General features: G+C 43.2%; 1 protein-coding gene across 1 annotated transcript; it reads right to left on the bottom strand.

The window, feature by feature from the left end:
* Positions 1-39,169: 39,169 nt before the first annotated feature.
* Positions 39,170-57,137, bottom strand: LOC126267769 (facilitated trehalose transporter Tret1-2 homolog). Its single transcript, XM_049973073.1, has 2 exons — positions 56,799-57,137; positions 39,170-39,607 (listed from the first exon to the last, which is right to left on the bottom strand). Exons 1-2 carry the CDS (start codon positions 57,135-57,137, stop codon positions 39,275-39,277), a joined length of 672 nt encoding a protein of 223 aa, XP_049829030.1. The 3' UTR covers positions 39,170-39,274.
* Positions 57,138-72,089: the final 14,952 nt, after the last annotated feature.

Raw genomic sequence — 72,089 nt, 5'->3', positions numbered from 1 at the left:
AGATATCTGTACCGCGCAATTGACTCTTAATAATGAAAAGTGTGAAGTCATCCACATGAATACTGAAAGAAATGGGCTAAATTTCAGTTACACGACAAATGAAGCAAATCTGAAGGCAGTAAATTCAACTACATACTTGACATACTTGGGGGCTACAATTACGAATAAGTTAAACTGAAACGATCACATAGATAACTGTACTGAAATGCAAGAGGATCTGCAGCGAATTGACGCATGGTGCACGGAATGGCAATTGAATCTCAATGTAGAGAAGTGTAATGTGATGCGAATACATAGAAAGATAGGTCCTTTATCATTTAGCTACAAAATAGCAGGTCAGCAACTGGAAGCAGTTAATTCCATAAATTATCTGGGAGTACGCATTAGGAGTGATTTAAAATGGAATGATCATATAAAGTTGATCGTCGGTAAAGCAGATGCCATACTGAGATTCATTGGAAGAATCCTAAGGAAATGCAATCCGACAACAAAGGAAGTAGGTTACAGTACGCTTGTTCGCCCACTGCTTGAATACTGCTCAGCAGTGTGGGATCCGCACCAGATAGGGCTGATAGAAGAGATAGAGAAGATCCAACGGAGAGCAGCGCGCTTCGTTACAGGATCATTTAGTAATCGCGAAAGCGTTACGGAGATGATAGATAAAATCCAGTGGAAGACTCTGCAGGAGAGACGCTTAGTAGCTCGGTACGGGCTTTTGTTAAAGCTCCGAGAACATACATTCACCGAAGAGTCAAGCAGTATATTGCTCCCTCCTACGTATATCTCGCGAAGGGACCATGAGGATAAAATCAGAGAGATTAGAGCCCACACAGAAGCATACCGACAATCCTTCTTTCCACGTACAATACGAGACTGGAATAGAAGGGAGAACCGATAGAGGTACTCAGGGTACCCTCCGCCACACACCGTCAGGTGGCTTGCGGAGTATGGATGTAGATGTAGATGTAGATTGTGGGTAAAGCAAACCAAAGACTACAACCCACTGGCAGAACACTTAGAAAGCGCAACAGGTCTCCTAAAGAGAGTGCTTGCACTATGCTTGTCCGCCCTCTTCTGAAGTATAGCTATGAGGTGTGGGATCCGAATCACAAGAGACCGACGGCGGAAATCGAAAAAGCTGAAAGAAGGGCAGCCGTTTTGTATTATCGCGCAATAGAGGAGAGAATGCTGTGGACATGATACGTGAATTGGGGTGTGAATCATTAAAACAAAGGCATTTTCCGTTAGAGCAGGACCGTCTCGTGAAATTTCGATCACCAACTTTCCCCCCGATTGCGAATATATTCTATGGCGCCCACCTACATAGAGAGAAAATTATCATCATGATAAAGCAAGAGAAATCAAACCTCGCACAGAAAGATTTAAGTGCTCGTTTTCCCCGCGCACGGTTCGAATGTAGAACCGTAGAGAAGTAACTTCAAAGGTGGCTCGATGATCCCTCTGCCAGGCACTTAATTGTGAATTACAGAGTAATCATATTGATGTAGATGTAGTTGTACCAGTTCTTTTTACCCTTGTGTAGATCGAGTCAGAGTTTTATAATCATGACTTGTTAAACTGAAGGGTCGTTGATACACACAGCTGTCATCACTTTCTCGTTTAGGTATCGTATTATTTATTGCGAAAAAATAAATATGCCATCCGTGTGGCTACTTGCAGTGTCACAGTTTCTGACCCCCACTGGTTTATTAAACGGACCTTTCCGCTAAAATATCCTTTATGCTCTCTGAGGTGTTTACAACTAAGCGAGATCAAGTGCTCAAGGCAAGCGGCACTCATACGCGACTGCTTGCACGGGCCCTGACCTGCCCTAGCTTGCGCCCCTCAACACCAGAATACGCTCTGGCTGACACCGGCGACGTGGTGTGACGTCACGCTGCACTGGTTACTCAGTCCTGCTCTGTCTGCGAGGCGTGACGCGGGGCAGCGACGCCTTTGATCTGGGCGCCGTGTGGCGGCATGCAAGGGGAGGGATCGCTACTGAAAGCCTCTGCCTTCCTAAGTGAGCACGCGCACGCTCCGTGAATGCTACGCAGCGTCTTTGTGAGGACCGGAATGTGGCAGAGAATGTGTAAGTTGAGCTACAACGCTAACCGGAACACTACCGCAGTAGTCTCGAGTCTTGTTTAGTTTAGCTTAGTTTAATTTATTCATTTGCATGTTCCATAGAAACAAACAGTAGGAAAATCAGATACCAGACTGAAATTCACTGGAAGAATCGTAAGAAAATGTAATTTATCCTTGAAATAAATACACTACTGGCCATTAAAACTGCTACACCAAGAAGAAATGCATATGATAAATGGGTATTCATTGGACAAATATATTATACTAGAACTGACATGTGATTACATTTTCACGCACTTTGGTTGCATAGATCCTGAAAAATCAGTACCCAGAGCAACCACCTCTGGCCGTAATAACGGCCTTCATACGCCTGGGCATTGAGTTAAACAGAGCTTGGATGGCGTGTACAGGTACAGCTGCCCATGCATCTTCAACACGATACCACAGTTTATCAAGAGTAGTGACTGGCGTATTGTGACGAGCCAGTTGCTCGGCCACCGTAGACCAGACGTTTTCAATTGGTGAGATATCTCAAGAATGTGCTGGCCAGGGCTGCAGTCGAACATTTTCTGTATCCATAAAAGCCCGTACAGGACCTGCAACATGCGGTCGTGCATTATGCTGCTGAAATGTAGGGTTTCGCAGGGATCGTGTGAGGGGTGGAGCCACGGGTCGTAACACATCTGAAATGTAACGTCCACTGTTCAAAGTGCCGTCAATGCGAACAAGAGGTGACCGAAACGCATAACCAGTGGCACCCCATACCATCACGGCGGGTGATATGCCAGTATGGCGATGACGAATAGACGCTTCCAATGTGCGTTCACCGCGATGTCGCCAAACACGGATGCGACCATCATTATTCTGTAAGCAGATCCTTGATTCTTGCGGAAAAATTACGTTTTGCCATTTGTGCACCCAGGTCGTCGTTGACTACACCATCGCATGCGCTCCTGCCTGTGATCAGCTTCAAGGGTAACGGCAGCCATGGTCTCCCAGCTGATAGTCCATGCTGCTGCAAACGTCGTCGAACTGTTCGTCCAGATGGTTGTTGTCTTGCAAACATCCCAGACTCAGGGATCGAGACGTGGCTGCAAGATCCATTACAGCCATGCGGATAAGATGCCTGTCATTTCGACTGCTAGTGATACGAGATCATTGGGATCCAGTAAGGTGTTCTGTATAACCCTCCTGAACCAACAGATTCCATTTTCTGCTAACAGTCATTGGATCTCGACCACCGCGAGCAGCAATGTCGCGATACGATAAACGGTAATCGCGATAGGCTACAATCCGATCTTTATCAAACTCGGAAACGCGATTGTACGCACTTCTCCTCCTTACACGAGGCATCAAAACAACGTTTCACCGGGCAACGCCGGTTAACTGCTGTTTGTGTATGAGAAATCGGTTGGAAACTTTCCTCATGTCAGCACGTTGTAGGTGTCGCCACCGGCGTCAGCCTTGTGTGAATGCTCTGAAAAGCTAATCATTTGCATACCACAGCATCTTCTTCCTGTAAGTTAAAATTCGCGTCTGTAGCACGTCATCTTCGTGATGTATCAATTTTAATGGCCAGTAGTGTAGCTTATTCGACCGATTGATGAATGTTGCTCATCTGTATGGGACTCCTATCAGGTGAGATTAACAGAAGAGATCCGAAGAGGAGAGTCGTTTTTCGTCACGGAATCGTTTAGCCGTCACGAGGGAGTCACAGAGATGCTCTACACTTACCAGTGGATTTTTAGCGGGACTTCCTGTACCACGGTTGAGTGTTGCTGTTGTAATTCCAAGAGTGTAGATTCCAGGGAGAGCAGCGCCACGTATTGCTTCCTGCCACCTATGATTCGTCAGGTGACCAAGACGAGAAAATCAGAGAAATCTGACCTAACGCGGAGGATTACAGACAATCTTTCTTCTCAAGCGCCATTCTCGAACGAAACCGACAAGTGGGACAGGGAGAGGGGAGGAACGTAGTGGTGCCAGAAGTAACCTCCACCGTACACCATAAAGTGACTTTCGGAATGTAGGCGTCATCAGCGCCCGTAGAAGTTCCCATTCTTTCCAGTTCCAATGTCGCCACTTCCCGAATGATGACGAGATAATGAGGACAATACAAACACCCAGTCCCCGAGCGGAGACGATCCCCGAGCGAAACGGGAACCGAACCCGGGACCCCGCGATCCAGAGGTAGCAACGCTAGCCACTAGGCCACGAGCGAGACATCTCGCTATAGTGTGGAACGTGCCAACACATTCCCAAATACAATATATATCTCAGTGAAAATATAACAATATGCTGACAGTTTATGTGATTGGTTTGAATGTTAATACGCGTTTAAGTTCAATAAATGAAATTCATTTTCCTTTTACCAAGTGAGAAATTCATGCACACCATGAGCAGTCAAGCAGAAATGATTTCTATTTGTTCATAAGGCTGTTTTCACTACCTGTAACTCCCTTTGTTTCACCATGGATGTAATAAGATGTTTCTCGGCTGCATAAGCATGCCCCCGTTTGTCGCTGGGCTGCGCCATTCTGGCTCGGCTTCTTCACTTACGTACTGTTTTACTATAACGCCAGTATTTCATAGTGTTCCTGGACAGAAGCGGCGTTCCTCAAATATATAAAAACTCATTTACGCATTTTTTTTCATCCGAAATAGAAGACCGCACTGTGAGGCAATAATTTAAGCGTTTTGACTATCTCTCGTTCTCTGCACCATTCTGTATGAGAGTAAGGTTCGGTAATACATTTTTTTGTTCCTATTATAAGCATGACCAATTCTTAGTAAAAACATTCATGAGAGATTTAATGTATTGTTTTGCTGTTGTATTTGTTAAGCCCATAGAAAATTTTTTGTGGTTGTTTACATGAAGTGCGAGTTATCGGTACAAAACGTTCCCATGAACTAAATATCCTGTCTCAAAGTACGCAATGTACCCGTAATATTATTTCACTTGCCACTGATGAATTAAAGTATGTTAAGTAAGTTAATGTTCTCGATGGTTTCAACACCAAAAACAGTAACACGCCCAGTGGGAACCATAAAATTTATGTCAAATAATGGGTACCTGTCATTTCGTAATGATGTGTAGTGCGGTTCCACCATAGTGCAAGCGACAAGTGAGGGAATATGGCGTTGGACGACGTTGCACGTCCAATGTGGTACTGGGTGACGTGGCTTCCGTGAGCCATGCACGACAAGGCTCTGGGCTGAGTTATGCAGCAGTATAAGAAGTGAAACAGGATATCTTGGGAGCTGATTGGTCCAAAGGCAAGGCAACAGATTCCTTTCTTGTGTCACAACTGACAAGTTAGAAAAGGTGGGGAGTATAGTTAGCGTTTTGCATATTCGCAGTCTGTCACGTGAGGTAACGTATATGCATATTACGTGCCTTGTGTGTAATCTCCCCAAAGCTTCAGAGGGAGCATTAGGAAACGACTGACAAGAGCAGGGGAAAGAAATGCAGTAGAAGAAGAATGGGTAGCTTTCAAAGATGAAATAGTGAAGGCAGCGGACGATTAAGTACGTAAAAAGACGAGGGCTTGTAGAAATCCTCGGGTAACACAAGAGATATTGAATTTATTCGATGAAAGGAGAAAATATAAAAATGCAATAAATGAAGCAGGCGAAAGGGAATAAAACGTCTAAAAAATGAAATCGAGAGGAAGTGCAAAATGGCTTAGAAGGAGTTGCTAGAAGACAAATGTAAGGATATAGAAGTAAATAGCACTAGGGGTAAGATAGATGCTGCCTACAAGAAAATTAAAGAGATCTTTGCAGAAAAGAAAACCACCTCTGTGAATGTCAAGAGCTCAGATGGGAAAGCAGTCCTAAGCAAAGAAAAGAAAGCAGAAAGGTGGAAGAAGTGTATAGAGAGTCTATACAAGGGAGACGTACTTGAGGGTAATATTATGGAAATGGAAGAGGAAGTAGATGAGGATGAGAAGGGATATATAATACTGCGTGAAGAATTAGACAAATAACTGAAACACTTAACTTAAAACAAGGCCCTAGGAGAAGACAACATTCCGTCAGGGCTACCGGGAGACTTGCGAGAGCCAGCGATGTCAAAACTCTTTCGTATGGTGAGCAAGATGTGTGAAACACACATAATTCCAATTCCAAAGTAAGCAAATGCTGACAGGCTTGAAAATTACCGAACTATCAGTTTCATAAATCGCGGCTGCAAAATACTAGCACGAATCCTTTACAGAAGAATGGAAAAACTGGTACAAGCCGACCTCGGGAAAGATCGGTTTGGATTCTGGAGAAATGTAGAAACACGCGATGCATACTGACCCTACTATTTCTCTTAGAAGATAGGTTAGGGAAAGGTAAACCTACGTTTATAGCGTTTGTAGACTCAGAGAAAGCTTTTGACAGCGTTGACTGAAAACTTCTCTTTAAAATTCTAAAGGTGACACGGGTAAACCACAGAAGAGCGAAAGGCTATTTACAATTTTTACAGAAACCAAATGCCAGTTAGATGAATCGAGGGGCACGAAACGGAAGCAATAGTTGAGAAGGGAGTGAGATGGGTTGTACCCTATCCCCGATGCTATTCCATCAGTACACTGAGCAAGCAGTAAAGAAAAAAAAAAGAAAAAATTAGAGCAGGAATCAAAGTCCTAAAAACTTTGACGTTTACCGATAACATTGTAATTCTGTCAGAGACAGCAAAGAACTTGGAAGAACAGTTGAACAGAATGGCCAGTGTCATGAAAGGAGGATAAAATATTAACATCAACAAAAGCAAAACGATGATAATGGAGTGTAGCCTAATTAAATCACGCGATGGTGAGGGAATTAGATGAGGAAATGAAACACTTTAAGTAATAGATGACTTTTGCTATTTGGGGTGCAAAATAACTGATGATGGTCGAAGTAAAGAGGATATAAAATGTAGACTGGCAATGGAAAGGAAAGCATTACTGAAGAAGAGAAATTTGTTAACATCGAGCGTAGATTTAAGTGTCAGGAAGTTCTTTCTAAAAGTATTTGTATGGAGTGTAGCCCTGTATGAAAATGAAACATGAACGATAAATAGTTTAGTTAAGACGAGAATAGAAGCTATCGAAATGTGGTGCTACAGAAGAATGCAGAAGATTAGATGGGTCACGTATCTAATGAGGAGGTACCGAGTAAAACTGGGGAGAAGAGAAATTTGTGGTACAACCTGAATAGAAGAAGGGATCGGTTGGTAGGATACGTTCTGAGGCATCAAGGGATCACCAGTTTAGTACTGGAAGGAAGCGTGGGATAAAAATCGTAGAGGGAGAGCAGGAGATGAATACACTACGCAGATTCAGAAGGATGTAGGTTGCAGTAGCTACTTGAAGGTGAAGAGGCTTGCACAGAGTAGCGTGGAGAGTTGCATCAAACCGGTGTTTGGACTGAAAACCACAACAACAACAACATACTGTTTAATTACGCTACGTGCGATAAAATTAGAAATAATGGAAGTACAGGAACAGGACTTGAGCGCGTACCGTCAGTTTGGTAGCTGGGAACCTCAATCCCTGCGCTGCGCTCGCTTGGTGACCACATCGTTAATGTTTCGGATATAAGATATACTCTTAAACGTTCGACGTCCATTTTCTCGGAAACTAGGGGCCGTCGCATGGAATGGCTTTAGCCAGGTAGTCAGAGCAAGTCTATGTACCACACACCGACGACTCATCACACGTGTGATGATCCCTTTGCGATAGTGGTCGGCCTTGGACGCCGTGGTGAGCAAGTGCTGTACGCTGCTGTCTGCCGCGCTCCCTTGGCGAGTCAAAGCACCTGTTACAGCTGCTTTATTTGAGGTTGTATACGTCAGGGTCGTAGCTGGTGGGCATCCTGATGTTTTTCCTAAACGTAAAATGATAAATACCAGCATTCATGGAAAAAATCGGTTTTATTCCCAAGAATGACCACTAAAGGATGCAATGTTCATGGAAACTGGCGACGGCCGCGCAGTAACCGCGCATGGTACGGAAAGAGCATTTCGCCCTCTATACGAAGGACTGGTGGACACGCCCCTCGGGTAAGGAAGCTGGCAGGCTAGAGAGCAATTCGCTGTTGCGGCCACTACCTCGCCGACTCTCTTGAGTACCTCACGTGGAGGCACCCGGTCTTCCCATTGGCGGTTTTGTGGCAAAAAGTTGGCATCTCTCACTCAGCAGTACCGTGGTGGCGTCCTTAGCTCAGCGTAATAGCCATAGTACTGCTGAGTAGTTAACGTAAGTGCTCATGCCACTGCCAGAGACTAAGTCAAAATGATGGAAGTAGAATACAAACCATTTTTACCCGTTACCATGTACGAGATCTTTCATGGATTTATATTAGAAGAAAAGATGTGTCAGCCTAGCAGGAGACATTCTCCGAAATTTATATTTGACCACAACATTCAGAGACGGAATTTGTTTGAAATAGAGACATGGCTTGAGAAAATTTTGAAAATTTCTTTCGAAGGTATTTTAGGTATCCCTCTTTCGATTGTGAGCAGTATGGCGTACGTAAAGGTTAAAAACATCGAGCTGTGTGTGAAAATTGCTGAATCCTGTGGCAGAGGTTTAAGTGTAAATATCATAATGGCAATATTAATGAAATTTGTGTCACTCTTACAGGGTTTGGAATTAAAACTGTTCATATCTTTTAGTTGCCTTTCGAAGTCATTACTGAACAGATAAATTCCGCGAGAGCTCCTTATGGGAGAGTAATCAGTTATTTTGAAAAAAAAGTGCTCTCTTGCTCACAAGTCCCCTGTTTTGAATGTAATTAGGCAGCTGCGAGTAGATTTACACTAGCACATACAGCGTTTACGATTACAGTGCTACTGTAATATCTGATGGGCAGCAGTGTTTACAACTCCGAGTGGCCCAGCTACCGACCGGCGAAGCTGTGAGACGGCGACTGTGTCAACACTGCCTTTAACCTACGCAGTGGCAGCCACCGGACAAAGCCCTCTGCCTCAAGCCCCTAAAGTTGCCCGGAATGAACCTGCTCTTGACAGTCAATTATTAATGGAAGTTAGCGACTCTACAGTGACGACACAACCGAAGCGTCAAGAGAAAGAACCGAATGTAATTGTTCAGTCAGAACAAACTCCACAACCAACAGTCTTCCTTCAGAATTAATAGACCCAGAAGAAAAGAAGACATGATATGCTCCCCCTAATGAAGAATAAGACCACTAACAAGAGACCAATGTTGCAACCGGAAAAGCTGAAACACTTACTAGAGACGCTCCTCCAAGATAACGTAAAAAAAAGGAGATCGTCTCACAAGGGTGCTGAGCAACTAGCAACGATATTGCGAGAGAAAATCGGCAATAATCTATCTCAGAAAATACCTGGAAATCTGGTTTTTAGCGTGCACGCATCTGATTCAGTGCAAGGAGAAACAAGTCTACCATGCCACATGTCCCTGGATAATTCGTCATACATAAAATCACAGCCGGGAGCTACCCACGACACAGAGGAAGTTCTTCCTAAATTTGGATAAGCAGAAAACTACCCATCCAAAATTAACCCTCACAAAAATTGGGAGGATGACCCGGAGGAAATTCGGACCTGGGCAGATCCCTGCTCGACGAGAAGATAATTCGAACAAAATAGAAAAACCTTTGCCGGAACAGATATGTGGACACCACTTCCTACGACGAATATTAAAGATGACAATGACTAGAAAACCATGAACTCAGTACAAACATACAAATCGCCACGTTGATCATTAATAGGATCACGTCCTCCTTACACCTAAAACATTCACAAGAATTCATGTTTGCTGCCGACGTTGATATGCTATTGTCAGGACGTACGGAACGTAACAGACATTCGATTTTTAAAAAAAATACGTGAGTATAACGACATGACCTACACCGGTGATGGAGCAGAGTTGGGTACCGCCATTCTCACGAAAGAAGGCACTCACGTAACACAAATAGGAGAGTAAGTGCGACGACAACTGCACCATCAACGTTTTCGCCCATTAACAGGTGCACTAGATCGGAATTTGTTAAAAGTGAGATCATTCTTTTCTCCCTCTTTTTTGACAATCACGAAGACCACGTAATCTTAGCCGATGACTTTAATGCTGTTCTCAGCCCAAACGGTCAGAATATGAATTTCAATAAATCTATAGAACTTGTCCACCGCCGGCCGAAGTGGCCGTGCGGTTCTAGGCGCTTCAGTTTGGAGCCGCGTGACCGCTACAGTCGCATGTTAGAATCCTGCCTCGGGCATGGATGTGTGTTATGTCCTTAGGTTAGTTAGGTTTAAGTAGTTCTAAGTTCTAGGGGACTGATTACCTCAGATGTTAAATCCCATAGTACTCAGAGCCATTTTTGTGTTGTTCACCAATTAGAATTGACCAATAAATGGGAAGATACCCACGGCGCAGAGCTCGGCTTTGCACACTGTGCCACGCATGCACCCAGTAGACTAGACAAGTTCTACTTATCAGTCGATTTAAAAGCCAAGTCCTCCAGTCTGAAGCATGGTGAACTAGTTCCCCTGATCATGCTGTCTACATCGCCACAGTCAATTTGAAAAAAATCCCCGCGCAGGTTCGTGTACTCCCTCGCGCATGGGTGTGCGTGTTTCTCCTTAGGATAATTTAGGTTAAGTAGTGTGTAAGCTTAGGGACTGGTGACCTTAGCAGTTAAGTCCCATACGATTTCATATACACTTTAACATTTGAAAAAAAAATTAGAAACTTGCCGAGCCAGGAGCATATGGATACTGAACATCTCACATTTACAAAATGACGATGTCGCGTGGCGTTGACCAATGTACGGAAAGAATGCGAAAGCAGATTGCCATTACACAATTCCATTACAGCTTGGTGGCTGCAATGTGTGAAACCCAAGATACGAAAAATGTTGATTGAACATCCACGACGGAAAAGTTTTTGGTACAAAAAGAAAACTGAGTTTTATGTTAACATCCCAAGGGATTTATATGCCCAGGATGCTAGAGTAGTTGAGATTGATTCATGTTTTTAGAAAACCAAAGCGAAAATCCTAGCTAGCTCTGAAGCGGCAGCAATAAGAAGGTTGTAAAACATGGGCGAGAATGCAGTTTCATAGAGAGGGGAGAACCAACAATACAGGGTGTTCGGAAATCCCCGTTACAATCTTCTAGGACTTATAGAGGGGTGTGAGTACATAATATTCTGAATAGGAACTCATGTCCGAAAACATGCCGCTCCGTTCTACGACGGTTTCAGTTCAGATATTTAACTCATCCACTTCTGCTTCGGGAACTGAATCAGGCAAAATTATTTGGAAACAATTCGAAAGGAAACATAACGTAACTTAAGCACATTTGTTTGTATTATCGCTTAAACATTACGTGTTTACATTATTCCAAAACAAAAAGATCGCAGCATACTGTACGTACAGAACGTAATTAAGAGTTTGATAGAGTAAATACATACAAAATGTGCATAAGTGGTAAATGCATGGCTCGTTATGTTTGCTTTCAGTTGTTATCGTGTAACTGTACTGCGTCACGCCTAATCCAGCTCCTCATGCAGAAATGAATGAGCTAAACATCTGAGTTGAAACTTTTGTTGAACGTAAGTGGTACATTTCTGGACATGGATTACTACTTAAAACATTGTGCACTCAGTTCCCTCAAAAAGACCTAGAAATTTGTAACCGGAATTTTCGAACACATTGTATATTATTAAGACATGCATGAGAGTAAGAGAGGGTACAGCAAAATACAGACAGAAATTAAGCTACCAGATGGAAAAATTCTTACGAAAGAGAACGAAATTAAGGACACAGTTCACAACTACATCTCAGAACTAATGTCCAACAAACCTACTGACGGCAATGTGTGACAAGATCTTATAAGAAAAGAACAAGGCAGAATTATCGTGGAGGAAACAGAAAACCTCGTAGCTGCGATAGAGGAGACCGAGCTGGAAGATGTTGTAGCACAAAGACCTAAAAACATATCTCTAGGACCTGATGGCATCCGCGTAGAATTCTACCAAGTGTTTTGGCCACATATGAAGAGCAAATTGCTTTACGTGTATAGTGAATTACTGAACGGAAACGTCGACGTTCCTAAAGAATTTCCAGAAAGGATAATAACTGTAATCCCAAAAAACTCAGGGAACTGAAAACCTACGGCCAGTCACGCCACTCAACAGTGGTTACAAGATTATTGTCCACGTTTTAGCAAGAATAATAAAAATCTCAGCGATGTCAACTTAAAGTTACGAACCTTATGCGTCTTCAAAATGTACAGGTTATGAAAACAGTCGCCAAAAAGCACGACTGCTCAGTTGCTCAATGAAATAGTTCCTGCCAGCGTACTGCCATCGATAGCTGTACACTTTATCCCTAATGCTCTTGATCCTTTACAAAAAAAAATGTATTTGAGTACAGTTACAGTCTATCGAGGATACCAGAGCAGAAGATGACAACTGGTGAAGTACATCTACACCGAACTGACGGAAAACGAGGAAAGAATTTTGGTCTAACAAAAACATCCCAACTATGTCTGGGCAGCAAATAGGAAAAACATCCACTACCAGAACTTAACCTCCTTCGTGAAACCACCATGATATTCATCAGTCAACAGAAAAGTACCGACTAGCTCTAAACTGCGTGCTATACATTTAGCAAATTCGCCAGCGTCGATATCATGCAATCTCAGTCATACAGAAGAACAAAGATTTGTCTGCGCAAGTGTAAAAGCATTTCGCAACTGGCAAAAGATAAACGAGTGATTACTAACAGATGATCGCCCAGCGCCTTCACACCCACAAACTCTCTGAATCCAGAGACAGTACCCTACCTAGCAACAAAAATAAATTCTGTAAACCGTGTAACAGAGCAAACAGAGCATTACATCTTGAATGAAGAAAATAAGAATGAAGAAGATTACTGCGTATAGCTCACTACACAAACCATAAATTTACTTCCACAAAAAACTACAAAAAGTTATGCATTTTTCTTGAATAGAGTCATGATATGAAACGTTTCAGAACTAATAAGAACTTCACAGATTTTAACCTAAAATGAACCCCTCACGAAATTTAAGATCTGATGTATTTCATCTTCCCGTGTTAGTCCTTTACAAATTTTCTAAGACGAAAGGTTTTATGTTCTCGTTCAACAGAAGAAACAGAAAAACATTTTCTTTTATTTTCAGAAAACAGAAGGACATTTAATTAGAACATTTTAAATTTTGTGCATAAGCAATATTTAACGTTATTTTTAAAAGAAGATGAATCACTTCTCGTTTAGTTTATTTTCGCATCATCAAGTTTCAACTATTAAGGAAGAAGATTTATGTGCGTAGCAAAAAGAAGAAGAATTAAAAGAAACATTTATTGTCCTCTTGCAAGAAAAAATCATTATTCCTCTTAATAAAGAAACAAAAATAACCAGAAAAATGAGCTTCACTGACAAAGTTATGTTCTGGAATAGATTTGGAATGACGAAGAAGCAACTTTCGGCGAGCGCAAGAAGGGGCTGGAATGAGGGGATGGAGGGGAGATAAAGGTTGGAGGAGGGGGAGAAGTCATAGCAGGTGACTGCCATGTAGAGGACCCGGGATCGATTCCCAGCACTGATAATGATTTTTCCTCGGTGTGAGTACTGGAAGAGGGAGTAAACAGTCTCATGAGCCCAGGTGGGAGCTACTTGACAGGTTAGTAGCGGCTCCACGTCACGAAAACCGACAGAGGCTGGAATAGCGGGGTGCTGTACTCGCACGCGTCCATGCCGCAACCTGTGAACCGCATTGGTAGAGAATGGCACGGAAGTAGAACGGTATTAATGGGCCCGCAAGGGCCTGTGGATAGAGTTTTTACGTCCTACACATTGATGGTAAGCTCAATTGATTTTATAGTTTTAAGTCAACAGTTCATTAAAACATGCGCTGTTGTCACTGACAGAATTTAATAACTTTGGAAGTAAAAGTTTCCTCTGTGTACCGTACCCATTTTTGAGGACACAAGAAGCGTTTCTTTCATACCCCATCTTAATGACCATGCCTTACGGCCCTTTCTTAGCGATTGAAGACTGCCCCGAATCACTTTACTGGTCATGCCATTTGGCGGGAAGCCAAAGGTACGATCTGATTCGTCTGCATCTGGTTATTCTAATGTCATTAAAAGTGGCTATTAAAATAAAATCAGAAATGAGTATAGGATAGCCTGCTATTTAAAGAATGTCCTCTATAATTATTAATGAAATAAGAACAATAAATAAAGATTAAAAAATGAAAATGTGAGATTTCGCACGCTGGTGCAAGGGGAATCCCTACATCTTCTGCCGTGGCAGCCAATCAGTTTACGAGAATATTAAGTTGGGTCAATTTCTCACAGAATTAGTAATAGTTGTATCATCTGTTGTCTTTGTCTTACTCCACTTCCTTACATCTTCATACATCAGCTAGTTTTTCAACCCATTGCTCAGGAGTAGCGACTAGGACTTTAACAACATGTCGTGGGTGCCGGATTCGAACCTAGGCCCTGTTTATGCTCTGAATAAAAACCATCAACAATTGTGGCCAAAGACTTATAGCATATGAAGTCACCCTCGATCTACCGGGAGCAGCAGATAAACTTATAGGCGTGGGAAACTGTGGAAGAATCAGCAACGATCAACGACATAATCATGCAGAAGACAATGGAAATCACTGCAATAAAGACAGATAAGGTGCATCCATAGGATATGTCACTGAAAAATGTCATGATTATCTGTCCACTGACAAAAGATTCCACATTAATACCCCATTCTTTGTGAGGGGGGGGGGGGGGGGGCGCAACGGCCTTGCCGCAGTGGATACACCGGTTCCCGTGAGATCACCAAAGTTAAACGTTGTCGGGCGTGGTCGACACTTGGATGGGTGACCATCCAGCCCCCATGCGCTGTTGCCACTTTTCGGGGTGCACTCAGCCTCGTGATGCCAATTGAGGAGCTACTCGACCGAATAGTAGCGGCCCCGGTCAAAGAAAACCATCATAACGACCGGGAGAGCGGTGTGCTGACCACACGCCCCTCCTATTCGCATCCTCAACTGAGGACGATACGGTGGTCGGATGGTCCCGATGGGCCACTTGTGGCCTGAAGACGGAGTGAGTGCTTTGTGAGGGGACTACCTTGAGAAAAAAATGGAATAACCAACGAAAGGGTAACGTTCTACTATTTGGAGCCTGATTTGTCAGAAGTTTTAGCGTGGCAGGAGAGCTGGAAAATATCAAAAGACAGGTGAAAAAGCTTAGTCTAGATATAGTGGTTGTCAGTGAAGTGAAATGGAAAGAAGGTAAGAATCTCTGGTCAGGCGTACATACTGCAGCAGAAAATGGTATAATGGGATTAGGATTCGTTATAAATCGAAAAGTAGAACAGAGAGTGAATTACTGCGAATGGGTCGGACATAGCCTAGTTCTTATCAGAATTGATACTGAACCAACACCGACAATGATATTTCATATACATAGACGCCGACGTGGCAAGCAGAAGATGAGAAGGTACAGAAAGTATATGAGGATATTGAAAAGGTAATTCGCTGTATATGTTTTTTACTCTCCCCAATAACCGCGTTCCAATCCACTAAGATTATGAAGATCATAATCTTAGGGGATTGAAACGCGTTATTGGGGAGGGTAGAAAAACTAATTGGGAGAGAGTATGGGCTCAGTAGTACGTAAGAGAGAGGGGAAAGAGTGATTGAGGTCTGCAATTAATGTCAGCTAGTAATAGCGTATACTCTGCTCAAGAATCACAAAAGGAGGACATATACTTGGAAAAGGGCTTGAGACACGGGAAGATTCCAGCTGCATTACATATTGGATTGTAAGGCATAACCAGGAGCAGATATAGTCTCAGATCGCAATCTAGTAATGATGAAGAGAAAACTGAACTTGAGAAGTCACTAAGGAAGAAAGTGAGAAAATGTACTGAGGAGTGATGAGACGTATCGCTAAACATATGATAAGGAATAACACATTAGGAAGCTCAGTTGCCGGACGCGGTGGCCGAGCGGTTCTAGGCGATTCAGTCCGGAACCGCGTGTCTGCTACGGTCGCAGGTCCGCATCCTGCCTCAGGCATAGGTGTGTGTGATGTCCTTAGGTTAGTTAGGTTTAAGTAGTTCTAAGTTCTAGGGAACTGATGACCTCAGATGTTAAGTCCCATAGTGCTCGTAGCCATTTGAACCATTTTGAAGCTCAGTTGAAAGGAAGTGGACATCCCTAAAAAGAATAGTCACAGATGTTGGATGGGCAAAAATAGGTGCAAGGAAGATAAATGCGAAGAAACCTTGGGCAGCAGAAGATAGACTTCAGCTGAGTTATTAAAGAAGGAAGTACAAACATGTTAAGGGAAAAATAGTAGTGAAACCAAAAGCAATTGCTGCTGCATTAAGAGTGCAGTGGCAACTCAACTGTTGAACACAGAGTAGAGAGAGGATATGTGCAAAGGGTAACTGTAAGCCTGCATGAGGTCGAGAAATTACATGATATAAAAAGAAACTGGAGTCGAAATGGAAGACATAGGGGCTACAGAATAAAAGATAGAATTTAAAAGAGCTTTTGAAGATCTGATATCAAATAAGGTACTCGCAGACGAGATAAGTAACATTCCACCGGGATTTCTAAAATCACTGGGAAAGGGGCAGCTAACGACTATTCAAGATTGTGTGTACAACTATGAGACTGGCGATATACCGCCTGACTCTGTCAAATATCATCCAAACAATTTCGAAGAAAACACAGACGCAAGAGTGCGAGAATTGTCGTACAATTAGCTTAAAATCTCATGCATCCAAGTTGCTGACAATAATAATATACGTAAGAAAATTGCGGATCTGTTAGATGACGTTCATTTTGGCTTTAGGAAAGGTAAAGGCATCAGAGAGGCAGTACTGACCTTGCAGTTGATAACAGAAGCAAAACTGAAGAAAAATAAAGAAACGTTCATAGGATCTGTCTACTTGAAAAAAGAAAAAAAAAGGAAAGATGTGCTAAGATTAAAAGCAATGTAAGACAAAGATAAATTCTTTAGCCTCTGCTGTTGAAACTACTCATCGAAGGAGCGATTAAGGAAATAAAAGAAATATTAAAGAGTAGAATTAAAATTCGCAGTGAAAGGGTATCATGATAATATTTGCTGATGATATTGCTATCCTCCGTGAAGGCGAAGATGAATTACAGGATCTGTTGAATGGAATGAAATGTCTAATGAGTACAGAACACGGACTGAGAGTAAATCGATGAAAAACGAAAGCAATGAGAAGTAGCTTAAGTGACGATAGCGAGAAGCTCAACATCAAAACTGGTGATCATGAATTATATGAGTTAAGGAATTCTGCTACTATGAAAGCAAAATAATTCATGACGAGCGAGGCAAGGAGGACATAAAAAGCAAACTAACACAGGCAAAGAGGGCATTCCCGGCCAAAAGAAGTCTACTAGTAGCAAACACAAACTTTAATCTGAGAGGGAAGTTTCAGAGAATTTACGTGTGAACAACAGCATTCTGTAATAGTAAAGCATGGAATGTGGGGAAGTCGGAACTGTAAACTTTGAGGAACTGTAAGATTTGAGGTGTTGTGTTAACGAAGAATGTTGAAAATTACGCGGACTAATAACAATCGCAGAATCGTAGAAGAAAGAAACAGATGGAAAACAGTGACAAGAAGAAGGGAAAGAATGATAGGGCATGTGTTAAGGCATCAGGGAATAACTTTTATGATAGTAGAGGAGTCTGTAGAGGGTAAAAACTTGTAAGATAGAATAAGTAGGGTGCAAGTGCTGCTCTGAGATGAAAAGGTCAGCAAAGCAGAGAAATTGGTGCCGGGCGGCATCAAACTTGTCAGAAGATTGATTGCAAAAGAAATCCAGACAATGTATTCTTTTTCAATATTCATGAGAGCCTGTTGGCCAGTTCTTGCCGGCGGCGGTGGTCTCGCGGTTCTAGGCGCGCAGTCCGGAACCGTGGGACTGCTACGGTCGCAGGTTCGAATCCTGCCTCGGGCATGGATGTGTGTGATGTCCTTAGGTTAGTTAGGTTTAAGTAGTTCTAAGTTCTAGGGGACTGATGACCACAGCAGTTGAGTCCCATAGTGCTCAGAGCCATTTTTTTTTTTTTTGGCCCGTTCTTAAACAACAGCGGCATCCCAATCCCGGAAGAGACAACAGATCGTAGGACCCAGCTGTCGTCGTTGGGTGGAAATGACTTCATTCATTCTTCTCTTCTTGTTTAGCAGCTCTTGAAGGGATAACATTGCCCAGCTTCACGCTTCAGAGATGCTGGGCTGGCTAGCTTCTTCCCTTTTGTTAGCTTTCTGGATGAGGGTGCTTGCGATCTGAAAACATTATCTTACTTCATAGTTCGTCGCCACCTCGGTGACATCGTTTTGCTACACTGGCGCCAGACGTTTCAATGCCCCAGACTAGGAAGTGGCGCAACATCCTGCATACTAAAACATATGTGGGCTATTTGTCATGAACGTAAATTTCTAAAAGTTTCTAGTGTACATTTCGCTTACAGGACTGTCACTTGATAACAGATGATGTTACAGTACATGTTACAATGTAAAGTTATTTTTAATAAATGTTCAATTACGTGATAAACATTCTAGGTAGTACCGTTTAGTAAAAGGTAGTGAAAGCATAGTAGCACATGGCCAGATAAAAATGTGTATTTTTTTTTTATGGGGTGATCGAAATGAAATTTCAGCCTCATTATACATTACCACATGAACGTTCTCGTAACGTTTCGTGTATACAGATATGCTTGAAGTCATGTTCAAACCACAGTCTGCAAAACGTTGTGGCGTTACCTTCTGCCTCTCAATGAGTTGTTCATTAGGTAAGTTTTTCAAAGGGGTGACCTTAATTAATACTTACCAAGATATATGGTACTGCACAACTCAGCAGTTGCGGCGCGGACCCAACGCACATTGATGACGGATAATGTCTATAGATAGCTCCATAAAGTGTAGCTCATTGAAACTTCTCTTGGTTTAATTGAAACATTACCATATTACGATCCATCATCAGAATGTTTCCTCATAACTGGGACTGCTTCAGGCCAGTGAGCGAGCTGGCAGGAGTCATTGCTCGAAGCAGTAACTGATCAGACCCACGCGATTCTCACAATCAAATGTCACGTACAGCAAGGGAAATGCTCGCATAAAATATCAATGAGTTCTGACTTTCTATTGTCAGCAATTAACGAAGGACACAGTGTTCGATCGTCCACCTCCGAACGTTCCGATGCCAGCCACTTCTGTTTTCCATTGAAACGCATTTAAAATACAATATACACGAAGCGCCAAAGAAACTGGTATAGACACGCATATTCAAATACAGAGATATGTAAACAGGCAGGAAACGGCGCTGCGGTCGGCAACGCCTACATAAGACAACAAGAGCCTGGCGCACCTGTTAGAGCTGTTGCTGCTGCTACAATGGAGGGCTATCAATAATTAACTGAGTTTAAACGGCGACCCAACGATAGGGCACAGTATCTCCGAGGTAGCGACTAAGTGGGTATTTTCCCGTACGACCTTCTCACGAGTGTACCGTGAATATCAGGAATCCAGTAAAACACCAGATCTCCGACATCTCCGCATTCGGAAAAAGATCCTGCAAGAATGGAATCAGCGGCGACTGAAAATCGTTCAGCTTGACAAAAGTGCAACCCTTCCGCAAATTGCTGCAGATTTCGATGCTGGGCCATCAACAAGTGTCAGCGTGCGAACCATTCAACGGAATATCATCGCTATGGATTTTCGGAGCTGAAGGCACACTCGTTTACTGCACTACACAAAGCTTACTCCTCGCCGGGGATCGTCAATACCGACATTGGATTGTTGATGACTGGAAACATGTTGCCTGTCGGACGAGCCTCGTTCCAAATTGTATCGAGCGGATGGGTATGTACGAGTATGGAGACAACCTCATGAATCTTTGGAACCTGGACGCTGGCAGTGGACTGTTCAAGCTGGTGGAGGCTCTGAAATGGTGTGGGGTGCGTGCTGTTGGAGTGATATGGGTAATCAATTTTCTCAATGGTTTGACGCGGCCCGCCACGAATTCCACTCCTGTGCCAACCTCTTCACCTCAGAGCAGCACTTGCAACCTACGTCCTCAATTATTTGCTGGATGTTTTCCAATCACTGTCTTCCTCTACAGCTTTTGCCCTCTACAGCTCCCTCTAGTACCATGGAAGTCATTCCCTCATGTCTAACAGATGTCCTATCATCGTGTCACTTCTGCTTATCAGTGTTTTCCACATATTCCTTTCCTCTCCGATTCTGCGAAAACCATCTGATTCCTTACCTTATCAGTCCACCTAAATTTTAACATTCGTCTGTAGCACCACCTCTCAAATGCTTCGACTCCCCCCTGGTCCGGTTTTCCCACAGTGCTGTTTCACTAGTATATAATGCTGTTTTTTCCAGACGTACGTTCTCAGAAATATTTGATATTAGTTGTGGTTGGCAGGAGAGCCAACCCATATAACTAAAGGAGGCCGAAATGCACGCGTTTTATCACACGCAGTCTGGCGTGAGGTCTGGAACATGACAAGGGAATACTCAACTTTAATCCATTAATGACGAACGTCGCTCTTGACATTACATTATACACAGTACCAATAGCAACAGATAATGACGCCTTGCTAGGTCGTAGCAAATAACGTAGCTGAAGGCTATGCTAACTATCGTCTCGGCAAATTAGAGCGTAGAAGTCAGTGAACAATCGCTCGCAAAGTCGGTTGTACAACTGGGGCGAGTGCTAGGAAGTCTCTCTAGACCTGCCGTGTGGCGGCGCTCGGCCTGCAATCACTGATAGTGGCGACACGCGGGTCCGACGTATACTAACGGACCGCGGTCGATTTAAAGGCTACCACCTAGTAAGTGTGGTGTCTGGCGGTGACACCACATTAGTAGACTTCTCTTGGCCAGGAATGCCCTTTTTGTAGTTGTTAGTCTGCTCTTGATGTCCTTCTTGCTCCATCCGTCATTGGTTATTTTACTGCCGAGGTAGTGGAATTCCTTAACTTCATCTACTTCGTGACCATCAATCCTGTGGTTAAGTTTCTCGCTGTTCTCATTTCTACTACTTCTCATTACCTTCGCCTTTCTTCAGTTTACTCACAATTCATACTCTGAACTCAGTAGACTGTTCATTCCGTTCAGTAGATCATGTAATTCTTAACTATCACTCAGGATAGCAATGTCATCAGCGAATCGTATCATTGATATCCTTTCACCTTGAATTTTAATTCCACTCCTGAACCTTTCTTTTATTTCCATCATTGCTTCCTCGATGTACAGATTGAACAGTAGGAGTGAAAGGCTACATGACTGTCTTACAGGGTTTTTAATACGAGCGCTTCGTTTTTAGTCATCCACTCTTATTATGCCCTCTTGGCTGTTGTACATATTGTATATTACCCGCTTCTCCCTATAGCTTACCCCTACTTTTTTTCAGAATTTCGAACATATTGCACCATTTTACATTGTAGAACGGTTTTTCCAGGTCGACAAATACTATGAACGTGTCTTGATTTTTCATTGGCCTTGCTTTCATTATTAACCGCAACGTCAGAACTGCCTCTCTCGTACCATTACCTCTCCTAAAGCCAAACCGATCGTCATCTAGTGCATCCTCAACTTTCTTTTCCATTCTTCTGTATATTATTCTTGCAAGCAACTTGGATGCATGAGCTGTTAAGCTGATGCGCGGTAATTCTCGCACTTGTCAGCTCTTGCCGTCTTCGGAATTGTGTGGATGATGCTTTTCCACAAGTCAGATGGTATGTCGCAAGACTCATACATTCTACACACCAAAGAGAATAGTCGTTTTGTTGCCACTTCCGCCAAACACCTTAGATTCTGATGGAATTTTATCTATCCCTTCACCCTTATTTGATCTTTCCTCCACAGCTCTTTTAAATTCTGATTCTAATACTGGACCACTATCTCTTCTAAATCGACCCTTGTTCCTTCTATCACATCAGACAAATCTTCCCACTCATAGAGGCTTCCAATGTATTCTTTCCACCTATCCCCTGTCTCCTCTGCATTTAACAACGGAATTCCCATTCCACTCTGAGTCTGTCCATCCAACAATCATTTCTTTTTCGATGTCTTCACATTTTTCCGGCAGCCATTTCGTCTTAGCTTTTCTGCAGTCCTATCTATTTCTTCCTCAGCAACTTGTATTTCTCTATTCCTGAATTTCCCGGAACGTTTTTGTACTTCCTCCTTTCATCGATCAATTGAAGTATTTCTTCTGTTACCCATGGTTTCCTCACAGTTACCTTCTTTGTACTTATGTATTCCTTCCCAACTTCTGTGATGGCCCTTTTCAGAGATGTCCACTCATCTTCTACTGAACTGCCTATTGAGCTATTCCTTATTGCTGTATCTATAGCCTTAGAGAACTTCAACCGTATCTCATCATTACTTAGTACTTTTGTAAGTAGGCTGTTTAGGTTTTTTTATTGGTAACGCCGCCGCCACATAACGCTCTGTATGAAAATCACTGACTGTGCCGTGTGCAGTATGTGGCTGGTTTGCATTGTTGTCTGCCATTGTAGTATTGGGCAGCGGCAGCTGGATGCTAACAGCACGTAGTGTTACGCAGTTGGAGGTGAGCCACCAGCAGTGGTGGACGTGGGGAGAGAGATGGCGCAGTTTTGAAATTATATATATATATATATATATATATACTGAAAAGTCCCCTTTGAAAAATTGTACAAGACTGGTCTATATGAAACGTCCCCTTAGAAAAATTTATTCACGACTGTGCTTAAACTGACACACAATAGTTTTTTTTAGCGCAACGCAATCTGACTTCCAAAAATCCCTATGAAAGAATGGCCCTGACTAGCATTAAGCTATACGTTTCACAAATCACTTACCTCACAAAAATCTTCGTTACTCAAGCTACTGCAATACAGCGAGCGCCACTACTGCCAGCTAAATAAAGGATTCAAACTACTGAAGGCACTAACTACCGATAGGCATAGTTAGCAAATGAAAGCTTTTAATAGAGAACAAACAATGTATTTACCTCACTAGACATAATATATATAGCAGTTCATGACACCAATTCTTACAAATTTCAAAACTCCGCCATCTCTCTCCCCACGTCCACCACTGCTGGCGGCTCACCTCCAACTGCGCAACGCTACGCGCTTTTAGCATCCAGCTGCCGCTGCCCAACGCTACAATGGCAGACAACAATGCAAACCAGCCACAGACTGCACACGGCACAGCCAGTGTCCTTCATACAGAGCGGTACGTGGCGGCGGTGTTACCAATAAAAAAAACCTAAACAGCCTACTTACATAGCCCCCATGCTCCCCACAAAAAAATTTTACAAATTGTTTTGGGCAGTGGCCAATAATGATTTGATAAAATTTTTCATAATTACTATAACAAAGATATCAAATGCACGCACTTATTGATACAATGTTGGTCAAAAGCTAAAATTTTCTCACAGTCCATATAGAGAGTCCTGATCATTCATCAAAGTAAAATTGCAGTGTTTTTCTCAAAGTCTGATTAGTAAAAGAAAATGCACATGGAAGTAGTGGATTTCCATGCAGTCTTGAAGAAGTAGTGTTGTCCTTCCAATGGAAAGACAGTGCTGACTCTTGACATGCAGACAGGTAATGGGCCACAACAGAGCAAACCCACAGCAGAGTCAGTCGAAGTTTTAAAGAATATTGGTAGGTAGGTCATCACAGAGTAGACCCCTTGTAGTCCTGGTAGAGATTACGGTATTGGTGGGCCACCAGAGGTGCAGACCCATTGCAGTCCTTGTAGAAATAATGGTACCGGTGGGTCGTCAGAGGTGTAGACCCACTGTAGTCCTTGTAGAGATGGCCAGCAGCCATCTGTTTGACTGTGCAGGCGCACAATCACCATTGAAGAGTCTTGCGGATAATATAACAAGTCCATAACCACCACTTGTGCACTCAGAAAAATTGTTTTTGGAATTGTCCTTAGAACCAGCAATGCTGTTATCCAGTCCCTTACTGAGTTATTAACACACATGCAAACACTATCAGTCCCTACTTCTCACATATTGTCCATATACTATGACTAACAGAAACGTGTGCAGTGAAATGTAATTTACAAGTTACTTAATTTGATGAACTGGTGTCAATTACAATTTCATAACATAAGAATACAATAACAAAGGTACAAAATACATCATTAAAGAATGTAACAATACAGATAACATTTGCAGTAGTATAGGCTTTACAAAAGAATCGAAATAGCAAATACATCAGTGTTACAAAAATTACGACATAAGTACATACATAAAAGATCAGAGTAACTTTTGAAACATCAACCTCACACATGAGCATTAGAACAAAACAGAATAAATAATGTGTAAACATCTTTACAAAGTAAATAACATGTTATTAATGCAAATTATATTTGAGGATAACAGTATACCTCATCATAGTGAATGTAGCTTAGTATTAGAAGAGAAAAAAATCTATGAAACAGTACACAGAGACAGGAAGAAAATAAATACACAAGGGTACACAAACACATAGTGGGATAACACAAAAGGAAAGGACGGGGTTTGTTTTGAGGGTAACATTTGGTACTGGAGTCCAACCCAAAACTTCATTCCATAGATCGCCCCTCTTATTTCAACATTTGCTCTAGCCAAAAAAAATCCTATCCAAGCATGCTTTCTGTATTCTGTTCTCATCCTCTTTCAAAAATAGTTTTCCTCCACTGTACACTACCTTTTTTTGGCCAAACCATTTTCTTATAGCTTCTCAATGCTTTTCTTCCAATTCATAACTCGTTCTCTTATATAGCCTACCCCATCTTAAGCTAACTTAAATCTAATGAGCTCAGATGCTAAACTAAGGGACGAGGCAAAGCAGCGGCACAAAACAATTAATACAAACAGCAATGACAAAAAAATGCAAGTAAGCATAGCGAGCAACAATAAATGTAATAATTTATATCTAAACATGAAAAAACCCACAAGTAGAAAAAATAGTACACTAAAGACAACAATGCAGATAAGGGAAAGTTATAATCACATCTTAATGTCTATGTAATTAAAGTGGTGCACCACAACTTATTCTATTAAATAAATTACCAAGTAGTTGAAAAGAAAATTATGTATGCAGTTACTGTTACTAGTCCCTTCTTATTGTTCTTTCCTTTCCAAGTGCTCCTTTTTGAAGAATGTGGATCATAAAATCGTTATTTAATAGATCTGTTGACAGAAAGTGTTCACATTAGCAAATGCATTTAATTTTATTTTATAAACCCAATGCTGCAACATAGCTGGAAACTAGATATCAAATGGAATAAGCAACTATGGACAAAGCATAAAAATATCATTCAATAGTCATGTGACATTTTATAAGTTAGTAGAATTCTCTCAACTCTCGTAGAAAGACGTTTGTTATAATCAGGTGTCAGATGTAAGTATCTTTCTCAGTAGTGAGAGTGTCGTATTTGCGCTGCTTTCTACAAAGGAATGTCAATAGCGAGGATAATGGCCTCTTTTTTTTTTTTTTTTTACCTGTGCCTCTGAAAGGCACAAACTAATGGCTTTCTTTTCTCAGGTGGTTGTCGCGCAGCTGAGTGCCCACGACGCATTACGTGCAGGTGGTCACTTAATTGTCTTACCGAAATATTTACGACACCAGTTTTCGCTACAGTGGCAGTCTCATATAAAAAAAATTCACAGGTCAAGAATTTGCGTTACAAATCTGTAGAAATAAAATCATTTAAAAATAATAGTGTTCAAAGATTTTCGACAGCATAGTGATACATTCACGCATATACATAGTTTTCATAACTCTTAAAGTACGATTCCTGGTTTCCAACAACCTTTTTCACAAACCAGAGTCCCTAACCACTACTCATTATTCCTTACCTTATTCGTCGACACTTCTTCAATATTTCATCAGAACAGATACGTAGCATAATCAAATAACTCATATAGCATCAGCTTATTGATCATAAACATACCGAAACAGCGTAATACACATCGTCATCATAACATCATAAAACCTCAGCCAAATCTTAAAATCGTCGTAGCTTCCTCCAATAATTTCAAAACCTAAAAAAATTCTCTGCTCATGTCAAAAGTGTCATCTGCCTCAAACGTACTTTAAAAATCGTGATCCCATACCAAATATGTCATTCAAAGCTCTCATAGTATCACAATGGTTCCAAAAAAAATGAACAGTTCACAAAGTACAGACAAAATACAATTTCATAGGTGTTAAATCATCCAACTGTGTAAGTGCGTAAACATGTGTCACTGATGATGTAGTAAAAAAAATGTTTATCTCTCAGTTAAATGATCAGATAGCTGTGTAATTTATGTGTTAGAGAAATATGGTACCGATGTGTAAAGTTGTATAAACAAATACCATATTAGCTAGGGCTCCTTGTGCTTGCCAAACACATGGTACACAAAGTAAGCGTGTACCCCCTGAGGATTAATGTAATTATATCCTCAGGTGTTGCAGATTACAGCAATGGAATGAAATGTATCATGGAAAACCTTTGTATCATTGTACTTCAAATATCTTTAAGAATAAATGTTTAAGTACAAAATTAATCACTCAAATACGTGTAAGGGTAGCGCTAAACTGTGCGTCTTGTTGTAAGATAATCTCTGTGGAAGTGTCGTAGTTATCGTCCTCCGAAAACTAAGTTCTGCAGAAGTCAATGTACTTACCTCATGATAAACAAAAGTGAAATGCTTTGCGTATAGATATCGTAGTTACTACGCTTATTGCCGTGATGAAGTAAGTACTGTACTGTAACGTATTGTTGTGCTACAGAAAAGGCTGTCTCATTGTAGCTATACCACAAAAGTTACTAGTAAAACATGTTTTACTTTCCAGAATTATTCAGAAAAACTGCAGATATCAAACAGATAAACCGCAAAAGCACAATGTAAATTGTGTCACACATTAGTAGCGTCGTGATATAATCGTGTAGATGTCACATAAACTAACCACTGCGTCATCTGGTATATTGCAGAAAGTACTTTAAATCCAGAATGTATTTTCAAGTAAACCAAAATGTTGCATTAAAATCTCATTAGCAGTATATGTTCTAAGTATGTAAGCCTTATAGTCGTTACGTAATCGTGCAACTAACAAGCAAGAATGTACAAATAACAACACTGTGTCGTCTGTTCACTATAACAATGCATTCGTAATTTCTGTTTAAAAATGTTCCCTAGGTTCTAGACTGGATAGTTAACTTCAAAACATTGTTGCATGTTAACAGTTTCTAAGTCTGACAAAGCATACTAGTAACGTGAAGTGAAAAATTTTATGGCAAAGACAAAGTTAAAAAGCTGATTATATTTCAATAAACGGTTTTACATGTGAAATGTGGTGTTAACCTTTACTCTTCCTAGTACGCAGACTGTCAACTGAAAAGCAATTATCATGTGATTACGTCGGTAACGAACACTGGAATTCTGCTCAAGGTTAGCGCCTATGTTATTTTTCTCTGAGCCAGCCGGCGCACGCGGCTGCCTGGGGTGCGAGTCATTGTCTGTTTCTTTGTTGGCGCGCGTCGTTACTGGGATTAGGAGACCTAACTTCTACAAATTCACCTTGCCGAGAGGGCCCTGCTCTGTTTGAATCCCGCCAGTTCTGATGCAATTCAGGTCTGTCGTTACGATCATATCGTCTGTCGTCATGTCGGTAATTCCTGTAATTAATTTCTTGTCGGTCATGTGGTGGAGAATTTCTCCCTGAATCGTAACTGCGCGCTGGACCGTTGCGTCTGCAGTTATTCCGTCTCCCTTGATAATAATTATTTTGGTTCCCGTATTGTCTGTTTCTCTGATTGTGTCTGTGATATTCATTACTACGGAAATGCGATCTTTCTCTGCAACTATTACTGTGCCAGTGGTTGTCATATGGGTGGTGTCTGTTTTGGTGACGATTTGTGATGTGAGAATGGCCTTGTCGTGTCCAGTTATTGTTTCTTTCGTCGCGGAATTGCGACGGATGTGACCTGTAGTGATTGTTTTCCTGTTTTCGCATCTCGCGACTGTCTGTGTCAATTTCTAGTTCTTGTAAGAGTCGCTGAAAAGCTTCAGTGTCGTCTTTGCAACGTCCTGCCAAAATAATATGTCGTAAATGTTCAGGCAATTTCATTAAGCAAATGTGGATGAGTTCTGTGGGGCTGTATGGGTTTGAAAGATATTGATTCTTATGTAACATGTCTTCAAAATATTTCACAAGACTTGAAAATTCAGATTGTTCAAAGTGTTTCATCATCATTATGCTATGTTTTACTCGGTCTTGTGTAGCTTGAGACCAGTATGCTGAGAGGAAAGCATGATAAAATTCTCCTTCACTGTGGCAATCGTGAATGACCGATCGCATTCTTACAGCTGGTTCATTCTCTAAGTAGCCACACATAAATTCTAATCTGTGTTCTAGTGACCAGTTGGGAGGAAAACAATGAGAGAATTGATGGAGCCACGCTTGTGGATGAATATCGTTGCCAGAATTCTTAAATGTTTTGAATTTACGTGTAGTAATGAACAGCTTATAGTCAAAATCATCGTGTCGGCGGGTAGCATATCGTTCATTGTTACGTTGTGTCGGTAGTTCCATCTCAAAATTCGGTGCACCTTGCCAATTTCTTTCATAATTTTCGAAGTGCCCTGTGTTATTATTTTGTGGCTGTTCCGTATTTCTATGTCCCTCTTCCCGTATTGGAGCGCGAGTGTCCTCTGAAATACGTAATTGTTGTATTACCTGTGACAGCTGATCTTGTACTTCCGGGATTTCTCTTTGGTGTTGCGTACTAATTTGATTCAGACTTTGTTTGAATTTCCTAATTTGTTCGTACTCTTCTGTGTCATTAAAGACAACCGGTTTTGTGTCATTCATATTATCATCTACCTTCGTAGATAAATTAGTCAACTGATCCGAAAGTTCGGCTACTTTCTCCGATAGTGAACATGTTTCCTCAGTGTGTTTTTCTGAACCAAGTTTCAGAGTGTCCATTTGTGTTGAAATCGAATCTACTGTGTCCTTTAAGTTTTCCTGAGTTCTTGCAAGTTGCGTAACCGAATCGGTGAATGCAACTGAGTCCATTTTAGCTTGCAAGGTGTCGTGATTTTCACGAACAATAGTTTGCAATTCTTTTATGGCTGCTTCGTGATTCTATAATGCATTTTCATGCCACGAAAAAATGGGTTGGAAATGCTCACAAATTTGTGTTTTTACGTCATTACAGATTTTTTGACATTTCGATTCAATGTTATGTAACTCAGTAGTTAAAACTTCACGTGTTTGTTGAAGTGTGGTGTCTAACTTCCGAAGATTTTGTTCCATTGTGTCTAACTTTTGAAGATTCTGTCCCATTTTTTTCTGATTTTGTTCAAGCGTTGTGTCAAACTTTTGAAGATTTTGTTCCATTGTGTCTAACTTTTGAAGATTTTGTTCCATTGTGTCTAACTTTTGAAGCTTTTGCCCCATTTGTTTCTGATTTTGTTCCATTTGTTGCATTAATTGCAATAATAATGTATTAGTGTCTGGAATCTGTTTTTCTATGCTTTTTGGCAGTGCATTTTCACCGGCAACATTTACATTTTGATAGCCAGAAAATGTGTCTTGACTTATTTGAGAAAACGGTGAGGACGCAAAACCTGAATGTACAGTATTTGCAAGGTTATGTCCTGTCATTCCCGATTCCTGAGGCGAGCTGTTGCCGACCGATCGATCGATAATGCTTCCCTGTTCACTAATTGTTTCACTGCCTACACCATTATTTGACGCCCGCTCCATTTCCCTATGCATAGTTAACAAATTACTACTTAGAATGTCTGTTAATTCATTACACAGTGGTGCTGGTAAGCTACACTCGTCGTCACTATTATTTCTCAGTTTACTTTGGAGCCTAGTGTTACGTTTGTCACACGCCATTATTGTCACAATATTTCACACGACAACACAGAAAAACACAATTTGAAGAACAAAAATAAGAGAACACATTAACATAGCACTGAAAATAATATCTAGTTAATTGCAAGCGCAGCTGCGAAATACTTGGTGCAAATCTACATGCATGCCACAACTGTTTTACTGTACAACAATGAAAGACTGTAACTACAAAGGAAATTCTCTCTATGATTACACGCTAGCAACAAACAAAGGCTACACTAACTACACAAACTACAAGAAAAAATCAGAAGATTCCAGTGAGGTATCCGTGGCTAAGGGTCGACATATGAAACGTCCCCTTTGAAAAATTGTACAAGACTGGTCTATATGAAACGTCCCCTTAGAAAAATTTATTCACGACTGTGCTTAAACTGACACACAATAGTTTTTTTTTAGCGCAACGCAATCTGACTTCCAAAAATCCCTATGAAAGAATGGCCCTGACTAGCATTAAGCTATACGTTTCACAAATCACTTACCTCACAAAAATCTTCGTTACTCAAGCTACTGCAATACAGCGAGCGCCACTACTGCCAGCTAAATAAAGGATTCAAACTACTGAAGGCACTAACTACCGATAGGCATAGTTAGCAAATGAAAGATTTTAATAGAGAACAAACAATGTATTTACCTCACTAGTCATAATATATATAGCAGTTCATGACACCAATTCTTACAAATTTCAAAACTCCGCCATCTCTCTCCCCACGTCCACCACTGCTGGCGGCTCACCTCCAACTGCGCAACGCTACGAGCTTTTAGCATCCAGCTGCCGCTGCCCAACACTACAATGGCAGACAACAATGCAAACCAGCCACAGACTGCACACGGCACAGCCAGTGTCCTTCATACAGAGCGGTACGTGGCGGCGGTGTTACCAATAAAAAAAACCTAAACAGCCTACTTACAATATATATATATATATATATATATATATATATATATATATATATATATATATATATATATATTATGACTATTAAGGTAAATACATTGTTTGTTCTATATTAAAATCTTTCATTTGCTAACTATGCCTATCAGTAGTTAGTGCCTTCAGTAGTTTGAATCTTTTATTTAGCTGGCAGTAGTGGCGCTCGCTGTATTGCAGTAGCTTGAATAACGAAGATTTTTGTGAGGTAAGTGATTTGTGAAACGTATAGGTTAATGTTAGTCAGGGCCATTCTTTCGTAGGGATTATTGAAAGTCATATTGCGTTGCGCTAAAAATATTGTGTGTCAGTTTAAGCACAGTCTTGTATAAATTTTTCTAAGGGGACGTTTCATATGTCGACCCTTAGCCGAGGATACCTCACTGGAATCTTCAGATTTTTTTCTTGTAGTTTGTGTAATTAGTGTAGATTTTGTTTATTGCTAGCGTGTAATTGTAGAGAGAATCTCCTTTGTAGTTGTAGTCTTTCATTGTTGTACAGTAAAACAGTTGTGGCATGCATGTAGATTTGCACCAAGTATTTCGCAGCTGCACTTGCAATTAACTAGATATTATTTGCTATGTCAATGTGTTCTCTTATTTGTGCTCTTCAAATTGTGTTTTTCTGTGTTGTCTTGTGAAATATTGTGACAATAATGGCGTGTGAAAAACGTGATACTAGGCTACAAAGTAAACTGAGAAATGACAGTGAAGGCGAAAGCAGTGTGTTAGCGTCACCTTGTAATGAATTAACTAATGTTCAAAGTAGTAATTTGGTAATAGTGCATAGGGAAATGGAGCGGGCTGCAAATAATGGTGTAGACAGTGAAACAATTAGTGAACAGGGAAGCATGATCGATCGATCGGTCGGCAACAGCTCGCATCAGGAATCTGAAATGACAGGACACAATCTTGCAAATACTGTACATTCAGGTTTCGCGTCCTCACCGTTTTCTCAAATAAGTCAAGACACATTTTCTGCTTGTCAAAACGTGAATGTTGCCGGTGCAAATGCACTGCCGAAAAGCATAGAGGAACAGATTCCAGACACTAATACATTATTATTGCAATTAATGCAACATTTTGGTTTACTTGAAAATACATTCTTTATTTGAAGTACATTCGGTGAGATTAAAGATGACCTAGCATTTGGTTTCTTTGATAGCTACGCGACTATATCACGACACTACTAACATGTGACACGATTTACATTGTTGCTTTTGCTGTGTATCTGTTTTATATCTGCACAGTTTTTCTGTATTATTCTGGAAAGTAAAACATTTTTAAGTAGTAACTTTTGTGGCGTAGCTACAATGAGACAACCTTTTTCGTAGCACAACAATACGTTACATTATAGTACTTTCTTGATCACAGTAAGGTACGTAATAACTACGATATCTATACGGAAAGCATTTCACTTTCGTTTATGATGAGGTAAGTAGATTGACTTCTGCAGAACTTAGCTTTCGGAGGACGATAACTACGACACTTCCACAGCACGGAGATTATCTTACAAGACGCACAGTTTAGCGCTGCAGTACACGTATTTGAGTAATTAATTTTGTACTTAAAACATTTATTTTTAAAGATATTTGAAGTACAATGATACAAAGGTTTTCCGTGATACATTTCATTCCATTGCTGTAATCTGTAACACCTGAGGATATAATTACATTAATCCTCAGGGGGGTACACGCCTACTTTGTGTACCATGTGTGTGGCAAGCACAAGGAACCCTAGCTAATATGGTATTTGCTTATAGAACTTTACACATCGGTACCATATTTCTCTAATACATAAATTACACAGCTATCTGATCATTTAACTGAGAGAAACAAACATTTATTATACTACATCAGTGACAGATGTTTACGTAATTACACAGTTGGATAACTTCACACTTACGAAATTGTATTTTGTCTGTAATTTGTGAACTGTTCATATTTTTTCGGAACCATTGTGATACTATGAGAGCTTTGAATGACATATTTGGTATGGGATCATGATTTTTAAAGTACATTTGAGGCAGATGACACTTTGGACATGAGCAGAGAATTTTTTTAGGTTTTGAAATTATTGGAAGAAGCTACGACGATTTCGAGAGTCGACTGAGGTGTTATGATGTTATTATTACGATGAATATGTGTATTATGCTGTTGCAGTATGTTTATGATCAATAAGCTGATGCTATGTGAGGAATTTGATTATGCTACATATTTATTATGATGAGATATTGAAGAAGTGTTAACGAATATGTATATGTGTAATAAGGTAAGGAATAAAGAGTAGTGGTTAGCGACCCCGGTTTGTGAAAAAGAATGTTGGAAACCGAGAATCATACTTTAAGTGTTATGAAATGTGTGTATATGCGTGAATGTATCACTATGCTGGCGAAAGGTTTTTGGACACTATTATATTTAGAGGATTTTGTTTCTACAGATTTGTAACGCAAATTCTCAACCTGTGAAAATATTTTTATATGAGACTGTCACTGTAGCGGAAACGGCTGTTGTAAATTTTTCAGTAAGAAAGGTAAGTGACCACCTGCACGTAATGCGCCGTGGGCACCCAGCTGTGCGACAGTCGCCTGGGAAAAAAGCCATTAGTGTGTGCCTTTCAGAGGCACAGGTAAAAAAAAAGGAAGCCATTATCCTCGCTATTGACATTCCTTTGTAGAAAGCATCGTAAATACGACACCCTCAAACTTGAAAACATGATTACACTGTAGAGTTCTTAATTTATGACATTTACTGAAATGAAATGATGAGAAACATTTTTAATCTATTGTCTTTCTAGCTGAGAGATTGCTCATTTTGTTTAATATCCAGTTTCTATCTGCACTGCAGCATTGGTTAAAATAAAATTTAATAGATGTACTAATATCACTATTTTCTGTCTATAGACCCAGTAAAGAATCATTTTATGATGTACTTTCTTGGAAAAGAGAGCACAAATAGACATTTCCCTTCACAGGAATTGCAAAAATAATTTTTTTACGATTTGGTTACTTATCTGCTAGCGTATGTTCTCGTGATGCATCACTCTAGTGTTAAGATGTGACATAGGTATTAAACATTTTTACTGTAATATTTTTTCTGCTTCAGCTTTGTCATGTTTAGATATAAATTATTACATTTATTGCTGCTCGCTATGCTTACTTGCATTTTTTTTCATTGCTGTTTGTATTAATTGTTTTGTGCCACTGCATTGCCTCATCCCTTAGTTAAGCATCTGAGCTCAGTAGATTTAAGTTAGCTTAAGATGGGGTAGGCTATAAAAGAGAACGAGGTGTGATGAATTGGAAGAGATGCATTGAGAAGCTATAAGAAAATAATTTGGCCAAAAAAGTAGTGTACAGTGGAGGAAAACTATTTTTGAAAGAGAATGTGAACAAAATACAGAAAGCATGCTTGGATAGGATATTTTTGGTGGAAACAAATGTTGAGATAAGACAAAAGATCTACAGAATGACGTTTTGGGTTGGACTGCAGTACCAAATGTCACACTGAAAACAAACGCTGTCCTGTATTTTGTGGTATTACGCTATGTGAATCTGTGTTTGTCCTATCTTTATGTGTTTAGGTAATAAGATTTCCGTTGTAGAATTTTTCTGATGATATGTTATTTTCTTTGTAAAGATGTTTAGACATTATTTATTCTGTTCTGTTTTAATGCTCATGTGTGAAGTTGATGTTTCAATAATTATTCTGATCTTTTATGTATATACTTATGTCATAATTCCTGTAACACTGATGTATATGTTTATTTCTATTCTTTTATAAAGCCCGTTTTACTACAAATGTTATCTGTATTGTTATGTTCTTTAATGATGTATTTTGTGCCTTTGTAATTGTATTTTTATGTTTTAAATTTATAATTGTATAGACACCAGTTCTTCGAATTAAGTATGATTTCACAGTACACATTTCTGTTGGTCATAGTATATGGACAATATGTGAGAAATAGGGACTGTTAGTGTCTGTAAGTGTGTTGATAATTCAGCAAGGGACTGGTTAACAGCATTGCTGGTTCTAAGGACAATTCCAAAAACTTTGTGAGTGGACAACTGGTGGGTTATGGACTTGATATATTCTCCGCAAGATTCTTCGATGGTGATTGTGCACATGCACAGTCGCAACAGATGGCTGCTGGCCATCTCTACAAGAACTGAAGTGGGTCTACATCTTTGATGACTCACCAATACCATTATTTCTACAACGACTGCAGTGGGTCTGCACCTCTGGTGGCCCACCAATACCATAATCTCTACCAGGACTACAATGGGTCTACTCTGTGTTGACCTACCTGCCAATATTCTTCAAAACTTCGACTGACTCTGCTGTGGGTTTGCTCTGTTGTGGCCCATTACCTGTCTGCATGTCAAGAGTCAGCACTGTCTTTCCATTGGAAGGACAACACTACTTCTTCAAGACTGCATGGAAATCCACTACTTCCGTGCGCATTTTCTTTTACTGCTCAGACCTTGAGCAAAAACACTGCTATTTTACTGTGATGAACGATCAGGACTGTCTTTATGGACTGTGAGAAAATTTTGGCTTTTGACCAACATTGTATCGATAAGTGTGTGCATTTCATTTCTTTGTTATTGTAATTATGAAAAAAATTTTCAAATCTGTATTGGCCACTGCCCAAAACAATTTGTAAATTTTTTTGTGGGTAGCATGGGTGCTATGTAAGTAGGCTGTTTAGGTTTTTTTTTTATTGGTAACGCCGCCGCCACGTAACGCTCTGTATGAAAATCACTGGCTGTGCCATGTGCAGTATGTGGCTGGTTTGCATTGTTGTCTGTCATTGTAGTATTGGCAGCGGCAGCTGGATGCTAACAGCGCGTAGTGTTGTGCAGTTGGAGGTGAGCCGCCAGCAGTGGTGGACGTGGGGAGAGAGATGGCAGAGTTTTGAAATTTGTAAGAATTGATGTCACGAACTGGGATTATTGAAAATCAGATTGCGTTGCGCTAAAAATATTGTGTGTCAGTTTAAGCACAGTCTTGTATAAATTTTTCTAAGGGGACGTTTCACTTTCGAATCCCACTTCTTTGCGTATTGGTTCTTCCTGACTAATTTCTTAAGCTTCAGTATATTCTTCATCACTAGTATATTGTCATCTGAGTCTATGCCTGCTCCTGGATACGCCTTACAATCCAGTATCTGATTTCGGAATCTCTGTCTGACCATGATGTAATGTAACTGAAAGCTACCCATAACACCCGGCCTTTTCCAAGTATACCTCCTCCTCTTGCGTTTCTAGAACAGAATATTCTCTATTACTAGCTGAAACTTCTTACACAAGTAAATTAATCTTTTTCCTCTCTCATTCCTTTCCCAAGCTTACAGTCTCGTGTAATCTTTTCTTCTCCTCCTTCCCCTACAACTGCATTCTAGGCTCCCATAGCTACTATATTTTCATCCCCTTTTACATATTGTATTACCTTTTCAGTATCCTCATACACTTTCTCTATCCCTTCACCTTCAGCTTGCGACGTCCTCATGTCTACCTGTACTTTGTTGTCCGTGTTGGTTTGCTGTCGATTCTGATAAGAATAACTCTATCGCTGAACTGTTCACAGTAACACACTCTCTGCCCTAACTTCATATTCATAACAAATACGACTCCCGTTATACCATTTTCTGCTGCTGTTGATGTTACCCTATACTCATCTGATCAGGAATTTTTGTCTTCATTCCACTTTACTTCACTCATCCCTGCTATATCTAGATTGAGCCTTTGCATTTCTCTTTTCAGATTTTCTAGTTTCCCTACCACTTTCAAGCTTCTGACACTCCACGTCCCGACTCATAGAACGTTATCCTTTCATTTATTACTCAATCTTTTTCTTATGGTAACCTCCCCCTTGGCAGTCCCCTCCCGGAGATCCGGACTATTGAAATTTTTTGCCAATGGTGAGATCATCATAACACTGCTTCAGTTACAGGCGACATGTCCCGTGGATACACGTTACATGTCTTTATTGCACTGGTTACTATTGCCTTCTGCATCCTTAAGTCGTTGATCACTGCTGATTCTTCCGCCTTTAGGGCCAGTTCCCGCCACTGGATAAGAAATTGCCCTGAACCTCTGTCCCCTCCTCCGCCCACTTCGACAAGGCCGTTAGCAGAATGAGGGTGACTTCTTATGCCGGAAGTCTTCGGCCGCCAATGCTGATTATTAATCAAAATTTAAGCAACACCGAGGTTCGAACCTGTGACCGAATACCATTCTGACGGACTTGGGCAATTCCAGCAGGACGATGCTATACTTCAAACGTCCAGAACTGGTACAGAGTGGCTCCAGGAACGCTCTTCTGAGTTCCGCTGGCACCAAACTCCCCAGACATGAACATTATGAGCATATCTGAGATGCCTTACAACGTGCTATTCAAAAGTAATCTCCAGCCCCTCGTATTCTTGCGGATTTATGGACAACCCTACAGGATTCATGGTGTCAGTTCTCTCAGGAACTACATCAGACATTATTAGAGTCCATGCCACGTTTTGACACGTTCCACGTCATAACGGTTTTTCCGTGTTATTGGTCAATGGAATACGTAACCAACAAAACAAACAAACATGTAGCAGTAATTCTCACGATCGCAGGGGCCCTACACGATATTAGGCAGGTGTACCAGTTTCTTTGGCACTTCAGTGTATATCGAGTATATGACATGAAGACAGGAGTGCTAAATAATTAACTCAACTAATTATAGTGAAATACATAAAAATTAATCCAGAAAAATTACATTACATTCGACTTACATCTGCTCTGTACAAGTTACCATCTAGGAACGACATGTGTAATCGTGTCTTTTCCTCGGCGACGTTGCTATAACTTAATTTACAGTCCGGAAGATACTCCCAGTATAAATGTTCTTTGGATTTACAGATGTGTTCACTGGTTTATAGATAATGACACATTTTGTGACAGGTGTTTAGTGTCACATTACCTGTCTTTTATAATGAATCAGTACGTACGTCAGTTACATAATAAGAATTTTAAAAAAGCACTTCATCACACCACATCCAGACTAGGACCTACCAATAATTCTTGAGCTACTTTGGTCAGTATCAAGCCACTATATTAACCCAGCAAACTGCAAAACTTTGGAGTTACTGTGTATTTTTTTACACTTTTCACGAACGTTTTAATTTTTCAATCAATGCGTTTGCTCTTGACATGATATTAGATCTGGACATCTACAGAATCAACAGATTATGTGATTAATTACCACTATCCGAGCTTTAACCTCGAAAACAACTGGTGACGTATTCCTTTTATAGTACGTCGTTTCCAGTAAGAAAAAAACGTGGTAGGTAAGCAATGTTTCTTTAAGTCATAAATGTTAGTTTTATTTAGTACAATAGAAATGCATATTTGCATACTATAAGAAGTAAGACAAGCAGTTGCTACAACTGCAATACATTGACCTTTTTTTGTAACAGACAGTGTTTTTATGTAAGGATCGTTTTTACACATGGTCGCAGCAGCGCTGCACTCGTTAATGAGGGCATGTGTACACTGAATATTTGATTCTATTGCCTACGTACAGATGTCATTGCGGAAGCATTTGTTTGTGTGTACGTTTGTGTTTACATCTGTCTAGACTTGTTTAAAACATCTTAGTTGACTGCAAATTCCCCCTGTGTGAAAAAATATGCGCAATGAGTCGGTTTAAATGCGTTGAGGAAACAGTTGAAATTCATCGACATTTTACTGGAGAAATCACTAAGAACCTTGGAATATTAATAAAACTGCCTAGGGCACTTAAATATGGCTATGCCATATATTCATCATGAAGTACGAAGTGGGTAAACGGGGTATTGATATGAAAGTTAAAGAAAATAGGTGCTTTAGGATTTCGTTTTTACCTCAAAATTTTGCTAACGTTTCAATAAATTCTTTATGAAATTCCGTAACGGCGACTACTATGGCGCCAAAAATGCAATTTATCGTGGGTTGGTCAATCAGCTGGCAGATTTCCATGAGATGGGAATTCATGAATTCGTTTTCATGAGTAGCTTAATGTTTACGAAAATTCTGCTGTAGATTAAGATACTGCTTTCATGTGACAATAAAATCGTTTTTAAATATTCACTTCCGGTTTCTATAAAAAAAACGAAACTTACGTAAGTAACACGCCCCATATAAAAGAAGCTCAATCTCGACGAAAGGCACACACATCTTTTATGCATGTATTTTTTCGATGCATAACAGTGTTCGAGCTTTCAAATTAATCAGATCACAGAGATGTACGAGGACTTTTCAGAGTCGTCCTGTGTTAGAGTTATCGAGGGACCGATTTCTCGCAGTCTTTCGATTCAGTACCTACTAACTTGTCCCTCATTTCGGCACCGATGTCTTCCAGCGTACGGCCCTTTGTCTCGGGAATGAAAAAGAACGTGAACACGAAGTCCGCAAAGGCGCACGCGCCGAAGAACCAGAAAGGGATGTAGGTGCCGAGCGCCGAGGAGACGACCTGGAAGAGCTTGATGCAGGCGAAGGTGAGCAGCGACGTCCAGACGGCTACCACTGAGTTGGCGAGTCCTCGGATCGAGGCAGGCACCACCTCGCTCACCACAGTCCACACCAGCGCGTTCGCCCCCACGTTGTAAGTCACCTGCAGAGGAAAACAACCAGTCACACTGCAGTCACAGCCGCTCTAATATCGGCATTGCCAGTACACTATCCAAACACCACAATGAAACGCTTGACTGGCTACTGAATGTCTCGAGAGCACACCTTTTGGTATAAAAGGAGGCGGGCAGTACTGTGATGTCAGTACAGAAGCAGTAGCAACGTAATGGGTCGGTCAGGAGTATTCAGTGATTTCGAAAGTGGACTAGCCATTGGATGTCACATGAGTAACAAATCCATCACAGCCATTTCAGCAGTTTTAAAGCTGCCCAAATCGACGGTTCTACATCTACATCTACAGCTATACTCCGCTAGGCGCCAAGCGGTGAGTGGCGTAGGACACAATTCGCTCGAAAGTCATATTCCCCCTCCCCCCCCTCCCCCCTCCCCTTACCTCCTCTGTTCCACTCGCGGATAGCCCGAGGGAAAAACGACTGTCTGAACGCCTCAGTACGAGCTCTAATTTCCCTTATCTTTGAATGGTGATCATTGCGCAATTTGCAAGTTGGTGGTAATAATTTATGCTCTACATCCTCGGTGAAGATCGGATTTCGGAATTTAGTGACCAGACCCTTCCGTATAGCGCGCCGTCTATCTGCAAGTGTGTCAAACTTCAAACTTTCTATGAGATTCTATGATATTTGTAACACTCTCGAGATGGCTAAATGTAAAAGTCACGAATCTTGCCGTTCTTCTTTGGACCTCTTCAGTCTCTTGAATCAGACCCAACTGGTAAGGTCCCACACAGACGAACAATATTCGGAGAATGGACGAACAAACGTATTGTAAGCTATTTCCTTTGTTGAAGGACGGCATCGCTTCAGGATTCTACCAATAAACCGCAGTCTAGAGTTTGCCTTACCTGTTACTTGTGTAATCTGATCATTCCATTTGAGATCATTTTGAATAGTCACGCCCAGATACTTGACGGATGTTGCCGCTTCCAAAGACTGTACTCGTATATTAATGGGGATTTTCGCCTTGTTATACGCAGTAGGTTACACTTACTGAGAGATAACTGCCAGTCATTACACAAAGCAATTATTTTCTGCAAATCCTCATTGATTTGTTCACAACGTTTGGGGATATGGTTGTGACGTGGGAACGCAAAGTAATAAGCACAGGTAAACGATGGTTATGTAGATTTCATGTACTGACAGGCACCGTCGAGCATTGTGTGTGTGGGGTGGGGGGGGGGGGGGAGGGAGGTTGCAAAATAACCGCTTGTTATCAGCGGAAGGAGTTCCAAAGAGCTACCAGCAGTCCACCCAGTCCTTTGTGTAGGGAGTTTAAAATAACGGGGACAGTGATCGAGCAGCTCGTCATAAGTCACACGCTTAAGCAGTCAGTGTTAAGCAAAGCTTGAGATGGTGTAAAACGTGATGCTACTGGACAGAGGATGACTGGAAACGAGTAATCTGGTGAATCACACTATGCCCTGTAGCAGACAAATGGAAGGATTTGCGTTTGCCAAAAGCCTGGAAGACTTTCCTGCCATCAGGAGTGTATCGGTAATGAAGTACAGAGAAAGTGATGTTACTGTATGGGGGAGTTTTTCGGGGTCAGGGTGTGATCCTCTTATTACGCTTCAGAAAGTGCTACATTCGAAATGATATGAATACATTTAACGACAATGTGCACTGCGTACAATAGCGGAACAGTTCGTACCAACATGACTGTGCACCCTGAGGTAAAGCAACATCTGTGAGGCAATGGTTTGTGGACAATAACATTCCTGAAATGAGCTGCTCCCGACATGAGCCCATTTCTCCACCTTACCACCTTTGGGATGAGTTAGAACGTCGACTTCGATCTAGACCCCAGCGTCCAACATCACTACCTTCTCTGTTTTCAGCCCTTGGCGAAGTACGGGCTGTCATTCCTCCACGGACATTCACGGACCTAATTGAAAGTGTCCCCAGCAAAGCTGAAACTATCATACAAGATAAGGGTGGACATACCCCATATTAATGTCCACTAATAGGAATCCGGGCAAATTGGATCACACTGTGTTTGAGCCACGAAATGAAGAATAGGGAATGAGTTTGCAGCAGTTTCGTTTTGAACCCAGCACGTTACTACATCTAAATATACCAATTTCAAAATCTGTATACGATTGTTAAGTTGGTTACATTGTGAAAGTAGTCTGTATTAAGTGGTTCACTGAGCACTTCAAGAAAAATTTGTTTACCTCGCATCTTCATGAGTTGTTCCGGTATCCAATTATATTCCCCCCCGTATGCTGCATAAACTGAACACTGACTATAAGTGTGGCGACTGACACAGTTACTACTGTTTCGACATAAATTTTCACACACCATTTACTTTGATAACAGTAGTTAGAGATCGCGAACTCAGAGTAAATATTAACTTTCTACTATGTGGCTCTCATGTGATATTAACGTTATTTCAATTCAGTTGTGTAGGTAAATTCCTTATTTTATACTGAAGGACCAATAAAACAAAGTGAGTTCCGAGCACAGCCCTATCGTAGCTAACATCAGCATCTCTCAGTGTCGAAAGTCTTATGGTATCACATTTGCTGTTATCCAGGCTGTTTTAACGGAGTGTATAATTTCTTGAACGCAAAATTCAAACATGTTCATACTACGAGTATTCGTATCTTTGCTTCAGAGAATACCGACCTAGATTGGCTAACGAACACTACTGAAAGTTTCGTAATTGCCCCGCAAAGCTCCTGTCCACACATCAGAGCGGTTTTAGAAAATATCGTTCGTGCGAATCTCAGCTTCGCGTTTTCTCACATGATGTCCTACGAACCATGGATGACGGGCAACAGGCAGATTCCATATTCCTAGATTTCGACACGGTGACATTCTGCGGCATGTTAAACAAGGTGCGATCATACAGAATGGGTTCCCTGATACGTGATTGGCTGGATGCCTTCTTAAGTAATAGAACCCAGTGCTTGCCCTCGACGGCGAGAGTTCATCAGAGTAGTCAGGAATGCCCCAGCGAAGTATGATAGTACCAATCTTATTCTCTATAAACATAAATGATCTGACGGATAGGGTGTCAGAAATCTGCTGATGTTTGCTGACGTTGTTGAAGTGTACCGGAAGATATCTAGGATGAGTGACTGCAGGAGGATGCAAGATGACAATCCCGTAATGTTCAAATACAGTTTTAGCGGTGGGCCATTTGACACATTTGCGGTTAAATATATAGGCGTAATGTTGTAAATCGATACAAAATAGAAGAAGCATGTAAGGATTGTAGTAGGGAAGGCGAATGGTCGACTTCGGTTAACTGGGAGAATTTTAGGGAAATGTGGTTCATCTGTATAGGAGACTACGTATAGAACACTAGTGCGGCCTATTCTTGAGTACTGCTGAAGTGTTTTGGATCGCGTCGGATTAAAGGAAGACATCGAAGCAATACAGAGGCGGGCTGCTAGATTTGTTACCTGGAGGTTCCATCGATACGTGAGTATTACGGCGATGTCAAATGGGACTTCCTCGATGGAAAATGATGTTCTCTTCGCGGAAAACTACTGAAAAAATTTAGGAAGCCGGTATTTGACTGACTGCAGAACGATTCTATTGCGGCCAACGTACATTGCGGGCAAAGACCACACAGATAAGAGAAATTAGGGCTTGGACAGAGGCATATAGATAACCGTTTCTCTTCCGCTCTGTTTACAAATGGAACAGAAAAGGAAATGACTACCACCGTACTGTGCCTTGCTGAGTATGTTTGTAGAATTAGATGCAGAATAAAGCTTCCAATATGGTCGGCATAGCTTTTTATTCATTTGTTTCATGAATGATATTTTAAGTTGCCAATATTGTCGCGTATTTTTGTAAGAGGATCTCCGTTGCTTGTTGTAGCCCATGGACATCATCTCGCACTAGCTCAAGCTTTTCCACTCTGCTATAATACGTACTCCTGTGACCTATCGTCGTGGAGTGAGGAACCCTACCTATTGCTTCTTACTAACACTGCCTTACACAAACTGAGAACCTGCAATATTCCATAACCAAGTTCTGTTTAAGAGATGTAATGTGAAGTGAAGGATATCCATACCTAACCACGATGCAACAAAACAATACCAACATACTTAGGTGGCTTGTAGAGGGTACATTGAGGAACCTAGTGAGGATGGGAACTCATGACTGCAGACGTCACCCTACGAAGCTAGAGAACTTCCACTTCATAAGGTCTAATTCTTGCGGCTACGTCTCGCCTTCGACAGCAGACATGTTTTTTCGCTGTCACAATGTTGCTGTGACAGGCTCGGTGAGTCCAACGCCATCCAACGTTCTCATTGCAGCCAGCTGGGTGATCCAACAGCGAACAGACTACTGTCTGCTCCTGAAGAGACACTGATCCTGTAGCGTCGATGCTCTGAAGTGCTGTTGGGTGACGCTTCCGGACACGCCAGTTCCTGTTTTCTGTTTGTTCCTGAAGATAGCCTCACTGGCCCTTGTATTTTTCGATATTATTTCTTTACACTATGTATAGTCACACAACCTCCCACAAATTTCGGGAATATTGCGAATCCTGGGGCACAACACAAACGAGCTGAGGAACATCTTATTTCACGTTGGAGTAACCAAAGGTAACAGCTTTCGAGTAAGTATTATGAACTGATTTTGTTGAGTTACGGCTAAATAAAAATTAATGCAGAAGTCGGCATGACACTTCACACTTTTCCGGTGGATGCGCTGAATATACAGTTCTAATGTCTGCCACGGATCATTTTAGATAAATCTCGAAAAATTTCATCTAGCGTGATGCCAGACATCTTCAAATGGTTACTGTTGGCGACTGCTGACAAATAGCAACACAGACTTCATCATTATATCACCTTGACATAGTCTGTATTTATAACGACTTTCCTTCTCTAGCAAAAAGCATATGGGCTACGGAGCACCAGATGCTGGACGCACAATGTATGGAAGGCATATTACTTGGAGACTTCGGATAGCTTTCAGGTGAGACTCCTTACTACCATTGGCTTCTCTGGCCTTCTGAAGTGTGCTGCTCGCAGCTGATGGTTTGTATTGTCTATATGTATGTGTCTCTCTCTCTCTCTCTCTCTCTCTGTGTGTGTGTGTGTGTGGGGGGGGGGGGGGGGGGGGGTGTCAGACATAAAAGGGAAATGGGGTATTGTTCTCTTTCTTTACTCGTAAGAAAGACTGCGTACACTGGGACGTGATCCTTCTATGATGGTGGTTTCTACACGTTTTTGTTGGGCATTGAGGATCCTCGATTATAGCCCGTGGCACCTGAACCCGGTGCCGAGGTTGTTGGGTAACAGGTCTGCCGCAGTGTCAAGTTCTTGACGAAAATCCTTCGTCCAAGCCCACTGAGTGGCTATGAGAATGAGTCCAAGACAGCGATTTTGCAACACCTGTAACTGTTTATTATTTGTGTTTCTCGTGGTGCCCCAGCAGGAGCACCCATATAATAAGGAGGGTAGGACCGTTGCTTGGTGTAGCTTAAGTTTTCTGCTAACAAACATACGAGAGCTGGCGAGGAGGGGACACAAATAGCATATCCGACGCCACATATCAGCCTTTTTACCGTTGACTTGATGCTTGAAGAATAATATTTTATCAGTTATGACTTCCAAATAACAGTCGTGACCATTCCAAGGGAACGGAACGCTGTTTATAATCAAGTTGTCACGAAGGTCAGATCGTCGGCTGGTGAAGAGAATTGCCCTCATCTTCTCTACATTAAGTTTTATACGATGTGCCGTTGCTCATTGTTCTGTGATGTTCAGTTGCCGCTGTAGGTGCCAAATTAGCACGGTGACCCGTCGACTATTTGTTAATAACGCGGTGTCATCCGCGAACTGTGCGAGGACAGCCTGCGGGAGCACCGGCATCACATTCACGTTCAGTGCTAGCCACTGAGCCACCTCGCTCAGTGTTGGAGTAAACGCGAGAAGTCGTCGTGGTGCCGAGCGTGAATTTCGGTCGTTGGCGAATGGTCTGCTTTATCTTCCCAGCGAGTGCAGCAATGGTCTCCTCGCGATAGCCAGGGGCAGATACTTCAGACGTAGGGGAGCCATTATTGTTGAGAAATGCCTTGTAGTGGTCTAAATGGTGATCGTTCTTTCTGGTAAACGTTCCTGTTCCACCGCTTTGGTTAGTTCACCAAACACTGTGTGATGATCAGAAGTCAAAGCATTTATGGTCTTCAGCTGGTGGTCGAGTCAAAAGTTTCTGAGCATAGCATGTCCTGGACGTTGGGCTACTGGTGTGAATTTTAGGGATTATGTGTTGGGTCGTCTGGACCAAATGTTATGGCATCCAGGCGTTCCTCCAGATTTGTGGTCTGTTCCCCCTCGGGTTGTTTCTCTAGGAGTTCCAAAAGAGATGCTTCAGTTTAGACATCAGGATAATAGGGTCTTGTAATAGAGATCGAAAAGGGCAAGCAGATCCTCTTCTGAGAATGTTCGCTGCTGGCTAAGGTATGCTGCAACCAGGCTGGTGTTGCCTCCAGTGATGTTAGTTGAGACAGGTCTGATGTAGTATGTATGATGGGACGTCGGAGAAAGATATCCGTTCCGCCCCCATGACCATTAGCCCGTTCCATCCGATGTCCAGTAGTGTTCTTCAGTCTGTATTGTTGCGTAGGCAGAAGATGTGTTTCTCTCAGAAAAAGTATATCTACCTTGAATCTCGTGATAAAATCCTCTAGTTCTGGCTCTCTGGGTAACATTCCATTGGCGTTGTGGATACAAGATGTGAGGTCATCTCTCCGTGATAGCCTACGGACCATTTGCAGAGGCAAAGAGTTTCTTGGTGCCATTTCAAGAGAGCGAGTGCTTTGAGAAGAATATGTGGTGCAGCTTTGAACTGTTGAAACGTTTCCTGAATGATGGCGGGGATGTTCTTCTGTTAGAGTGTTGCCAGGAAGCCCGTGGTACTGGAGAATATCTCGTTGAGCTCTGAGGAGTCGTAGGTGGCGTGAATAGATGTAGAGCCGACGGTCAGTTGTTAGGTGCTTGTTGTGGCTGTTGGGAGTGAAGTGGATGTCGTCCTCGTCGGCAGTGTGGGGAATTCCCTGGTGCTGTTGACCTGTGGTTGAGCAGGAGTAGTGGGTGGTTGTTGATTTCAGAGTCGTGCTGACTGGCTTTGTGCCGTGTATATCCTTAGTGCTTGTGTGAAAGTGGAGCTTCCTTTCCATATGGCGAGATGTTCACCTTCACAATTTACGCAATTTTGTTTCTAGGTCTTCATCCTTTGGCAGTTCTTCGACGGTTGGTGTCCTGTAAATTTCACACATCTCGCTGGCAAGTTGCAATAATTTGCTGTATGAAAGCAACACTGGCAGCTTTTACATTGTGATGGCCCTTCCTTTGTTCTATAAGTTTCAGCTTTGGTGTCGATCAAGTGTTTAATATCATAAACGGGTTCACTGGTTGGCCAAGCCAGCATCGTGACGCTATAAACTGTTTGTAGAATTAGTTTAGCGGTCTTTTCGTCACGTGATTTCAATTGATGCAGTGATACACTCTGAAATCCAATGACATTGTTTTCTTTTTCCAATTCCCCCCCTGATGTATCAGATGGTAAGTATTTGACTACCTCCGTAGGTGGTTGGTGTCTATAGAAGCGGATCTTCGCTTCCTAGAAGAAGCGAAGTCCTATTTGTTGATCATTCAGCGCTTCAAAGTGTTATTTTATAGCTCCGCCCTTATATGCGGTTTTAATTGGACCGGTCATATGTTTCTCAAGTTCAGCTTTCAGTTATAGTTATTTTCCCGTAATGGGCGGTATTATAGCCGGTGGCCTGCGGCGCCCTGCGATGTGATAGGTGCAGATCCAGGTGCTGGAGTGACATCCATTTGTTCGCCCTATTGTTGGAGGGTGGGAACTGGTCCGAAGTCGGGAGTGGTAGTTGTCTCTTTGTGGTGTCGGTAAGTTATTGAGAATTCTTTCGTTCCCTTTCGCCTCGCTTGCTGCAGAAGAGTTGAAAGTCGCCTTCTTCTTCGTGTCCTGGCTGCTGGTAAACATCCGAATGGGATTTTGAGACATATTCTTGTGCTTTATTCTCCTCTGGTGTTATCTGACCGCCTTTGAAGGCCCTACTCTTGCAAATTGGTCAATACTCTAAATGTGCCGTCTCCAAAGCAGTGATTACCTACTCTGCTGTCCTTCAGCCATAGCCGGTGACGTCATACAAGACTGTGCTACCGCTGCTGCCACAGCCGTCATACTTGGAGGTCCTTCCTCAATCGTCATACAAACCTGGCAAGACGCAATCAATAACTTCAATAGGCTTTAACAATAGTGATGTTATTGATGGCAGTGCCACTAAAGAATAGTTACTAAACCAAGTTTTCCGAAATTCTTTCACAAAAGAGGACGAAGAACAATCTAGAATTCGTATCAGGAACAGCTACCAACATAAGCAACTTAGAACTAGATACCCTCGATGTAACAAATCAGCTTAAAACACTCAAGAAAGATAAGAATTTCGGTCTAGATTGTAAACCAGTCAGGTTAATTTCGGAATATGCTGGTACAATAGCTCCATACTTAGCATCACATACAATAACTCGCTCGAAGAAATAGCAGTACCCAGATACTGGAAAGCTGCACAAGTCACACCAATGCCCAAGAAAGGAAATAGTAGCAATCCACTGAATTACAAACCCCTATCACTAACGTCGATTTGCAATAGGATTTTGGAACATATAATGTGCTCGAACATTATGAATCACCTCGAAGCAAACGATTTATTTACAAATAGCCAACAGGGATTCAGAAAATACCGTTCTTTGCAGGAATTAGTGAATGCTATCGACAGCAGACCTAAAATTGATTCCGTATTTTTAGATTTCCAAAAGTTTTTCACGCTCACAAGTGACTTAATTACATTGCGTGCCTATGGAGTATTGTGTCAGTGGTGCGACTGGATTCGTGAGTTCCTGTCAGAACTGTCACAGTTCGTAGTAACTGACGGAAAGTCATCGAGTAAAACAGAATTAATATCTGGTGTTTCCCAAGGAAGTGTTATAGGTCCTCCGTTGTTCCTAAACTACATATACGATTTCGAAGATAATGTGAGCAGTCCTCTTAGATTGTTTGCAGTTGATGCTGTCGTTTACATCCGTAAGATCATCAGACGATTAAAAAAACTTTCAAAATGATGTAGTCAAGATAACTGTGTGGAGCGAAAAGTGAAAATTGATTCTAAATAATGGAATGTATGAAGTCATCCATAAGCACACTGAAAACAATCCGCTGATTTTCAGTTACATGATAAATCACACAAAACTAAAGCCTGTAAACCCAACTAAATACTTAGAGATTACAGCTACGAATAATTTAAACTGGAACGAAAACAAAGATAATGTTGTGGGGAAAGCAAACCAAAAACTGCGATTTATTGGCAGAACACTCACAAAATGTAACAAGTCTACTACAGAGACCGCGTACACTATACTCGTCCTACCTCTTCTGTGCGGTGTGGGATGCGCATCAAATAGCTTTGATGGAGGACATCGAAAAAATTCAAAGAAGGGCAGCTCGTTTTGTACTATCGCTAAATAGATGAGATAGTCTCAAGGCTGATCATAAGATTATGATAGATTCCATGACAACTGGTCTTACAAAGAATGTTAAGAAAGATAGGAATACATTTTTGCTTAAGAACAGTGACAGGATACTAATTTCAGAATATCTGATCACTCAACATCAAATATTCAGCAATGTGGACGAAGATGTTGAGAACAAATGGAAAAAATTCAAAGGCATCGTGCAGTATGCCCTCGGCAAGTACGTACCGAGTAAGGTCTGAAGGGATGTGTTTAATAGCCATATTAGGAAACTACTACGTAAACAGAGAGAACTCTATCTTAGAATCAAGGGAAGTAAAAACCTAGCTCACAAAGAAAAGGCGAACGAAGCGAAAATGGGCGTAAGGAGACCAGTAAGTGAAGTGTCAATGACTTTGAAAGTAAAACTTTGTTATCCGATCTGACTAAAAACCCTATTTAGTAAGTGTTGGTCATATGTAAAAACAGTAAATGGGCCAAAATCATTCATACAGTGGTCATACTGGCTCCGAAACGGAAGACAGCAGAGAGAAGGCGGAAATACGGAATTCGGTCTTCCGCAATTGTTGCAACGCAGAAGATGGTAACACGGTCCCTCCTTTCAATTGTCGTAGAACGCTGAAATGGCAGATATTTAAATAACCGATCGCGGAATAGAAAAACGACTACAGACGCTTAGTAGTGGAAATGCATCAGGAGCAGGTGAGATACGTATAAGATTCGACAAAGACTATACCAAGGAACTTGCTCCCCTTCTGGCAGGAATTTAACGTTAATCGCTTGGGCAACAAAGGGTTCCTAGCGACTGAAAGAAAGCGCAGGTCATCTCCCTTTTTAAGATGGGCCGTAGAACACATGCACACAATTATGGACATATATCGTTGACGATAATCTGTTGCAGAATTATTGGACATGTTTAATGCTCAAGAATTGTTTATGACGTTTTTGGAAATGAAAATCTCCTCTATAAAAATCAACATGCATTTCGCAAACAGAGATCCTGCGAAACTCAGCTCGCTCTGTTCCTCCATGAGATCCACAGCGCCGTAAACAATGGCGCTCAGGTTTATGCCGTGTTCCTTGACTTCAGGGAGGCGTTTGACACCGTCGCGCACTGCCGTTTAGTGAAAAAAAATACGAGCTTATCAAGAATCGGAGCAGATTTGCTACGCGATTCAGAACTTGCCTGCAGATGGAAGTCAACACGTCGCTCTTAACCGAACAAAATCGGTGTAAAATTAATTTCCGGAGTACCTAAATGAAGTGTGATTGGGCCGTTACTGTTTACAATATATATAAATGATCTTGTGGAAAGCGTCGGATTCTCTTTAAAACTGTTCGCAGATGATGTGGTTGTTTATAACAAAATAACAACGCCAGGAGAGAGTAAGAATTTGCAGAATGACCTGCGCAGAATAGATGAATGGTGCAGGCTCTGGCAGTCGACCCTGAATGGAAAGAAATATAACATATTGCGCATACATAGGAAAAGAAATCCACTACTGTGCAGCTACATTATTGACGACAAATCGCTGGAAACAGTATCTACCGTAAAGTATCTATGAGTAACCATCCAGAGCGATCTTAAGTGGAATCAGCACATAAAACACGTGGGAAAAGCGGACGGCAGACGCAGATTCATAGGAACAATATTAAGGAAATTAACTCTTCAACAAAGGAAGTGGCTTATAAGGTGCTCCTTCGACCGAGTCTTGAGAATTGTTCATCTATCTGGCATCACTGCCGTGTAGGACTGATATAAGAGACAGAGAAGATCCGATGAAGAACGGCGCGTTTCGTCACGGGATCGTTTAGCCGACGCGATCACATTACAGAGATGCTCAGCAAACTCGGCAGACGTGACAAGAGAGGCGTTGTGCATCACTGAGAGATTTACTGTTGAAATTTCGAGAGAGCATTTTCCGGGAAGAGTCGGAAAACGTATTACACCCCCCAACCCCACATACGTCTCTAGTAATGGCCACGAGACGAAAATTCGAGAAATTAGAGCCAATATAGAGGCTTACTGGCGATCATTCTTCCTACGAACTGTTCGCGAGTGGAACAAGATTGGAACTCAGTTAGTGGTACAAAAGTACCCTTCACCACACACCATTATGTGGCTTGCAGAGTAGGATGTAGATGGAGTTATGATACACGAATTGTTGTGGCAGTCATTAAAACAAAGGCGCTTTTCGCTGCGGCAGGACCTTCTCATGAAATTTCAATCGCCAACATTCTGCTCGTAGCGTGAACGTATTTTGTTGGCGCCCACCTAAGTATGGAGAAATGATCATCATACTAAAATAAGAGAAATCAGCGTTCGCACAGAAAGATTAAAGCGTTCGTTTTTCCTGCGTGTAGTTCCAGAGGTGAACGGTATAGAAGTAGGTTAAAGACGCTCCGATGAGGTCCCTGACAGGTACTTAATTGTGAATTGCAGAGTACTCGTGTACATGAGGATATAGATGAAGATGCAGAAACGGAGTGGCCGACGGGGCCGCCGAAGGAACAATCACCGCCGGACGGCGTCGACCAACGCCTGAGCGGCCGAAGCGGGTGCCTCATGAAACACCTTTCATGCCGCGCGTTCCCGCAGGCTGCGATAGTTACTTGAAGACCTGTAATCTACTTATCTGTCTCCCACGGCAGTACGTTTCTGGTTGGAAACAGCAAAATATGTCTTGATGGCTCGAGCAAGCTCCGACTGGAGTCGGAGAATAGGAACGTTATGCAGGAAAAGTCGTTTTCAAAGGCCAACTCATCAAGGCAATATGCATAATTTGCTTCTGTTGCGACGACGTGTCGATTTTCCTCGTAGGATAGACTCTTTGCCTTATGATAGTGAAACGGGAGCAATGAAGCGACTTCGTTCTGGGTTATGTTGCTATCTTGCACATTTACCCTGCATTTACGCTAAAGTAAATCAAGTGACCTTTCAGCCAATGGAGGATTTGGTTTTTGTTGACGATACATTCTGCAGACGCGTTTGGAGTGCGAAATCTTAAGTCTTTGTTCGCACTTTCAAATTCTTTGGAACACTTGGTAATCAAAACCCATTTCTAATTAGTCAGCCGCAGTATTGAAATGCGGGTGACTAATTAGAAATACGTGACTTATCTCAATGCTGCTCCACTCATAAGACAATGATTGAGGAATTAATAATAATACGCTTTTTATGTTGTCCTCTGTGTCCTGTGGGAATGTAAAGGCACATGGGTCCTTGAACTGTATTTACACATGAAGTGTTTATCTTGTACAAGACTATTTATCATTATATGACGTTTTAGTATATTTAGATACCTCCCTAGTCTTGGTTTCATGAATTTTTCCGTGTTCCATACCTCTACATGTGTTCACACAAGAGCAACATTATCGAACCGTACCCATTTTATGGTATTCAAAGCTGGGGTGAAGTAGTCTGCCCTAAGCAGTCATTACAAACGTAGGAAATAAGACTTTAAGCTATACAGTTGTCTGTGTCGCTATGGAACCTCTACACATATGACAGCGGAGACGGAGTCATCGAGATGACTTCTGTTACCACACAATTTCAGGAGTTTTCAGTTTGTTAGGCAGACTGCAGCACAGATGGTAAAAACGTTTGCAATGCATAAATTGTATTTTCGAGGTACAACTTAGTAACGTATACCGTTAGTAGAGGCATGAGGGCTACATTTTTTTTTTCTTTACTGGGTTTCGATCCCCCCCGAAAGGGGCGGGCTGGCAGCAGCTTAGGACGCCGTTCTTCAGCCTTCAGAATTTCAGGCGATAAAATCGGTTTACTTAAATGGTAAAATGGTGGGAAATCGTGGAACTTAAAACATAGAACAAAGGGTTGATGATACTAATAAAATACATATAAAGCAGACAGCTAAAAGAATAGACAGACAATTAAAAAAACTCGGCGATAGTCTGGTTTCTGTTCGCAAGAGATATAAAATTTACACCCAGCGACAGCATCGTTTCTGTTCGCAACAGTTTGGAAAGACGAAACAACACTGAACATTCACTTGAACACTGCACAAAAAAAATTGGCACAAATATGATATACCACAGCCGAGAGCAGATGGGTGGAACCTGGACAGATGACAGGAAGGAAAGGGGGGAAGGAGAGGAAAAAACGAAGTGTGGGGAGGGGGCAAAGGAGCCGATGGAGGACGAGGACCCATAAGTGGGTGGTGGGGTCTGGGCAGACACGACAGGGAATGGGGAAAGGCAGAGGAGGGGTATATAAAAGGACTCTTGGTGGGGGGGGGGGGGGGAGAGGGGAGGCAGAGAGAGGTTAGGAGGGGAGAAAACAGAATGGAAGGGGGAGAGAGGGAGTCTGGGGAAACGATGTAGGAAAGGAGGGAAGGGGTGAGGATCAGAGTTGATAGGAGAGATAAACGGAGGGAGAGAGTGCATCATCCGGGAGGGGGAGAGGGCTACTGTTACGATTCTAATTTCAATTTTGTCTTGTTTAACTCTTATTAACCCTCTCTACTTTTTTTAAATTTTGTTTCGCTTTTCTAGAGCCCTTGCCAACCCGGAACTTTAATCGTCTTAGGCAGAAACGTTTAATTATGAGGGGCGTTCAGTAAGTAAAGTAATACATTTTTTTCTCCACAAATTTAGGTCGAAAGATGCGGAATTTATTGTGGAACAGCATGGGATATTCCTGCTTCAGCATCTATACTTTCATAATTAATAATAATAATGGCGTGTGACGAGGGCCTCCCGTCGGGTAGACCGCTCGCCTAGTGCAAGTCTTTTGATTTAACGCCACTTCGGTGACTTGCACGTCGATGGCGATGAAATGATGATGATTAGGACAACACAACACCCAGTCCCTGAGCAGAGAAAATCTCCGACCCAGCCGAGAATCGAACCCGGGCGCTTAGGATTGACAGTCTGTCGCGCTGACCACTGAGCTACCGGGGGCGGACTATACTTTCATAAATTTCCGATAGGTGGCGCCGCTACTCTTAGCCTTCAAACTGTGGTCTGCAACGGAGGTGCGTTTGAAACAAAGAGGTCATTAAGTTCCCATTGGCAAAAAACCGCACATCACATATATTCATAGGTGCTTGCAGAATGTCTACAGATAACTGGCAGCGAATAAAAGCAGGGTGGGTCGTCGTGCTAGGCATCTGTCATCACCGTAATTAAGTCGCGCAAACCTGCCGGATCTCTCGTGTACCGGCCATCCACACACAGCTGTTACTCCGGAAATGGCGGACACTCTCATTTCAGGTGATCGACGGATCACAATCAAACAACTCACTGCTCAACTGGACGTCTCTGTAAAAAGTTTGCAGTGCTGACACACTCGTCCACCACTTAGGGTAATCGAAGGTGTGTGGCCGCTGGGTTCCTCGTCGCCTTACAAAACACCTAAAAGAGCAACGAAGGACCAGATTAGTGAAATTTCTTGCGCCTTACGAGGGAATTTTTTGTCCAACCTCGTCACAGGCGATGGGTTCATCAATTCGAACCGGAAACAAAATATCAATCCATGGAGTGGCGCCACACCACCACTCCTCCGACGAAAAAGTTCAGAGCCGTACCCTCAGTCACGTAAAGTCATGGCGACTATCCTCTGGGATTGTGAAGGGGTTATTCTGTTCGATGTCCTCTCTCGAGGTGCATCGATCAACTGTGAAGTGTATTCTGCTGTCCTCGGAAACTGAAGGAACAACTTCAGTGTGTTCGTCGTCACAAAAATGCAAACGAACTTCTTCATGACTACCCAAAGCCTCACAAGAGTCTATGCGTCCGAGAGGAACTCGCAAATCTTCAAAGAAATGTTCTTCCACATCGACCCTACAGGCCGGATTTCGTACCTTCCGAGTTCCATATGTTTGGCTCAATGAAGGATGCATTTTGCTGGAAGCATTACGTGGATGATGGGGACGTTATTGACGCCGCGAGACGTTGGCTCCGACGTCGACCAGTAGAGTGGTACCAAGTGGAGATACAGCTCTGCCAGTAACGTGTCGTAAAGTCGTCTCATTTAATGGAGATTGTGTGTGGGGCGTAGTGCCGTATACCGATTCTGCCTTGGAGGCGGTTAAGTGAGAGCTGTGTCTCAGAGCTGGATAGTGACAGATGGTGACGCGAGACTGGACGCGCACGTAATGTATCAGCCGATAGAGGACAATATTGGATAGGCGACTGATTTATTTTGACTGTGCCCACTAGAGTGCACTAAAGTAGTAGAATGTTTTTCATAACCTGTTCTAGTATTTTCATAAAGTGTTATTATGTCTTTTTCTGTATGTAAAATGTTATAAATGTGTTTTAGCAGTATGAATGATGCGTGAGTGTGGTTTAAGGTTAATATTAAGATAATTGTTTAACTAGTTATGTAGTGGGATTTAGTGTGGGAACATTTCGAAGAAGTATGGATGTGGACAAAGGGGATTTTTGTAGAATAGATTTGTAAAGTAAGTTTATGGAAAAGGGAATGTTAATTCAGGTATAAATAACAATAGTAAATAACTTTATGCATAAACAAAACTTCAGCATATTAGATAATTACGTCAGAAAAAAGTACAGTCGTTAGGTTTACTATTTTGCAATTGGTTATTGATGAAAAGCGCGGACTGATGAGGGAGAATGTTGTTTTCTATTGGCTGTTGAGTGAACTGACCAATAGTAAAGCAATATCCTTTGCGCGCCTCTCTCTGCTGGTACAGAAGACAGAGTATTCTAGAGAGGAGTGGCAGCCTAGCCATGAAACAGTGTGGATGTGTGTAATAGTAGTTCCGATGGAAATGATAAGTTGCCGGATCTAGCAGTGTTTCATACATCAAAAGTGTCGTAAGGTGGTGGCATAATTATTCCGATGCGTGTGTAGAAATTTCGGAATTTTTAAGTGAATTTTGTGACGAGGAAAGACATATACACCGCGTGGCGTATTGAGCAGGTCGGTGGCTAAAAACTGTGACTGCATTAGGTACCGACAGGCTTAATATTTGGCGAGCATTCTCAACCAAAAACAATTCGTATTTTTGTAGCTATTACGTTTTCGGGAAATGCATCACCATAAACTTGCTAACGTGAGTGAAAGGGATTGTGAGTGACTGTGTTAAGACTATCACGGGCTTGGGAGTGATACTTGTTCACCTACGTTTCAGATTATATTAATTAAGGACAAAATTTCCAACCTTTCATTTCGTGTGAAAACTTTCTCCCGAAACGTAGATTAGTGACTTTAATTGCAGCCTGGTTCACGTCGAAGTACAGTAGGTTTCGCCCGGCTTCCCTACTGATAACATGCTGAGACAATGTTCACAGGTAGGTGCAGGTTCGTCGTAAAGGGACGGAAGGAACCGCGCCGTCGCATGTGGACAAAAACAATAAAGTTGTAAGAAGAATAATATGCTGTATTGTAAACCTGCATCAATATGATATCAGAAAAAAGAAATGTGTGGCATTACTTGTTGAATGTCCTTGGTACGAGTGGGTTCTCCATATAAACTGGGGTAATATATCAGGCCATGAAACCAGTGTCAGAATTTCTTATGAACTCCCAGGTACGAAAGAAAGGAGTGTAGGCTATCAAATTTTTTATGCTTTGGGGGAGAGGTACGGCGCCACTCCATTGTCAGATTTTTCGCTTCGAGATCGTAAAGCTACGGCTACTTACGTAGAAGCAAATGAGGGCGGTGAGCGGCAGCCAGCCCAGGGTGTCGGTGACGTCACTGGAGGCGTGCTCCCGGAGGTAGAAGTAGGCGCCCTCGGCGACCAGGGAGACGGACGACACGAGGAAGGAGACGAGCAGCAGCGGCCGCCGTCCCAGCCGGTCCACCAGCAGAGACGCCGCCAGCGACGACACCGTCTGGATGCAGTTGACGATGATGGTCGACACGTCCGAGTCTATGGAGCTGCCGCTCCACAGGAAGATCTGCGTCGTGTTCACAGCCAGGGTGGCGCTGCCACAGAAGATGTTCAGCCCAGACAGCACGAGAACCACCTGTTGTGACATTTAAAGATATGCACTGTGGTCGGAAGTATTTGGTATCATGCGAACAAGTACATTAGACAACACATCGCCACCCGCAGCTGATAATAAATCACTCTGCATAACTTAAGGACACGACAGATAACATAATAGAATGAGATTTTCACACTGCAGCGGAGTGTGCGCTGATATGAAACTTCCTGGCAGATTAAAACTGTGTGCCCGACCGAGACTCGAGCTCGGGACCTTTGCCAGGAAGTTTCATATCAGCGCACACTCCGCTGCAGAGTGAAAATCTCATTCTGGAAACATCCCCCAGGCTGTGGCTAAGCCATGTCTCCACAGTATCCTTTCTTTCAGGAGTGATAGTTCTGCAAGGTTCGCAGGAGAGCTTCTGTAAAGTTTGGAAGGTAGGAGACGAGATACTGGCAGAAGTAAAGTTGTGAGGACTTCCAGGAAGTTTCATAATATAACTTGTTAATAACTGGGTGTAAATGAATTTACGTGCAGGAGCAAGTTGCCAGAGGTCTCCCAATCGTACACAGAAATCTGGGTATCTCATGGCGTGAGGTCAACGTGACTAAAGCGCCAAGTGGGGCTGGTCCTGTAACACGACAAGGGGGATGAAACGGTAAAAGATAGTATGTGTCAATCAGCAAGGAGTTACGGAGCAATGTTGTGGTGTTCTTCATTACAACATGGCCTGGAGACAACAATTGGACGAGTTCACGCCGGGAAGAATCACCTGCCGGCCGGAGTGGCCGTGCGGTTCTAGGCGCTACAGTCTGGAGCCGAGCGACCGCTAGGGTAGCAGGTTCGAATCCTGCCTCGGGCATGGATGCCTGTGATGTCCTTAGGTTAGTCAGGTTTAATTAGTTCTAAGTTCTAGGCGACTGATGACCGCAGACGTTAAGTCAGAGCCATTTGAACCATTTTTTTGAAGAATCACCTGGATATTGGAAGAATCAAGACGTATGACACATGTAGCCCAGGAGTTTGGTATTGGTCATAGCTTTGTTCAACGTGCGTGTGGGGCAATCCAAACCGCAGCTACTGCAGCCGGAAGGAGACGAGATGGTCGACCACGATCAACTACAGTACCACATGACCGCTACACTGTGCAACATCCAAGAAGCGATCGACGTCAAACAGCGGATGCAGTTGCAGAAACAGGAAACACTACTGCAAGCACTAGAATCTCACGCTCCACAAAGTCATGGCGACTGCGTGGTGTGGTCTCTTTGTAAGACAATGAGTTCATTGCGTTCCGTTGACACTCGCACATGGCCATGTGTAGAGATTGGACCAGCAAGGAGTAGTTTAGCTTGCTTTGCTCGTTGAGTAGTGATTATCGACGTAGCCTCATACTGCGATAGATGGAAACACGTGATGTAACCAAGGAAAATTGTCGAACACGGTCGTTTCGGTTATTCGTATGTTACGGTGCGGAGAGGCATAATTTTGCATGCATGTTCTGACCTCTTTATCTTCGAATACCAGTCAACATTACTGTGACACTGTACTCCTTCACCACTGAGTCTTTTCAGGGGTGCATTCAGCTCTGACGTCACTTTTATGAGTGACAACGTGCGACCTCATCCAACTGCAGAGGAGCTCTTGGAACGAGTGGGAAAAGTATTCTCATAGTTTAGCAAACTCCAGTGATTTGACTCATTACATTAAGAATTATACTTTCAGTAGTTAGGAGTTTCGAATAAAATGACACACTGGGGTCGTTCTCCATTTCCAACAGTAGAACAAGTAAAACTGAAATTCAAGGAACTGCGGTCACATTTTCTAATTTTCTTCTGTTCATATCTTTAGAACTGCACGATGGATTTGAAATATCATGTCGCATACTTGCATTTAAATATTTGTCCAATATGACAGCGAAAAACATATCACAGGAGCCTGACAACAATTATAAACATCTGTATTCGACAAATATAACATTCGAACTGACTGTTATTGAGAAGAAACAAATGAGTCATGTAGTACGATACGACAGACGTGTACCAAATTTTCATAGTAACAACACTTAATTGTCGGCCCTCTAGATATCACCGACAGCGTACACGTTGTTCCTTTGATCAGAAAGCAAATAAAGCAAATGATTATTTTTACGGAGCCACCACGAGCAATAGTCCTAAACACTCCATAGGGGTACTCCATACATTCCATTCGTCGATTTAGTCCCGTTAAAAATAACACACTGCGGTTTATTCCTTAGAAATCACGCAATACGGTCACAAATATTGTTCGATACGCTTTAAAATCGAACTTTGCTCACAACATAATAATGCCGAACTGCATCGCAGGCCTTCTTGAACTCAGGAAATACGATATCGACCCGGGCACCCTACCTACGGCACTCTGTATTTCAACGATGAACAGAGTGAGCTGTGTTTCGCACAGTCTCTGTTTACCGAATACAGTACATTGTCATGCTACTGAGACGTCATAATGCGTGAACATAGAACACGTTCCATAATTCTACAACGGACTGAGATAAAAAAATACACTCCTGGAAATTGAAATAAGAACACCGTGAATTCATTGTCCCAGGAAGGGGAAACTTTATTGACACATTCCTGGGGTCAGATACATCACATGATCACACTGACAGAACCACAGGCACATAGACACAGGCAACAGAGCATGCACAATGTCGGCACTAGTACTGTGTATATCCACCTTTCGCAGCAATGCAGGCTGCTATTCTCCCATGGAGACGATTGTAGAGATGCTGGATGTAGTCCTGTGGAACGGCTTGCCATGCCATTTCCACCTGGCGCCTCAGTTGGACCAGCGTTCGTGCTGGACGTGCAGACCGCGTGAGACGACGCTTCATCCAGTCCCAAACATGCTCAATGGGGGACAGATCCGCAGATCTTGCTGGCCAGGGTAGTTGACTTACACCTTCTAGAGCACGTTGGGTGGCACGGGATACATGCGGACGTGCATTGTCCTGTTGGAACAGCAAGTTCCCTTGCCGGTCTAGGAATGGTAGAACGATGGGTTCGATGACGGTTTGGATGTGCCGTGCACTATTCAGTGTCCCCTCGACGATCGCCAGAGGTGTACGGCCAGTGCAGGAGATCGCTCCCCACACCATGATGCCGGGTGTTGGACCTGTGTGCCTCGGTCGTATGCAGTCCTGATTGTGGCGCTCACCTGCAAGGCGCCAAACACGCATACGACCATCATTGGCACCAAGGCAGAAGCGACTCTCATCGCTGAAGACGACACGTCTCCATTCGTCCCTCCATTCACGCCTGTAGCGACACCACTGGAGGCGGGCTGCACTATGTTGGGGCGTGAGCGGAAGACGGCCTAACGGTGTGCGGGACCGTAGCCCAGCTTCATGGAGACGGTTGCGAATGGTCCTCGCCGATACCCTAGAAGCAACAGTGTCCCTAATTTGCTGGGAAGTGGCGGTGCGGTCCCCTACGGCACTGCGTAGGATCCTACGGTCTTGGCGTGCATCCGTGCGTCGCTGCCGTCCGGTCCCAGGTCGACGGGCACGTGCACCTTCCGCCGACCACTGGCGACAACATCGTTGTACTGTGGAGACCTCACGCCCCACGTGTTGAGCAATTCGGCGGTACGTCCACCCGGCCTCCCGCATGCCCACTATACGCCCTCGCTCAAAGTCCGTCAACTGCACATACGGTTCACTTGCACGCTGTCGCGGCATGCTACCAGTGTTAAAGACTGCGATGGAGCTCCGTATGCCACTGCAAACTGGCTGACACTGACGGCGGCGGTGCACAAATGCTGCGCAGCTAGCGCCATTCGACGGCCAACACCGCGGTTCCTGGTGTGTCCGCTGTGCCGTGCGTGTGATCATTGCTTGTACAGCCCTCTCGCAGTGTCCGGAGCAAGTATGGTGGGTCTGACACACCGGTGTCAATGTGTTCTTTTTTCCATTTCCAGGAGTGTATGTCTATAATTATGGCCATCTGTTCGGTGGTCCTTCTTGAAAACAGGAATGACCTGTGCTTTCTTCCCGATCGCTAACTATTCTTGTTGTTCCAGCGACCTACGATAAACTATGATTAGAAGGTGAGGAAATTCTTTCGCATAATCTCTCACAGGTAGCTCAATCGGTCTTCCCGGTTTCTACCGTATGATCACTTACTCAATGTCAGTGTTTAAACACATGAACATATGGTTCAAAATGGTTCAAATAGCTCTGAGCACTAGGGGACTTAACTTCTAAGGTAATCAGTCCCCTAGAACTTAGAACTATTTAAACCTATATAACCTAAGGACGACACACACATCCATGCCCGAGGCAGAATTCGAACCTGCGACCGTAGCGGTCCATTCATACCCGGAGGTATGAATTGCAATGTTGCACATTTTTCAAGAGGGACAGTTTTCTCTAAATTAGTACGATTTTTATATGCAGACCAGGAATCAACAAAATCAAGATACACTCCTGGAAATTGAAATAAGAACACCGTGAATTCATTGTCCCAGGAAGGGGAAACTTTATTGACACATTCCTGGGGTCAGATACATCACATGATCACACTGACAGAACCACAGGCACATAGACACAGGCAACAGAGCATGCACAATGTCGGCACTAGTACTGTGTATATCCACCTTTCGCAGCAATGCAGGCTGCTATTCTCCCATGGAGACGATTGTAGAGATGCTGGATGTAGTCCTGTGGAACGGCTTGCCATGCCATTTCCACCTGGCGCCTCAGTTGGACCAGCGTTCGTGCTGGACGTGCAGACCGCGTGAGACGACGCTTCATCCAGTCCCAAACATGCTCAATGGGGGACAGATCCGGAGATCTTGCTGGCCAGGGTAGTTGACTTACACCTTCTAGAGCACGTTGGGTGGCACGGGATACATGCGGACGTGCATTGTCCTGTTGGAACAGCAAGTTCCCTTGCCGGTCTAGGAATGGTAGAACGATGGGTTCGATGACGGTTTGGATGTGCCGTGCACTATTCAGTGTCCCCTCGACGATCGCCAGAGGTGTACGGCAAGTGTAGGAGATCGCTCCCCACACCATGATGCCGGGTGTTGGCCCTGTGTGCCTCGGTCGTATGCAGTCCTGATTGTGGCGCTCACCTGCAAGGCGCCAAACACGCATACGACCATCATTGGCACCAAGGCAGAAGCGACTCTCATTGCTGAAGACGACACGTCTCCATTCGTCCCTCCATTCACGCCTGTAGCGACACCACTGGAGGCGGGCTGCACTATGTTGGGGCGTGAGCGGAAGACGGCCTAACGGTGTGCGGGACCGTAGCCCAGCTTCATGGAGACGGTTGCGAATGGTCCTCGCCGATACCCCAGGAGCAACAGTGTCCCTAATTTGCTGGGAAGTGGCGGTGCGGTCCCCTATGGCACTGCGTAGGATCCTACGGTCTTGGCGTGCATCCGTGCGTCGCTGCGGTCCGGTCCCAGGTCGACGGGCACGTGCACCTTCCGCCGACCACTGGCGACAACATCGATGTACTGTGGAGACCTCACGCCCCAAGTGTTGAGCAATTCGGCGGTACGTCCACCCGGCCTCCCACATGCCCACTATATGCCCTCGCTCAAAGTCCGTCAGCTGCACATACGGTTCACGTCCACGCTGTTGCGGCATGCTACCAGTGTTAAAGACTGCGTTGGAGCTCCGTATGCCACGGCAAACTGGCTGACACTGACGGCGGCGGTGCCCAAATGCTGCGCAGCTAGCGCCATTCGACGGCCAACACCGCGGTTCCTGGTGTGTCCGCTGTGCCGTGCGTGTGATCATTGTTTGTACAGCCCTCTCGCAGTGTCTGGAGCAAGTATGGTGGGTCTGACACACCGGTGTCAATGTGTTCTTTTTTCCATTTCCAGGAGTGTATTTTGACCGCTATTGGCTACAGGAAGTGCTCCTGCCATAGTTGTAGTTGTTACACTCAGCTTCCCACTTCTTCCTGCTGCGACCTAAATATACCCTGCTGCCCTTGCAAGATCACGCACACGAGAAAGACTTGTAGGTAGCTGAGCACCGCCGTCTTCTCGCAGCACAATAAATAACTTTCCAGCCAATTTACCATGCGGATTAGAAGTCGGCATAATATTATGCGTTAAGGCATTGATGTTAATTGGTACCTCTCATTTACAGAGTTCCTTTCATATGCGTTTCCTCTTAAATCCCAACTGCTCAGAATTGAAAACAAATTCCTTATTGAACAATGGGATAAGTTTATTTATCTCATCTACAAATTTTCGGCTGGATTCCACAATTTTCTGTACATCGTCAAGCTGATATTTCGTTGTCTTACATCTTCGAATTCTGCAGCATTGAAACTGTGCTTCTCTTGAAGTCACTGTAATCTACGTCGCGAGCAGTTTTCTGTGCCTAACGTAGCCGCTGTCTTGCACCCAATGTAAATTGTATCGAGCGTCCGTGAAACGCGCAAATACAAGTTTTTGTATCAAGTGGGTCTTGTCCTGCCTTGAATGCCTGTAGTTTTTCTTATGCAGTGCACGGTCGCATTCCTGCGGACTTGTGAATCTACAGGTTTTGGCACCGCAAAGATTGTTCCATTAAGTTTCGGGTGTGGAGCCGCACGAATTCTCCTTCTTCTTCTAATATTTCGGCTTTATAACGTTCAGCCGTCCTCAGAGTGAGCCGCAAGACTGCCGCTCCAGTACTCGCTTCGTCCCTATATGCCTTCCATTCTTGGATGTTCTGGTTCGGCGCAGAGAGGAGGGCACTTTGGGACATGAAGTATATCGGAAGTCGACGCACATGGAGTTGTACTTACGTGCAAATAGCTGCCACCATCCTGCTCAGACGATGAGTGTTCTCCGAACTTTGACCCATAGAGCGCATATTATTTCTGACGAAAACAGTCTGCACGATGAACTCTCCCACTTAGAAAGAGTGAAGACAATGGGTACTCCTCACAGCAAACACAGAAAGCACTGAAAATGAAACCGAAAGAGGCCACAAAGAAAGCAGAAGAAGACGAAGAAACCTTTAAATCGATGTCCTTCCTGCCATATGTGGGTAACCTCTCATCAAAAATAGGAGGGGTTCTCAGCAGACACGAAATAAAAGTGATTTTTCGTCCTCCATCCAAGACAGCTGCACTCGTGGACTCCGTCAAAGATGATTTGAAGCTTCGAAAATCTGGAGTTTACATAATCCCATGTGAATGAGGCCTTTCTTACATTGAACAAACAACTGTTCAAGAAAGATGTACAGAACACCGGAGGTACACATGAATTTTGCAACCTAACAAGTCATTGTATTGACACTGGTAACAGTACATTGTATGACAACGTCGAAATTCTGGCAACTACATCGTCTTTTTGGGACTCGATAGTGAAGGAGACAATTGAGATTCGCTTGACGTCGAATTTAATTACTAGAGATAGTGGTTTCAACCTTGATAAATCATGGAACCCGGCACTTGGTGTAATAAACTCACAAAGACGTCGTCACCGTGCAGCTCACAATGATATATCGACATGCCAACACAGATCGACTACAGAGTCATAGATGTAACTCACGCATTGTCCGCGTCTCTGCCGCCGACCAACATCTCTGGCGCATTTGCATCTGTGGCCCCATGCGCAGTTGCGCGGTACACGAGTATAAAGGGACGAAGCGAGCACTGGATTGGATATGCTCTCCCCATCAACTTCGTCCGCCTCGTTGCTTTCTTCCATCGTCCCTCCTATGTGACTATCGACAATTCCAACTCCCGTACTTTCTATCCCTCTGCCAGCGTGCCCCAAGGTTCTGTCCTTTCCCCTCTCCTCTATCTCCTATACACTGCTGATATGCCCAAACCTCCCCCACCAGTTCATTTTATCCAGTTCGCTGATGACACTGCCTTCCTAGCCCTTTATCCTACCCTTCAACGGTCTCAATGTACCCTCCAAACCCACTTTGACCAATTCACCGCTTGGTGCAACCAGTGGTTCCTCTGTGTCAATCCCTCCAAGACCCAGTCAATCATCGTAGGCCACACCACTCGCTCCTTTCGCCCCCGTGAAAGGTTTCAAAATAACCATTTATGGCCGTCCTATCCACCTCACTCCTACCCTCAAACACCTTGGCCTCACACTCGACCGCCACTTCCCATAGACTCCCCATCCCCTTACCATCCAAAACAAAGCTCACAACTGCCTCCGCCTCCTAAAACTCCTGTCCGGCTGGACGTGGGGTCTGCATCCTTCCACCATGCTTCACACCTACAAATCCTTGACCCACCCCATCCTCTGCTATGCCAGCGTAGCTTGGATTTCCGCCCTTCCCTGGTTCTATAAAGCCCTCCAAATCCTTGAACGCCATTCGCTCCACCTCGCAATCCGCATCCGCCTTCCATTCCCCACTCGCATCCTCTTCGACACTATATATTGTCCGCCGCATGATACCCCTCACCTCCTGGTGTCTCCCTTCCTCTCCACCCCCAACCAGTTGTCGCGCCTTTACCGTTGTGTCCCACCCTCTCTCCATCTCCACACCCACCATCTCCTTTCCCAACGCAACTTCCACCGTCTACCCGTCCCGGATGATGAGCTTCGCCCTGACATTTACCCTTCCTACCAACTCTAACCCCATCTTCCTTTCTCCTCCTCAGGGCTCGCTTTCCTCCCCCTCCCTCCTCCTGAGCGGCTTCCCCCTCCTACTCCCCCTCCATCTCTTGTGCCTCCTTTCAGTGTCTCTGCATTCCCTCCTGTCCTTTCTTTCCTCTTCATCTCCCGCCCCATGTGTCTCCTGCCTCTTCGTGTACCCACTGATGCCCCCCTCTGTTCATCCCACTGCTTTCCTTACTGCCCCTTGCTCTCCCCTCCTTTTCCATCCTCTCTGCTCTTTCCCTTGGCAGGTCCGCCTGGCAGTTTTATTCTTCATCATATGTGCTCCAAGTGGATTATAAGTGTGTTGTTCCGGAATGTTTTTACTACTGTGGCCGACTTTTAACCTGTCCATGGCCATTCAGTGTCTTCTCTGAGTTTTGAAGAATCGCCAACTGTGTTTTTTAACTTTCTGGTGACTTTTTTTTTAACTGTCCTCCATGGACGTCTCCATGTTAATCTGTTTTTTACCTCCATTTTCTCCCATTATTCTGTTTTAAGTTCCCATTTATCGCCTTATGTATGTAACATTTTATTCTTATTTTAAGTAGCCATGTCACTCGGCTGAAGAGCGGCGGATTTTGCCGCTGACAGCCCTCCCCTGCCCGTATGGGGCAGGGGAATGAAATCACAATAAAGAAAAAAAGAAAAGAAAAGAAAACTGGAGTGGCAGTCTTGTGGCTCACTCTGAAGATGGCTGAACGTTATACAGCCGAAATATTAGAAGAAGGAGGAGAATTCTTGTGGCTGCACACCTGAAACTTAATGGAACAGTTCTGCGGACTTATTCGAATCCTGCTCATAATCGGTTTTTTCCCCTATGCTGCGGATGATCTTTCACGTACGTAATTACATTTAGTTTGCACTAAGTGGTCGCCGATTGTTCTTTACTGTGTTTCACTGGAGACGAACTATATGGCTCTTGGCCCGACACGGATGTTGAATTACATGGCTTGACGCCTGTACAGTATCGCTTTCACTTGTTAAGCACGTATCATCATCCCTGTTCTCCTCGTGTATATTGTGTGTGAAATCTTATGGGAGCTAACTGCTCGTGTGTATTAGCCGCACAGTCGAGTGTATATGACACGATACATTCACTGACTCATCTCGCAGAAATGCTGTTATTAATTTACCACTCCTTTCTCACTTTTTAAAATTCCTTGAGTTCATTTCTTGCAAAGTGTCGCCTTCAGCAACTGCTGTTGTAGATATAATCAATGTTTGCTTTGTTTATCTTTGCCATTGTTCTGCTTTGTATCAACACCACTAGCGCTGTGACACTGTTGCCGGTTACTCGTCGATTAAGCAGTACAGCCATGCTCCATAGCCTTATTCCGTCCTCACCATTACATACTTCCAGTCCTGCTCCCTACCAGCCCTGCTCCCTGTTGTCAAGAAAAATGGTTCAAATGACTCTGACCACTATGTGACTTAACATCTGAGGTCATCAGTCCCCTAGAACGTAGAACTACTTAAACCGAACTAACCTAAGGACATCACACACATCCATGCCCAAGGCAGGATTCGAACCTGCGAACGTGGCAGTCACGCGGTTCCGGAACGAAGCGCCTAGAGTCGCTCGGCCACTGCGGCCTGATCCCTATTGTCAGCAGCAGCCAGTATTATGATTCCACAGTAGACAATATGCGGGGTTTCGAATGCTGTAAACAGTATTATCTTCTTGCGACGCTGCACTCAAGGAGTTCCTTGCGAGAGGCAGCAGGACAGAGCGGTACTCACCAGCAGCGCCCTCCTGGCCGCAGCGCTGCGCCGCAACTCCCGGAAGGCCTCTGCGGTGCCGCTGCCGCCCTTTTGGTCGCGCTGCTCTGCAGAGCGCAGGATCTTCTGCAGCTCGCCCTCCACCTCTTTGGCGGAGCCCTTTGCGCGCAGCAGCATAAGCGCCTCCGTCGCCTCCTCCGTGCGGCCCTTCGACACCAGGAAGTACGGGCTCTCGGGCATCCACCAGAAGGTCACCACGAAGAGCACTGGGAACGCCATCATGAAGTAGCATAGCTCGAAGAAACTGACGTAGGGCGCTACGCAGCTTACGAGGATGCCGCCTGCGCCCATCATGACCATGCAGATGGAGACCATGAGTCCGCGCACGCGAACGTCTGCTATCTCCACCAGATACTGCGGGCTCACCTGTCAACAAAGAGCACATAACGACTCTGATGTTTTTTTCTTTATTGTTATTTTGAAACCTTTACAGGAAAAGGTAAGCCGGCAGCGATCTATCTATGCTGCTCTTCGGCCACAGAGAACACAGGCAGTAAACAGGAAGAAAAACAAACAAGCATGGTGGATAAAAACGGGGAACAGATATAGTAAAATAAATGAAGCCGTTTATGGGCGCACTGTCTGGATAAAAACGTTCATCACTGTACACAACGGAGAAGACAGATTATACACACGTGAACAGAGGAGTACAAACGGATAGACACTGAAGCACCAACGCGAAGACAAACACGAGAACTGGCGACGATCTCTGGCGCACAAAGATGCACCGTTCATACGAAAAAGCCAAGGGCCTGCCAGAGGCAAGAGTTGGCAGGAGGGGATTGGTGCCAGTGGGAGACGAGAAGGGAGGAGGACGGGAGAGGGTAGGGGGGATGTGTGGAAGCCCAGGGAGGAGGGGAGGGGAAGGAGAGAGGAAGAGAGGAGGGAGAGAAGGGAAAGAGGGTGCCCTGGAGGAAAAACACAGGGGGAGGAAGGGGAGGATCAAAGTTGGTAGGAGGGGTAGATGTAGGGGATGAGGGCATCATCAGGGAGGGGGAGTTGGTGGAAGCAAGGGTATGGAGTGTGGAGAGATGGAGAGCAGGTGGGATGTGGGAGTACAGGCGCGGCAGTGGACAGGGGTGGGAAAGGGTTGGAGAGACAAGCGGGTGAGGGGGATCAAGTTTGCAGGAGGTGTAAAGGATCTGTATCTGTTCAAGGAAAATGAGGAGGTGTGGGAAGGGAATTAAGTCATAGAGGATCCGTGTGGTGGAGGAGAGGCGGATGCGATAGGCCAGGCAGAGCACATGGCGTTCCAGGATTTGAAGTGGATTTGTAGAAGGTAGGAGGGGCGGCTATCCAGGCGGGATGGGCATAACAGACGATAGGGCGGATGAGGGATTTGTAGGTATGGAGGACGGTGGAAGGGTCCAGAACCCGTGCGCGGCCAGAAAGGACCTTAAGGTGGCGGAGTCGGGAGCGTGCCTTGGATTGAATCGTCGGCAGATGGGGGGTCCAGGAGAGGCGACAGTCAAGGGGACGCCAAGGTACTTGAGGGTGGGGGTGAGGTTGATAAGACGGCTGTAGATAATGAGATAGAAATCGAGGAGACGGAAGGAAGGGGTGGTAACGCTGATGAATTATTACCTGAACACTACAAGTCATAGCCACAGATCTCAAAGAGAACATGTACAGTATTCAGCTTGGCTATACAGGGGGAGTAAGGAGGAAAGGCACTTGCTTTGAGGGGTGATAGTGCTCCAGTGTAAACGTCAATCGCACGCACGACGGTCGGGAACGGTAGAGCAGAGAGGGCTGTGAAGAAGACACCAGCTAAGAGTACACTGACCGACGCCTGTCTAGGACGACAACGAGGCAGCAGCGGCCTCTAGGCTAAGAGGTCCGCGCCGCCTGCCCGCGCCCCAGTTGTAGAGTTCAACGAGCTCAACAACAGAGACTTAGGAACTGTATTGTTTCACTTGTATTAGGAGTAGTGTATACTGAAGAGATTTTATTATTTTGCCTGCAGCCCATTGATTGTGACACACCATTGTAAATTTTCAAAGTTAAATATCGACCTTTATCTTAGTGGATTTCCTAGGCACCCTATATTCGACGAGTTGGCAGGACACAACAGATAGTATTAATTTCCTATGTACATATGGCCTATTCCGTACGGTTTTCTAGATAGAACACATTTCTGCAGTATTCAAATATTGTCATTGTGTACAACGAGAGGAATTTGTGACGAACATTTTGATACAGGAAACTTGTGGTCTATCAAGTCGGGAAACTACCTCAAAGTAACCTACAAAAACTACGTACGCTACAGTGCATGCGCGTCGCGTGAGATTTTCAGTATTCAGGCGTTCTCTTCGCACAGACTATTAGCCCTAGAGAAAAAAAAATGAATTTGACCTTTTTGTAAGATATTTAATTTAGTTTAACTTTGTACTGTGACAATTTTTCACTGGAGGGTGCGGTTTTCGACCCTAAGCAACACAACATCAAACTTCAAGTTCACAGGGAAGCTATCGGAGGACTTTAAGATCAAAACCGGGGAGAGACAAGGAGACGGACTCTCCCCCTTGCTCTTTAATTGTGTCCTCGATAAGGTGATCAGGGAGTGCCGACAAGGAATGACTAATACGACCTATTCTTGAGTAGTGCTCGAGCGTTTGGGATCCCTATCAGGTCAGATTGAGGGAGGACATAGAAGCAATTCAGAGGCGGGCTGCTAGATTTGTTACTGGTAGGTTTTATCATCACGCGAGTGTTACGGAAATGCTTCAGGAACTCGGGTGGGAGTCTCTGGAGGAAAGTAGGCGTTCATTTCGTGAATCGCTACTGAGGAAATTTAGAGAACCTGAATTTGAAGCTGACTGCAGTACAATTTTACTGCCGCCAATTTACATTTCGCGGAAATACCACAAAGATAAGATAGGGGAGATTAGGATTCATACAGAGGCATATAGGTAGTCATTTTTCCCTCGTTCTGTTTGGGAGTGGAACAGGGAGAGAAGATGCTAGTTATGGTACGAAGTACCCTCCGCCACGCACCGTATGGTGGATTGCGGAGTATGTATGTATATGTAGATGTAGATTGGGTGGAATACGACTGGGGTGTAAGAATAAAGGAGTACGGGCAGATTGTCTGTCATTCGCAGATGACATTGTGATCTTGTCCGAATCACTAGAAGAGGCAGTTAGCCAAACCACGGAACTGCAGAGTTAGGCAGCTAAAGCTGGCCTACAGATCTCTATTGAGAAGACATAATACATGACAAACATCACGACAGCTCCTAGATGGATGACAGTGGAAAAATTCAGAAGATAGAGAGATTTAAATACCTCGGTGAATGGTTGGACATTGAACTGACTGAGAAAGAAGCAATGGGAGCACGAATAAACAAAATGAACTTAGCATATAAACTATCAACACCTACCATAAGAAGAATATTTCGATAAATGCAAAATTGAAACATTACGAAACCGCGATCCGCAGCAGAAACTCTCAACTTAGCAAGAACCGGAGCGATCATGAGGCTAGAACTGATAGAACGAAAGATTCTCAGGAGAATATTAGGACCTCGAAAACAGAAGATGGTCAATTTAGAATCCGAGCCAACCAGGAACTGTGTACCAAGCCAGAAAAAAAATCTGACATCATCAGGAAAAGAAGGAACATGCTCTTCGGACGCATTCTCAGAACGGACCAGAGGTATCCAAGATATGCAAAGAGATCTGGAAGAAATGAAAATACAGGAACCAGAGACGTACAACAGAGATATACACACACTTTCGTCCGCGCTTTAACTTAGTAGATAAAGTTTTTTCATTTTTCCAATATGCGGCATAACTCTTCGATTTCGTGCCTTTTGAATCACCAAATCCTTTGGCTAACATTGTTACGCAAGTAGCCATCATACGATCGCCAATAATTTACTCAACTTAGAATTTACTCAGCTCCGAGTCGGCCGGGGTGGCCGAACGATTCTATGAGCTACAGTCTGGAACCGCGCGACCGCTAGGGTCGCAGGTTCGAATCCTGCCTCGGGCATGGATGTTTATGATGTCCTTAGGTTTGTTAGGTTTAAGTAGTTCTATGTTCTAGGGGACTGATGACTCAGATGTTAAGTTCCATAGTGCTCAGAGCCATTTGAACCATTTTAAAAGAAGTATTTCCTGTCGAATTTAAAAAGAAACTCGCCGAATCACTAATACTCCACATTCTTCATTACGGCGATCCTATTCTCCAACGGCTTTCGTATGTGAGTTCACGCCGTCTAGAAATGGCGCTTGTGCACGTTACATTTGTGATGTACGCTATTTCGACCATATCGCGCCTGCCTGTGATGATTATCATCGCTACGTACCGATCAGCGTACAAATTATCATTCGCTGCGTTTGTTGCATTGCACTCCTTCCTATTTATCTTCAACCCTTCCGCTACTAACTGTACAACACAGCAAAAATACCCGTTCGTAACAAAATAAAATCCTCTCTGAAGCGCTACACAGCACGGCCATATTCTCTAAATTATTGTGTGCATGAGGAACCCGACTTTGGAACTATTATCCTCAGAATACTAGAGAAATTAAAATCCTTTCAAATTTCAAAAGACAGATAACGGCCCACCTTCTTTCACAGTCTCCGTCGGTC

This window comes from Schistocerca gregaria, chromosome 4, assembly GCF_023897955.1.
Source record: "Schistocerca gregaria isolate iqSchGreg1 chromosome 4, iqSchGreg1.2, whole genome shotgun sequence".
NCBI classification, from domain to species: Eukaryota; Metazoa; Arthropoda; class Insecta; order Orthoptera; family Acrididae; genus Schistocerca; species Schistocerca gregaria.
The sequence above is the reverse complement of the archived record's forward strand: the minus strand, read 5'-3'. Positions and strand labels throughout refer to the sequence as shown.

Bases quoted from the DNA above. Each gene is read 5' to 3' on its own strand.
- LOC126267769 (XM_049973073.1), bottom strand. From the start codon at position 57,137: ATGTCACAACAGGTGGTTCTCGTGCTGTCTGGGCTGAACATCTTCTGT. The intron at 39,608-56,798 runs GTAAGTAGCCGT...TTTCCTCTGCAG, and splicing joins CCGCCCTCATTTGCTTCTAC to GTGACTTACAACGTGGGGGC.